A 72,089-nucleotide genomic window follows, 5' to 3' on the forward strand; every position below is an offset into this window, starting at 1 on the left:
CAACAAACACCTTCATAGATACTTGTAGAGGACCTTTATAGTCACCTAGTTACGTTGTGACATTTGGTATACACAAGGCATTACTCCAGTGCCCGGGAGTTGCATGATCTCATCGTCATAGAAACAGATACTTGACATGTAGAAAACGGTAGCAATAAACTGACATGATCACATGCTATGTTCATAGTTTGGGTCATGCCCATCACATCATTCTCCTAATGATGTGATCCCTTTATCAAATAACAACTCATGTCTATGGTCAGGAAACCTTGACCATCTTTGATCAATGAGCCAGTCCTTAGAGGCTCACTAGGGACAGCGTGTTGTCTATGTACCCACACATGTATTTGAGTTTCCAATCAATACAATTATAGCATGGATAACAAACGATTGTCATGAACAAGGAAATATAATAATAACTTATTTATTATTTCCTCTAGGGTATATTTCCAACAGTCTCTTAGTTGCACTAGAGTCAATAATCTAGTTCACATCACTATGTGATTCACACCCAATAAGTTGTGCATTTATCATGTTTTGCTTGTGAGAGAGGTTTTAGTCGAGGGGTCTGAACTTTCCAGACCAATGTGTGCTTTACAAATCTCTATGTCATCCTATAGATGTTGCTGCCACGCTCCATTTGGAACTGTTCCAAATTACTCCTCCACTGTACGAATTTGGTTTGCTACTCAGAGTTATCCAGATTGGTGTCAAAGCTTGCATCGACGTAACCCTTTACGACAAACTCCTTTATCACCTCCATTATCGGGAAACATTTCCTTAGTCCTCAAGTTACTAATGATAATTTCGACCATTGTCGAGTAATCCATTCCTGGATCACTCTTGTACCCCTTGACAGATTCATGGCAAGGCACACATCAGGTGCGGTACATAGCATAGCATACTATAGAGCACATGCCTCCTGTACTAGATGAAATGTCTCCTGAGGAATCCATTAGGTTCAAGGCAACTGAAGATATCATCCCCATTGAAGAACCTCTACATGTTGAAGAATTCAACCCAAACAATGAAAAATTAATAGTGGTGCGCCTGAGGAAATTGCCGCTGCTCAAAATACTCAACCCCAACAAAGTCATCAACCTCCTCACCCAAGGGTTGCAAATGAAGTGCAGATTGAAAAAATCCTCGATGACATCACTACACCAGGTCCCCTCACTCGCTCAAAAGCTTCACATTTAGCTAATTTTTGTGGGCACTGTTCCTTTGTGTCTGTCACAGAACCCTCAAAGGTTGATGAAGCCTTTACGGAGCCTGAGTGGATTCAAGCAATGCAAGAAGATCTACATCAATTCAAACTCAACAAGTGCGGAACCTCGTCAAGCGGCCTAATCCTCGCAAGCACAATATCGTCGATACCAAGTGGATCTATCAAAACAAGCAAGATGAAGATGGTCAAGTAGTGAGGAATAAGGATCAGCTTGTAGCTTAGGGTTACACACACAGGTTAAGTGAATTGGCTTTGATGAAAGTTTTGCACCTGTTGCTAGACTTGAGGCTATACTTATATTGATTGCTTATGCTAACCATCGCAATATCATATTATATCAAATGTATGTGAAAAGTGCATTCCTCAATGGTAAGCTTGAGGAAGAAGTATATGTTGCTCAGCCCCCAGGTTTTGAAGACCCAAAGCATGCTGACAAAGTCTTCAGACTCAACAAGGCTCTCTATGGCCTCAAGCAGGCCCCTCAGGCGTGGTATGACACGTTGAAGGAATTCCTCATGAAGAAAGGCTTCAAACCCGGTTCACTCGACCCAACTCTTTTCACAAAAACCTATGACAATGAATTATTCATGTGTTAAATATATATAGACGATACTATCTTTCGTTGCACTCACAAACGTTATAGTGATGACTTTGTCTATATGATGGGTGAAGAATATCAAATGTCCATGATGGGGGAGTTGAAATTCTTCCCAGGTATTCAAATTTGTCAACAACGCAATGGCATGTTCATCTCTCAAGAGAAATACCTCAAGGATGTCCTGAAGAAATTCGCATGCAAGACTGCAAAGGTGTCAAGATTCCAATGCCCACAAACGGCCACCTCTACACTCATGAAAATGATAAAGATTTCGATCAAAACGTATATCACTCCATGATTGGCTCATTATTGTACCTATTTGCATCTAGGTGAGATAGTATGCTTAGTGTTTACATGTGTGCCCGCTTCCAAACAACACCGAACGAATCACACCATAAGGCTGTGAAGCATATTCTTCGATATCTAGCTCACACACCAATGCTTGGATTATGGTACCCCAAGGGCTCAAATCTTCATCTTGTTGGATATTCTGACTCTAACTATGCTCGTGGTCGTGTAGATCACAAGTCAACATCACACACATGCCATTTCCTTGGACGACCCCTAGTATGTTGGTCCTCGAAGAAACAGAACTGCCGTCACTATCCACTTCTGAAGCTGAGTATATTGCTGCTGCTTCATGTTGTGCTCAACTACTATGGATGAAGATAACCCTCAAGGACTACGGCATCAATGTGAAGAATGTGCCACTCTACTGTGACAATGAGAGTGCAATCAAGATTGCAAACAATCTAAGTATATTGCTACTGGTTCATGTTGTGCTCAACTACTGTGAATGAAGCAAACCCTCAAGGACTACGACATCAATGTGAAGAATGTGCCACTCTACTGCGGAAATGAAAGTGCAATTAAGATTGCGAACAATCTAGTACAATACTCAAATACCAAGCACATCCAGATTCTTCATCATGTTCTTTGTGATCATGTACTCAACGGCAACATCTTCCTCGACCACGTGAAGACTGAACAACAATTGGCAGATATCTTCACTAAGCCCTTGGATGAAAAGAGATTTTGCAAGTTGCGGTGTGAGATAAATATCTTAGAATCTTTGAATGTCCTATGAAAGGACACACATCCTAACACTTATGCAAAATTGATGACTTAGATGTGCGACACAAGAAGTAACGTTTTTCTTCAATTAATTAAGAATAACCCTCTAAGTGTGAGGAAATTAATGAAGAATTTAATTCTTAGAACCCTACAAAATTTTACGCGGTGTCTGAAATCATCATTCTTATACGATGGGCTACGCCACCAACCAAAGTTGAAATTCTTCAAAGTTGAGATTGTTGCAAATTGTTCAGATATTCAAATTTTCAAATTCCTCAAGTTTGCAAATTCCTCAAAAGTTCAAATTCTTCAAACTTTTTCAACATGTGTTCTTCATTGACTATATGCATATATATATATATGTGTGTGTGTGTGTGTGTGTGTGTGTGTGTGTGTGTGTGTGTATGTTTGAGCTTTCAAAGTCCTCAACAACATTCACTTATTGTAAATTCTTCAAGTTGGTTTTTCTTCTAAGTGAATGTGATCGGATACGTTCCCCCCATATACTAAGGTCAACCCAGTCTCTTATCAAACTCTTCATGTGCATTCTAATTGAAAGTCATTCAAAGTCTTCATCGAGTTCTTGTGAGCTGAGGAATTTGCGAACAAAATCTTCAAAAATACCTTATGATTTTTTCGGCCATTGCCGCTCAAACCGCTCCCACTTCCCATGTCTCAATAACCCACGATCCCCCATGATCTCCACCTCTCTATACATGGGTGACACATGTCGTGCGGAGACAAAGAGACAGGGGTAGTTTGGTCCGAAAACTTAGGGCCGGACCGTTTTCACGTGAGCTATAAAATCCACTTCACCCCCTTCAGTAAATCTCTGCCTCTCGATCTCACTCTTCACCGGTCGAGCTCACACCTAGCACCACCACTGAAACTCAGCGCTGCCAGAGAGGAAGAGCATCACTACATCAACCTCCTTGCCGCCGTACTCATGCCGGTCGCATACATCTTTACTCCGCTGCCGCCATAGTTGTCTTGTGCCGCCAAGTTAGGGCGCAGAAGATCTAAACCGATGGACCCCTCCTGTTCAGTTTCTTCATGCTCGTCATGTTCATCAGCAAGGGTAATTAAAATCTAATTTTAGTGCCCTTGTAGATCTTCATGTTTTTGCCAAATCTTCAAAAATGTTTATTCCTCAACAGTTCATCATATGAACACCTCCAAAGCTTAATTCACTTGATTTATTTCACTAAGACATGTTATTCTTCAAAAGATTCCTCAATTGTGTGAATTTTTGAATCTGCACAACCCTGGTACCTAAGTCAAGAACACTTAGTGAAATTCTTCAAGACATCTTTGGTCAAATTCCTCAAATTGATATACTTTTCAAAAACTTCTGAGAACACATATGACCTCTTCAATTTTTTCGCACCTATACCCTGTTCATAGGTACAAAATGTCTACTGACGAATCTCTAGGTTCTCATCAACTTAACTCATTTGCATAATTTCTTGAAGAAAATTTGCACACTTCCTCAGAATCATCAAAAGCTCAAATTCCTCAAGTGGAGAAAATGGCTGAAGGGAAAAGACCTCAGAAAGGAGAAAAGAAGCCAGAGACCAACACTGCTTTTGAAAACCCCGAGGACATCTATGATGAATATTGCACACAAGATGAGGAAATTTATGGCAAGGAAACCAAGGAAAAGCGGAAAATGCACATACAGAAAATTGAGAGGAGATGGGAAAGAGAATGGAAGGAGTACAAATACGTGACTCCAAAATACATGAAGAAATTTGCATTGAATCCTCCATGGCCAAGATCTCCACTTGTTGAAGGCCAAGTTGATGGTCCCATACCATCATTAGTGGTGAAGAATTTCTCGCAAAATGGGCAAAACATCAGGGAAAATGCAGAAGATTGCAAAAGAGGTCGTGAGGAACTTCAACCTAGAAACTACTGCTGCCACCTCGTGTGCCGCTGAAGCTTCTCGCACTCAAACAGTTCCAAAGTGAGCTCTGGTGAAGAAATCGGCTATGAAGACAAAATCTTCAAGTTCAAAATCCTCATAGGAAAATCCTCAACTACCTCCAACTATGGCTGCGACTTCCTCAGCGACTATCGCAAAGTCCTCAACACCAGTGCAACTTGACACAAGTTAGCGAATAGTGGGAATGGCAATTCCCTCGGGATCATCCGCATCTAGTTGTGCACTCACTTCTTCAAGTGCAATCATGAAGAAAAATATGATTGTCGGGAGAGGAAAGAGAGCAAGTCCTAACAAGGTGGTCTTCAATGTTCCCTCTGTATCCGAGGATGATGAAGTTGATGATGACAAACTTGCTCAAATCATCACAAGAAAACAAGAAAGGGTTGCTCAAGCCAAAGGCACAAACATTCCTCTGATGCTGGACCCCAGGATAGTGCTAGACTTCATTGACGTGTGGTATCAAAATCCTGAAACTCCAATTGATGATTTGAAGCTTCCACCTAGGCCAAGCCATGTGCTGACGACATTTATTTCCCAAGCAAAATGGAAGGTTGAGAAGGCCAAGTGGGCCAAACAAGAACAGGCTCAAAAAGAATGATTTCTGCAGAACAACCTTCTCTCATTATCTCCTGATCAACTCATTTCCACGCATACTGGGATAAAAAACCTCAGTGAACAATACAGTCGCTATCATGCTGACTAGAAAGGTGCCAAGGTCAGATTCGTCAACATGGCGACCAAGGCCATCTCAAATCACAACACGAGGGTTGGAGTTCCATGGCAACCAAAATTCCTCAGGCTAGCTCCTCCGCTCAGCTTGCTGAGGAAATTGTCAGGCCTGTTGAAGAAATTAAAGCGCCTAAACAAATTGCACCTGAACAACCTGCTAGGCCAGCTGAAGAAACTATTGTGCCTCTAGAAAATGCTCCTGTGAGGACAACTACACCAGTCCTGACTGAAGAATCTGCACCAACTACAAAATCTTCAAGAGTGAAGAACTTGACACTTTGAAAGGACCGATATGGTTGACTAGAGGGGGTGAATAGGCAACTACCAATTTTTAGCTCGTCTTACCAAATTAGCGTTAGCAACAAAAGGTTCTATATATATATTAACAACTAGGTGAGCAACCTGTATGATACTAACAACAAGGATAACAAGTGCAAGCAAGGAATAGACCACAACACTAATAAGTACAAACTAAGGTAAGAGATAACCGTAAGTGGAACCGGTGGAGACAAGGATGTGTTACCGAAGTTCCTTCCCTTTGACAGGAAGTACGTCTCCGTTGGAGCGGTGTGGAGGCACAATGCTCCCTAAGAAGCCACTAGGGCCACCGTATTCTCCTCACGCCCTCACACAATGCAAGATGTCGTGATTCCACTATTGGTGCCCTTGAAGGCGGCAACCGGACCTTTACAAACAAGGTTGGGGCTATCTCCACACAAATCTTGGAGGCTCCCAACAAGACCACGAAGCTTCACCACAATGGAATGTGGCTCCGAGGTCACCTCAACCGTCTAGGGTGCTCAAACACCCAAGAGTAACAAGATCCGCAAGGCATTAGTGGGGGAATCAAATTTCTCTTGGTGCAAGTGTAGATCAAGGCCTTCTCAAGAAATCCCTAGAAAATCAACAAGTTTGATTGGCTAGGGAGAGAGATCGGGCAAGAATGAGCTTTGGAGCAACAATGGAGCTTGGGGAGGTAAGAGGTAAGCTTCTCAAGGAAGAAGACACCTTTACATAGTGGGGGTACAATGCAATCGTTACCCACCCACCAACTGCACTAGCCAAGTGGTACTACTGCTGCTAGGAGCGGTACTACCGCTCCTAAGAGCGGTACAACCGCCCGGCAGCTCACCAACCACGGTAGTAAGAAAATACTACCGTGCCTACCACCCTGGAGGCAAAAGGATGCGCAAAAAGTCTAACAGGGCGGTAGTAAAAACTACTACCACTTAGGGAGCGGTACTACCGCCCACAGAGCGGTAGTAAAAAGCTACTACCGCCCTGAGGGCAGTACTACCGCTGACCCATTTGCACATGCAAAGAATACAAGGTTGGAGCTCCAATTGTAGAAAGGGAAAGGTGGTGCAATATAAATGTGTACGTGATGATTCCACCCAAAACTTTCCGACGCGGGCCTTCTCTTAATAGTACGGCTTTCCTACGACTCAAATCCACCAAAGAGAAATGTAGAAAGCAACCGTCTTCGAAAGACTCCGAGGGGCAACGAATCATCTTGTGCCTAGTCATGAATTATCTGAAATGCTCAATGCACACGATTAATCCGCACATGCGTTTTCATCAATCACTAAAACCAATTAGGGAGAAATATGCCCTAACAATCTCCCCCTTTTTGGTGGACTGATGACAATACATGATTTGCACTAAAGTATATAGAAAAATCATATGCAAACCCAAAATCTACAAACTAGAGGCAGGCTCCCCGCGGATGTGTGCATACTTTAGAAGAGGGATATGGACTGCTCAGGACACAACCGAAGAGAAGCACTCCCCCTAGATTTTATAGACAAGGCAATCCTTGAAACAAATAGAATAAACATTAGGCATGGAAGCAAGGCATAGCATGTGAGCATGAAGATAAGGGAGCATGATAATATAAAAAACTACTAATAAACTGGATAATAATGAGACAATAAAGATAGAGGAGTGATAACATATGTCTCACACCATATGATAAGGAACGACGTCTCATAGTTTCACACAGAAAGCAAAGACAACCAACAAGGCAACTAAAGTTCAACAAATAAAGCAACAACGAAAACGAGGAAACTCGCAAATCCTACACTCTCTCCCCCTTTGTCATCAGGACACCAAAAAGGCAGAGAGGGCACCTAGGACATAGGTGGTAGCTCGAACTGGAGAGGACTCAGCCATTTGACCCCTCAACATACTCCTTATCAGTCACGTCTTCGGTCTCCTCATCAGACTCTTTGTCAGACTCAGCCCACTACGGATTGTTCTTTTGCATCCATGCAGCCTCAGGAGTTATGTCTTGCTCAGAACCGCTGCAGATGTGCACGTCGAGCTTCCTCATAATCAGCTTGTCGCGCTGATGGCTCTCCTTCTGATCAACATGTGTCATGTACTGCCCCTTCGCGTTCATGTAGAACAAGGTCTTCATCCTATCCGTGAGCTTCTTGGCCCACGATGGCCCGGCAGAGGAAGGCACACATGACTCTGGAATGGCCTCATCCGCATTCACAGCCTCATCCTCATGAGAATCCCTAGTGGTAGGAGCAGGTGTAGTGGTGGTGTTGGCGTATTTGTCCTTCTGTCGCAGCTTGATAGGCTCATGGTGAATCCACATAGCAGCATGTAACTCAATAGTTGGGAAGGCCTGCGTGCACTTCTTCTTGATCAGGTAAAACAGGTAAGGGTCGTAGATTGGGACCTTACGGTGGAAGATTGCTTAGTGAAGCTCGCTCCACATGACGTGAGATACATCAAGTGGTCCAGAGGAGCGAGTCCGCCCTTTCTGACACATCATAAACATATCCACCCGGTATGAATGCACCTGGTCCTTGTTGCCAACGTGAGGAAATAGTGTGTTGTGAAATATAGGTGCATGACATCCAAGAATGGGGGCATAACGTATCAGACGTCACCAGATGGGGTTTCCTTCACAATATAGTGTGACAGGAACTTCTCCTTAGCTATAGCACAAGGCTTAGCGTGTGGGTTCAAGCCAACTGGGTGCTCAAGCCCCTCATCATGAACGTGTAGAAGGTCCATGAACTCATTCCAGGTAGAAGACAGTTGCTCCGCATTTTTATCCAAGTTATAGTGCGGTGGTCATGAGGGTGAAAGTGGACAGTAACAAAGAATTGGGCCACTATCTCAGGATCAAAATCATGATGAAATGTGGCGAGCTCCTCAATCTGAAGGTGTTCCACCATGGCCAGAGCTTCACCAAAGTATGCAAGGTCCTTCTTGAGATGGTTCATATCAATCCACTGGACAGGTACATATATATTATTATTTGGCTCGATCACATCCTCATAAATAAGAAGCTGTTGCTTAAACCAGAACATGTCACCTCCAGGGAACTGAACCCTATCGTTGTCATAGGGGTTGACTTTTCAGTGAAGCTGAAACTCTTCAAGTGGCATAGCATCCCAATCAACATGATTCTTGTTCTTTTGAGCACGCTTCTTGAAATTGCGCTTCGAAGCTTGCCATCGTTCGGGAATATCTGAAGAACGAGGTTGCTTGGAACTGACATCTTGAGGTGGATTAGAGCACCTAGAGCCACCACTTATGACACGGAAAAACAAACACAACACAATGAGAAAAGAAGTCAAGGAAAAGATCACAGCAAATCAGAAAGTCCTAGATAAAAGAGAGTTGAAAGGGTAAAACATGTATGCGCACGGAACAACGGTAGTATCGTTGGTCGAGCGGTAGTAAAATTTTACAACTGCTCTGACATCGGTAGTACCGCCCTGAACGCAGAAGTACCTCTTCTCAAGCGGTAGTAAAAAAAATAATACCGTTCTGAAAACGGTAGTACCGCTCCAGGAGGAGCGGTAGTACCGCACGGGCGACTAAGTGCCAGATTTGACGATGGAACTTGCAGAGTTGGTACTACCGGAGACCAAAACGCACATATTGCACACTACACACAAAAGATCTACCACACAAGAACTCCCCAACCCTCCCAGCATGAAGAGATGGTGCCATGATACCAAGAACGAACATACATGCCCCTAACCCTAGATTCAACAAAAATGAGGCAAAACTAAGGGAACGAGGGGCAGTACCGAGGTCCATGGCACGAGGGAGAGGATCACACCAAACGGAATCGGAGGAGAGTAGCCGGAGAAGGAGATCCGATGAGTCCCTCCGGCAACAACTCTTGAGAAGAGAGAGGAAAAAGAGGGAGCCACGAGATGAATGGGTATGGGGGAGAAAGAACTGCCCCAAGCCCTAAAATAACCCCCTGTGGCCCTGGCGGCGCGGTAGTACCACAGACATCACGGTAGTACCACTTGGCCAGCGGTAGTAAAAAATTTACTACCGCTAGCTGAGCAGTAGTACCGCTCGATGAGCGGCAGTAAAAATTTACTGCCATGCTGGAAGCGGTATACTGTGCCCCTTTTGTCAAAAACACCTGGAAACTTAGCTCTCCTTGAATGAACAAACTTTTAACCTTGCCAGTGGAAACTAAAAAGCACAGAAAAACCCAAATGAAGATAAAAAAGACACACATGCACTGGAACAAAGAACCGAATCTTCTGATGAAGAGAGGGCGATGGCCGGAGCCACCAATGTTTGAGACAAATGGTATGACACCGCGAAGAATTATCCTTGAGTTCATGACCACATCTCGCCTTTGAAGGACAAGTGCCATCAACAATGGCTAATGTGAAAGATGTGATCAATTTATGCATAATGGGGGAGGGAAAGTTCATTGATAGAACAACACTCCCCCTATGTCCATGCCTACACCTAGATCCAGATATAATGATGAGTGAGGTGTGGTGTGCCTAGTTTCAATCCACATTACTTGAATCAATGATATTTAGCTCATGCCTTAAATTGTGAAACCTTGCTTCGTCTAGAGGTTTAGTGAAAATATATGCAAGTTGCTCTTGAGGGCTCATGAAGAGGGCCTCAATATCTCCTTGCTTGATGTGATCTCGAATGAAATGATGACAAATATCATTGTGCTTGGTCTTGCTATGTTACACCGGATTGAGAGATATGTTGATGGCACTCTCATTGTCACAAAGAAGAGGCACTTTGTCACTAGTGACATAGTAATCCTTTAAACTTTGCCTCATCCGTAGTAATTGAGCACAACAACTTGCGGCAGCTACATACTCAGCCACGGTGGAAGAAAGTGACACACAGTTTTGTTTCTTCGAAGACCAACTTACCGAAGAGCGACGAAGGAATTGCATCCTCCAGAGGTTGACTTCCTTCCGACACAGTCTCCAACACAGTCTGAGTCAGAGTAACCTACTAAACTAAAGCTTGCTCCTTTGGGGTACCATAATCCATAGTTTAGGGTATGAGCCAAATATCGAAAGATTCATTTGACTGCCGCATAGTGGCTTTCCTTTGGTGTGGATTGAAACCGTGCACAAATTCCCACACTTAGCATGATATCTGGTCTAGATGCACAAAGGTAAAGCAAGGATCCAATCATGGAGTGATACACCTTTTGATCCACTGCTTTACCATTGGGATCGTTGTCAAGCTTGCCTTTTGTTGGCATGGGAAATTTGACCGGCTTGACGTCCTCGAGCTCGAACCTCTTGAGCATGTCTTGAGTGTACTTCTCTTCTTTGATGAAGGTTCCTTCTCTTCCTTATTTGATTTCAAACCCGAGAAAGAACTTCAACTCTCCCATCATAGACATCTCCAAACTTCTTGGACATTAGTGCAGCAAACTCTTCACTGAAAGATCTGTTAGGAGAACCAAATATAATATCATCAACATATAGTTGGCATATGGACAAATACCCTTTAACCTTTTTGGTAAAAATGGTGGGATCAATTTTCCCAATCTCAAACCCACGATCTTGCAACAACTCAGCAAGGTACTCATACCATGCACGTGGGGCTTGTTTAAGGTCGTAGAGTGCCTTCTTGAGTTTGTATACATGAGTGGGGAACTTGGGATCCTCGAATCCCTGGGGTTGTTTAGCATATACCAACTCATTTAAAGGACCATTAAGAAAAAGCACTCTTCACATCCATTTGTTGCAATTTAAAGTCATGATGAGAAGCAAATGCAAGCAACATGCGAATAGATTCAAGACGAGAGACATGAGCAAAGGTTTCACCGTAGTCGATACCCCTGACTTGGGAGTAGCCTTGAGCCACCAGTCTTGCCTTGTTTTGAATGACAACACGATTTGCATCATGCTTGTTCTTGAAGATCCATTTGGTTCCAATGACATTATGTTCCTCCGTTGGCCTTGGCACTAATTACCAAACTTGATTGCGCTCGAAGTTGTTAAGTTTATCATGCATGGCTTCAAGCTAGTCCCCATCATCGAGCGCATCATGTAGCTTTTGGGGTTCAACACACGAAACAAACGCGTGATGCATACAAATTTTTTATAATTGTTGACAAGTGGTTACCCCTTTATTGAAGCTACCAAGCACATTCTTGAAGATATGTTGTTGAACTCGGAGCCTGTAAGCTATGCTCGCAGCACGACGCTTCAAGACTTCCCTACTTGATAATTTAGGGGTTTCTTCTTGAACATCTTGAGCACCGTCTTGAGCTTTCTCACTAGTTTTCCCTTGATCTTGTGGTTGCACTTGATCTTGATCAAGCTCGGAGTCTTGAGCATGATCTTGGACATCATTTGGTGCGACACCATCTTCTTGAGGTTGATCTTGTCCTTGATCATGTTCGTCGGGTTGAGGGCCCTCACTTTGTTCTTCGAAGGCGTGTGGGTCTAGCGAGGGTGATGGCTCCACTTGAGTAGAGCATTGTCCTTCTCCTTCGGCCACAAGGGGTTCCTCAATGGGGAGTATTTGACCAATCCCCATTCTTCTTATGGCTTGAGGAGGAATTTCATCACCTACATCACAAAGACCACTTTGCTCCACTTGGGAGCCATTGTTTTCATCAAACTCCACGTTACACGTCTCCTGAATGAATCCGGTGGAATTGTTGAGAACGCGGTAAGCATGAGAGTTTGTAGCATAACCAACAAATATGCCAGCTTGAGCTCTAGCTTCGAATTTAGACAAACGAACACTTTTCTTGAGTATGAAACACTTACAACCGAACACTCGGAAGTACTTGAGATTGGGCTTGTTCCCGGTAAGAATCTCATATGGAGTCTTGTTCAAGCCTTTGCGTAGGTAGAGCCGATTGGATCCATGACATGCGGTGCTAATGGCTTCCGCCCAAAAGTTGTATGGAGATTTGAACTCTGCCATCATGGTTCTTGCCGCGTCCATCAACATCTGGTTCTTCTTTTCCGCCACACCGTTCTGTTGGGGTATAGGGCGCTGAATATTGATGATTGATCCCCTCGTCACTAAGGAACTCATTTAAGGTATAGTTCTTGAACTCAGTGTCGTTGTCACTTCTAATCATCAATATCTTTGCCTCACGTTGACATTGAGCTTCATTAGCAAAGTCGATGATAGTTTATTGAGTCTCACTCTTCCTCTTGAAGAAGTATACCCAAGTGTATCTTGAGTAGTCATCCACAATCACCAAGCAATACTTTCTCCCCCCAAGACTATAAAAGTATGGAGGACCAAAGAGATCCATGTGAAGGAGCTCCAAAGGCCTTTTAGAGTAGATGATAGTTGTGGGACGGTGAGCTGTTTCATGAAGCTTTCCTTCAATACAAGCACTGCAAGCACGATCTCTGGAAAATTCACATTTGTTAGTCCACGAACAGGGTCCCCTTTGAGGAGATTTTGCAAAGATATCATATTTACATGAGCTAGCCGACGATGCCACAACCAACCCACATCAACTTTAGCCATTAGACAAGTCGCGATCTAAGTAGGTCGCTCCGAAAAGTTCACCACATAGAGAACATTCTCGACATCTCCAACAAAGGCTACTTTAAGAGTCTTGCTCCATAAAAGGGCCACGGTATCAAGATTAAAGAATGTGGCAAAGCCCATAATTGCAAGCTGACGAATGGAAAGCAAATTGTATGCAAGGGACTCAACAAGCATGACCTTCTCTATAGATAAATCTTGAGAGATGACCACCTTGCCAAATCCCATTACCTTAGAAGTTGAGGCATCAGCAAATTGGACATGGGTGGGCATAGATGGAATTGGATGCACATCCACCACCAAGTCATTGCTCCCGGTCATATGATTTGTTGCTCCACTGTTGATCAACCATGACACTCCACCGGAAGCAAACTCCTGCAAGAGATCAATGCTTGGACTTAGGTACCCATTTTTGAATGGGTCCTTTGGTGTTAGAAACAAGTGTCTTAGGAACCCAAATAGCCCATTCAATGTACTCATAATAGGAACCAACAAATTTGACATAAACATGCCCATCACTAGCACGACATAAAACATAAGAGGGGTTAAAATTGCTGCCAGTGTCGATGGAGGTGGTTTTTTTTCCTTCTTGGCATTGTCACCCCCTTCCTTGTTCTTCATCTTCTTATGAGTACTCTCACCCTATTTGACAAAGATGTCCTTGAGAGGGGAAGATAGCTTGGTCTTGTTCTTCTTTTTCTTCTTAGACTTGGGTGCAAACCATGTCCCTTCTTTCCTACAACTTCCTTTTTGATTAATCAAAAGGTCATTTAGATTCTTCTCGTCTTGGATGCATGTCACAAGGCCCTTTTCAAGTTGTTCTGTAAACTTGGCATTATCCTCCACAAGATGAACATGCTCACAACAAGGTTTAGTAGCACAAGCATTATCAATTAGAACAAAAGGAGGACAGGTAGAAATCTCCTTGATTAGTTTTACTTGGAGTTGATCATGAGACTCCTTAAGAGAGAAATGAGCACTTTTCAAGACCTTGTGGGCCTTGTCAAGTGTGTCAAATTCTTCCTTGAGTCTATCATGGACAACCCCAAGTGCAACTTTCTCAGATTTAAGCACACGAGTAAGAACACTAGCATGATCAAGATCTTTTTGTAATTTAGCATGATCAACGTTGTGTGACTCCTCAAGAGCCAAACGAAGACCACACTCTTCTTCTACAGCAATGGGTAGTTCTACTATCTCATCATCGTAATCACGACAATGTTCTTGCAACTTGGAGATAGTATCCTCATGAGTCTCAATGAGATCATTGGCCTCACCAAGTTGTTTCGAAAGAGCAACAAATTGCTTCTTGGTTTCACCTTTGATCTTTCACAGGAATTTGTCAAACTCATTCTCATCAAGCTACACTACCTCACTATTATCAACACAGTCCAATAAAGAAGGAGAGGTAGTGATAGTGGTCTTGAGATGGGGGTTACCTTATTGATACCTTTTGACATGAGGCACTTGGAGATACAGTTCTTGTTGGTGGCGCCGAAGAGAGACACCTTGGGGGAGGAAGTGGCAATGTCCACTATAGACGTTGCCATCCCCTCACGACGTGTATCATCTTCTTCATCATCACAGGTGTACTCTTCATGGGCCACCAAGCCCCTTGGAGGAGTCTTCTTATTAAAGGTGTTCTTACTTGGGAAAGACTTGGCTCTGTCCTTGCGAATGAGCTTGCCCCCGTTGTCTTCCCTATTCTCATAAGGACAATCCGCCACAAAGTGACTCACATTGCCGCAATTGTAGCATGTCCGTACTTGTTGCTTGTTCTTGGACCCACTTGAGTTGTCCTTGGAGACGTTGGGCCTTGAGTTTCTCTTGTTGCCCCAAAACTGCCTTGAAGCAAGAGCCATGTGCTCGTGATAAGCATACTTTGTGTCTTCGGGGCAGCCATCTTCTTCCTCTTCTTCTTCATCAACAATGGCATTGGTTCTCAAAGCAAGGTTGGGTGATGCTGTCTTCGACCGGACACAAGCAAGAGCATTATCGGCGATCTTGTTCATAATATCCATAGCAATGAACTCATCCAACACTTCGCCTGAGGTTAAGGAGTGGAAATCTGGTCTTTGACGAATGACGGAAGACATGGCTTAGTTGAATGGCATGATGGCCTTGAGAAACTTGCGCTTGATCCAAGTGTCATCCGTATCTTTGCTCCCATGGTCCTGGAGAGCAACGGCAAGAGAAGTCACCCTTCAATAGAGATCATAGGGGTCCCCATCTTCTAGCATCAGAAACTCATCGGCCTTATCAAGAACCACTTCATAGTTAGACCGTTGAATGCTTGAGTTCCCCTTGTACAGCACCATGATGTGCTCCCAACAATCCTTTGCATGGGTGAAGGGGTGCAGGTGAGGCCGCTCTTCTAAAGGAACCACGAATTGAAGGATGAACAAAGCGGAATGATTGTATTGGTTGTCCGCCTCTTCTCTTGGAGTGAGGTTCCTTGGATCATGTGGGTAATAGCCTTGTCGATGATCCTCCAAAGATTTGTTGAGCTGTGATTCAAAAGAGACTTGATGGAAAATACTCCATTAGCGAAATCACCTTTAACAAGTTAAGGAGGAGGACCAAGGTTGCTAATATGCGGTGTAGGGACCGGTCCTCCATAGACCGGGGGAGGAGGAACCGAGGCAAAGGTTCTATCCCATTCTTATCGAGAGGGGAAGAAGTTTGAGTACCTTTAGTCGCCTCCTTGTCGGAATTGGCCTTCGACTTCGGTGTGGTGGGTTTAACAAAAAGGAACGGGTCGAGAAAATTCTTCATCCCCGTAAGTAATTCTTTAAGCATGGATTTGACTTCGGTAGCTACGGACGTCTTGAGTGAAGCCATTGTGTGACAGCCCGAGACCGATGTTCCAGAAGTTTCCCCTTTATTTCCTTTCCGTTGTGTGATTATTTTTATTTGCCTCTTCATCATCGCATCATGCGCATCATCAGCATTGCATCGGCATCATGTTGCCACCAGTTTTCAAACTTTCATCCGTTGTTAGTTACCGGTTCTCGTCGTTGTCCGTTCTGAGACTGACCACACACGCACGCGCCCGCGGCATCATTTAAATCTTGTTTTCAACAGTGTGTGTAAAACTTTCTCTGTTGAGGTTTAGATTTGACGTGCGGTCTTATTCTAATATAGGTAGGCCGCCTCTCGAAATTAGTCGCATTTGGAGTCCGTCTGGTACCCGAACGGTCGACCGTAGCGGCACCGTATTCGGACTATCGTTGGACGACTTTCTGTGTTTTAAATTTCGTTGCCGGGCCGCCCGTTTTCCCTCTCGTCTCCGGATAACTACTCTACACGGCCACTTAGTCCATCCCGCGTTCGGAATTATTCGAATCCGACCGCGCGGTTGGATCTGGGACGAAATTTTGCTAAACCTAGACTCCCCTTTTGTCTATAAATAGACCCCCGTGCATTTTTAGGCAGCCCCTCTCCTCCCACCTCGGGATCCGCGCCCCTAACCCTAATCCCACCTCTCTCTCCTCAGCGCAGCCGCCGGGCCCGCGAGCCCAGATTCGGCCCGCCCGGACCCGGGTCACCCCCGCAGCCGCCGCAAGAGGCCCGAGCCTCGCCCTGGCCGAGGTGCTCCTGCCCGCAGCAGCCCGAGCCTCCTCGCCGTCGGGGCTCGCCTCTCCACCACCGGCATCTCGCTGGAGCCCTAGGCCGTCCTGTGCCATGGCCGCCTGCCGGAGTCCGTGCCGGCGTCCCTCGCGAGCTCCTCCCGAGGTTCCCCTCGCCGCGCCACCGTGGAACCTTGCCGGACCGAGCCGTCGCCCTAGCTCGCAGCTCGCCTCGACGCCGGGATCCGGTCGCCCTGGCCAGATCCGGTGGATCCCGAGGGTCCGCTGCCCCGAGCGCCGGCCAGCCGCGACCCCCGCCATTCCCAAAGCCAGCTTCGCCGCCACCGCCGCCTCTGGCTCCCGCTCGGGAGGAGCCCGACGGGAGCTGCCTACCTCCTCTCCCCCGTGGGCCGGCCTGGCCAGACGAGGCCCAGCAGCCGGCCTCGGCCCGGCCCGTCTCCAGCGCCAGGAGGCTTCGGCCCACTCCGCCTCGCCTCTCCTTGGCCCAAGGTGAGCAGCCTCCCCCTTCCTCTATCCCTCGCGCAAGCGAGATTTAGTTGTATTGCGCCCCCAATCCGGCCCGTTTAGATTATTAGGATTTTGGAATTATTTAAATTCCAGAAAATAGAACATTATTAAAACACCCGTAACTTTTAATCCGTATGTCGGATCGCGATGAATTAGATATGGATCTTGTGTAGATTTTCCCGAAGATCACGAATTTACAACTTGCATAAATGTTTGACATAGTTTGAACCTCTCAATGCCTAGTTTTGCGTCCTCTCTCAATAGGATAAGTGCCCCGTAATTATTTTCGTGTGTGTCCGGTTTATTCGAAGACCGTAGATTAAATGCTCACGTTTTAGGAACCCTTTTGCCATGTATTTTAGAGTAGTCGTTGGTTTTTTTTGCATGTAGGATTCCGTAGCTAGATTGCTTTACCGTGTTTAGGATATTATCTCGCATTTACGTCTGACAATATTCTTGTGTTGCAACCCCTCATGTTATATATGTTTTCGGGGTAGAAAAATCCATAGGATTTAACCTTGTATTTAGTTTTAGCTTTTGAGAAAGTTAGTTCATGTGATATTTTGCCGTGTTGCCCTTTTGTCTATTTTGTTGGATTTAATCAGTGCGTGCTTTGTAGGAGTTGTCAATTAGAGAGTTGCTCTTGGATGTGTAGAGTAGCCCCTGGTAATTTTGGTTGCAATAGAAATCCATGTTTAGGTGTGGTTTGCTTGCTCTCAAGTTGCTACGAAATAGTGCTGATTGGAGATGCTGAAATAGTTCTAAGTCGGAGATCTGTAATATTTTGTTCCTATCTTGTCTTGAGTTTATCTGGTGATTTGTAGCTCTTTTAAGGTTGGTGCAATGGAGTTAGTTGTAGACTTTGGGATTCTCTAGCATTGTGTGAATTTTCATGCCATTTGGAGTCCTGTAGCTTATGGTTTTGCTGCTATCAGTATACCTTCAGACCGAAAACTGTAGTTTCATAAACTGTTATTTTCACTAAGTCTGAAACTGCGTGTGAGAAGCCATTTTGTGGCTTATTTTCCTAGTGATCCATGCTTCCATGCTAGTTGTTGTTAGTTGTATGTTGTAGTGCTTTTTTCCCTCTATCGTGTCATGTCTTGGTGGAGTATATTGGAGTTGAGTAGCTCGTAGTTGTGGGGTGTAGAAAATGCTATGTGGCTGATTTTGGCAGATTGTAGTGATATCTTGTTTAGCTCGTAGTTTTTTAACCGTTGCTCCGTTTGGATCGTGTCCTATATGAAACTTGCTTAGAATCTCGTGTAGTTTCATATTTTCTTGTTGGTTTTGTGTTTTGAGATGCTCGTGACTGTCGTTGCACACATTTTGCATTCATGCCATCATATCTTGCGGTGCTTGTATCTTTTGCTCCGTAGCTCCGTTGAAGATGTTCTCTATGTGTAAATTGCTTGTAATGATGGGTAGAATCACGTGAACCTATTTGTTTTGCTGTTTAACAACTATTTAAACGTGTTAGTTCAGATCTGGACAGAATTGTACATTAACATGTGAGGTCATCTCAGAGATGCTATATGTCATTTCCGACCTCATTTAAAATGCCTAGATAGGTAGTTTAATTACGCTTCACCTCTTGCCATGTGTAACCACATTTAATATTGCCGAGTACCTAATCGGGATAGAACTAAATAACTCGTATGTGGAGTTTCGTCAATATGCAACTCGTTGCATAGTGAACTTCACTTCATGTATAGTGTTTGATTGTGGTGAATTGACATGCCGTGTCTTGCATATATTCTTTTGTTCATGCATCATATGTGATGTGCATCGCATGGTGAATATCGTGTTTTGATGCTTGTTTCTAGTTTCCTCCGTCTCGACAGAGTTCCGCAAGCGTGTCGGATGTGAGGACCCGTTCGACTACATCGGTTCGTCTGCTTCACGGAGTCATTCTTCTTCCATGCGGGATCTCAGGCAAGATGACCATTTCCCAGATACCATTACTATCATTGCCATGCTAGTATTATTGTTTCTGTTGGTATGTCTCATTGCCTAGACCATGTTAAATATCAGCCTGTCAAAATTGCCATGAATACGTTCAACCTGTTCACAACCTAGCAAACCACTGATTGGATATGTTACCGCTTTCTTAACCATGTGTTAGAGTTGCGAGTTGCAGGTGCAGTTGCTTCCATGTGATAACATGGGTACCTTGTTATATCACCCTATTAATTCTATTTAATTTAATGAACCTATATACTTGGTAAAAGGTGGAAGGCTCGGCCTTTCTAGCCTGGTGTTTTGTTCCACCTTTGCCCCCTTAGTTTCGGCTACCGGTGTTATGTTCCATATTTGAGCGCTCCTAACACGATCTGGGTTGTTATGGGGACCCCCTTGATAATACGTTTTAGATTAAAGCTGGTCTGGCAAGGCCCAACTTTGGTACTACATTTGCCTAATAACCTAATAAAATTGCATAGGGACTTTCCGGACCCCGAGGATAATTAATCAACCCCCCGGGCCAGTGCTTCGCATGAGTGTTGGTCCACCCACCTAGCAGTCGGCGGTGCCACCTCGGGGCAACTCGAGGTTTAGCTACCGTCCACTAGCTATGCATAGACGGTGTGTGTGCTGAGAACGAGATACGCGGCTCCTATCGGGTTCGTCGACACACCGGGTGGCCTTGCTGGATTAGTTTTACCTTTGATGAAATATCTTGTGCATCGGGATTCCGGTGATGCTTTGGGTAATCTCAGAGTTCTGGTTTTCCACTAAGGAGTCCGACGAGATTGTGAGCTTCGTGATCGAGGATTTCTATGCGGCTTGTGGTAATTTGTGATGGACTAGTTGGAGTACCCCTGCTGGGTTAAATCTTTTCGGAAAGTCGTGCCCGCGGTTATGTGGAAACGTGGGAACTTTGTTTAACACTGGTTCTAGATAACTTGAAGTTAACTTAATTAAAACTTGCCAACTGAGTGCGTAACCGTCACTGTCTATTTCGTGAGTTCCTTCTCCGATCAGGACACGGTGGGGTTATGTCTGACGTAGGTAGGTGTTCAGGATCATTCTTTTGATCATCAGTGGTCACATCCGCTATGCGTAGATCTTCCCCCTCTTATTTCTTGTACTCGTAAGTTCAGCCACCAAATATATGCTTAGCCGCCGCTACAACCTAACCACTTAACCTTACCTCACCCATTTAGCTTTGCTAGTCTTGATACCTTTGGAAATGATATTGCTGAGTCCACTGTGGCTCACAGATTACTACAACACGAGTTGCAGGTATAGGTAAAGGTTACTTGACGCAAGCGCATTGATTGCTCATTTGGAGTTGCTTCTTCCACTTCTTCTCCATCGATCTAGGATGGGTTCGAGGCCGGCAGCCTGGGATAGCAAGGATGGACGTCGTTCTTCTTTTCTCGTTTGTTTTCGCCCGTAGCGGACCCTGCTCTTCTTCATGAAGTTTATGTACTGTACTCTTTGACTCTGATGTAGCTTGTGGCAAGTGTAAGCCAATTATATATATATATATATATATATATATATATCAGTACATGTGCTTGTAACGATATCCATTCTTGCGAAACGACGAGATGCGCTTCTATCCCTGAGGAGGCCCTCGTGCCAAATTGGGGATAGGGCCGCATCTTGGGCGTGACACATTGCCACATTCAAATCGTCCTGTGTGACCGAAACGAACCCCACGGCCTCAGACCCTTTGGGCCGAACCTCGCCATCGTCAACCATACTCTTCGGGTGGTGAAACCCTTAATAAAGAGACGTGGCTCTGATACCAATTGAAAGGATCGATATGGTTGACTAGAGGGGACTGAATAGGAAACTACCAATTTTAGCTTGTCTTAACAAATTAGCATTAGCAACAAAAGGTTATCTATATGAACAACTAGGTGAGCAACCTATATGATGCTAACAACAAGGATAACAAGTGCAAGCAAGGAATACACCACAACACTAATAAGTACAAAGTAAAGGTAAGAGATAATTGCAAGTGGAATCGGTGGAGATGAGGATGTGTTACCGAAGTTCCTTCCCTTTGAGAGGAAGTACGTCTCCGTTGGAGCGGTGTGGAGGCAGAATGCTCCCCAAGAAGCCACTAGGGACACCGTATTCTCCAGATGCCCTCACATAATGTGAGATGTCGTGATTCCACTATTGGTGCCCTTGAAGGCAGCAACCGGACCTTTACAAACAAGGTTGGGGCTATCTCCACACAAAGCTTGGAGGCTCCCAACAAGACCATGAAGCTTCACCGCAATGGAATGTGGATGCGAGGTGACCTCAACCGTCTAGGGTGCTCAAATACACAAGAGTAACAAGATCCGCAAGGGATTAGTGAGGGAATCAAATATCTCTTGGTGGAAGTGTAGATCAAGGTCTTCTCAAGCAATCCCAAGAAAATCAACAAGTTTGATTGGCTAGGGAGAGAGATCGGGCAAGAATGAGCTTTGGAGCAACAATGGAGCTTGGGGAGGAAAGAGGTAAGCTTTTGAGGGAAGAAGACACCTTTATATAGTGGGGGGGTACAATCCAACCATTACCCACCCACCAACTGCACTAGCCAAGCGGTACAACCGCTACTAGGAGGTACTACCACCCGGCAGCTCACCAACCACGGTAATAAGAAAATAGTATCATGCCTACCACTTTGGAGGCAAAAGGATGCACAAAAAGTCTGATGGAGTGGTAGTAAAAACTGCTACCGCTGAAGGAGCGATACTACCGCAAACATAGCGGTAGTAAAAATCTACTACCGCCCTGAGGGCAGTACTACCGCTGCGCCAGCGGTAATACCGCTGTGTAACAGCCCAAAATTATAAATTTTGGAATGTTAATATAATTATTATATTGTTTGTTTGTTTGTTTGAGTGATTGAAACTTGAGTGGAATTTGAAACTTCTTAAAAAATGAGAGGGAATAAAATGATTTTCCCAAAATTTTCTATTTTGAATACCTCTTCAATTTTGAGTTTGAATATTTTCAAAACCACATGAAAAAAATCAAATGAGAGGAGGAAAATGACACTCCAAAAATCAGAGACAATGTCTTGATTCAAATTTTAAGTAGTTGCAAATTTATTTGAAAATCCAATTCCTTTTCATTTTAAAGTTATTGCAAAAAAATATTAAAAAGGTATTTTATTTGGTCTTGAAAATATGTTCATGTTGTAGAAAATTTTATTCTGAAAATTTTGATATATAATATGCCAATATAAAATGTTCTCTCTATTTCGTTTATACGTTTTCTTCATTGTTTTTTTCAAAAAATAAAAACACTGTTCAAAGAAAACAAAGGGCACGGCTCGCAGGAATTGCCTCTTGCGGCCGGCCGAACCATTACTTGGCCCATGCGAGTCTTTGTTTCTTTTCTCTCCATGTTACCTATATATTTAGTCCCACATTGCCTAGCTATTGACCTTTAGACCTTCTTTCCACCTATAAATATAGACCCATAGGAGCATCCAAAAATCATCTATTTCGGGTTAAATCAATCTTTTGGTTTGACTAGTTTTATTAAATAAAAATATTCTTTTCCCTTCGGCGGGATTTCTCGAAGTCGAATCCTCATTGGAATTAATTCTTACTCTGAATTCTAAAGGTATTTCTCTTCATATTTTTCTTTTATACTCCCGTAGTTTATTATTTCTAGACTAGTATTCCTACACTAGTATACGGTAGAGTAATTTTTCAATTAGTCTCTGTATTTACACATTAGTACTAGAATTCTTTTAGACATAACATTTTTCTTCCGTAAAACAGCTTGGCCCTGGTTTTTCAAATAGCCATAACTTTTTACTCGTTTATCCGAATTAGATGAAGCCAACGCCTAGAGTTTCGTCTTGGTCCCACCTATCCGGTGAACCTATCATATCAGCTTTTCGAAATTTTCAAATTTCGAAATTTGTTCACACTCATATTCAAACTTCTTTTGATCATATATTTTTATCCGTAGCTCCGTTTTAGATGAATCCAATTGCGTCGGATTCGTATCAAAGTAATCTTTCCGTTTGTATCATTAGTTTTAACTTTTCAACTTATAATTTTGATCAAATCAGATTTATCTATTAGTGCCCAAAAGTGTTCACATCGTTCTAAGCCAATTCAATGTTAATTGAAATATTTGTATCTTTTGATCCGCTATTTCAAATCTAGTAATTCTTTTTCTACACGCTCATATTGATCTCTTATATCTAGTAGCATCATTAGTTTCGACCTTTGAACCTTACAAATTTGAGCGATTCAAATTTGTATTCGAACATTCATTTGATCTTATCTTCCTAATCGTAACACCTTTTCAATTGATTCCTTTTACCCCCAAATACTCATGTCATATATTTTGTACATAACCATCGTACTTCGGTTCAACTTCTTTTGACCTTCTGAATGCAAATTCAATTCATACTTCAATTCGCTATAACTTGTGTTGTAGTGCTCCATTTCAAGAAATTCTTTCTACAAATAAATTCTTATGTCTTATACTATTTGTCAAACAACATTCATGTTGTTCTCCCAATATTTTTGATCATCTCTCGTAGTGTATGCAAGTCGAGCTTATATAGCGATAGTTGGTCATCCTTTGACTCTTTTGAGTTCACCCCTTTCAGCTTTCCTTTTACAACACCATAAGGCCCTATCCTTTCTTATTAAATCATGGTATGTTGTTATTTTGTACCAAGACATGTTTTATTCTTATGTTCTTTTGGTTCTTCCTTTTGGCATGAATGCTATTCGTTTACGATGGATTGCTCGGAGTGTGGCGAGTAGAATTATCAGGATTATGAGAGCGACCATCTTCATCAAGTAATACCAGGCAAGTCATTTGATCATGTATCACCTATGTTTTATGCATCGTAGTTCTACCATCCTATGCCCAATTGCATGCTGAGTAGGTACTTGGAAATTATGGTCACATATTGTAGTATCATGTGGTAGGCACCCAACAACCCCGTTACTTGGCCCGGGACGACAAATTTCATATTGCTATGCTTGAGTAGACGGGATTCTGGTTGAGAGTTTATCATGGGTGATGCGAGAATAATTTAATAACCAAGAGCGGTTAAGTCAAGACTTTTCAAGACCTCGTGATGCAATGCAACACTGGGTGAAGGACGGTTGATCGGCTCCCTGGAGAATCCAGTGGATGACCCGGGATGCTGGAGACGTGCCATGACATCTTGCGGAAAGCTTCACCCAGGCTCAAAGAGACGGACGGATATTTTCAAGACCCAAGGCTTACCTGCACAGCCACAAGTCATTATGGGCTCTAGCTTGGTTGGACAACGCGGCGACTCTGGACAGGCGGTGCTAGCAGATGTAGAAGAACGGTAGGATTGGATGGGCACCGACCGGGATTCAGGGGGACCCGTTGAAAGACCATGTTTTCATCATCCGGTCTTCAAACACCCTGAAGTGCGAGGACATACACGGAGGCGATCAAATCTTGTGGGGAACGTGTGCAAAACTGTGCAGAGTACTCAAACCTAATCGATTAGCCATGTCCACGGTCATGGACAACTTGAGCCAAAGGAACTGAAGTTATCTGGAATTCTCAACACCATTTATATATATTTGATGTTGGTAATATTGATAACCTGGGTATGAGAACTGGTTGGCGGAACCATCTCATTAACAACCAACAGCATAGTAATATTTTGCTTTTAGCCCCTCTTGTTGTAGGAGAAAATTTGCTTTACGCTAAAACTTACAACACCACCTGCCATATATGCATATAGTATAGATGATATTTTACCCCCTCTCATATGTGACTTGCCGGCATATTCAATATACTGACCTACACGGCTGCAACATCTTATGTTGCAGATATTTTACTTCGACGATTAATAGTACGATTCAGGGTTACGGTCTACACTCAACTTGCCGTTGGTGTTTATTGGGACTCCACTCCCTTGACTGCTTCCTCTTAGATATTTAAGGTATATATCAGTTTTACGCTATTTCCATGTGATTGCACTTTGATATATACATTGAAGTACTGTGTGTGCCAGCATACTGATCCAGGGATGGCACAGATACACAGAGGCTTGACTTGTTTTGAGTCGGGTAGCTACAGAAATGGTATCAGAGCACATGTTGACTGTAGGACGTGACCCTAGAAACTAGAAATACCTTAGGAAATTATCTCTCAAATTTTTTATTTCCAAGAACATCCTTTACTTATCATCTCTTCTGATTTCACCAATGTTCCATCTCACCTCAAAATAGTTAGACAACACCCTTTCCCATTCGACCACATGAAGGATCAACTGAGTTCTACTTCAACGTAAAGAGGATTTCAACATGCATTTGAAGAATTGAAGCTGCACCAATTGAGGACTCCCAAGACTCGAAGAATTCGAAGACCCTGAAGCGTTCGAATATTTATATGACCATTAGAAGTCCAAACCACTGCTATATACCCACGTTAGATACGATGATTTGTGAGCCGTCATTGGTGTGTGTTTTTTGACAGCCACAAATAAAACCTATTCTCAACAATATTGTTTGTATTGTATGTATCTCCCTCCTTCCCTCTCTCTCTTACCCATCTCATCCCAAAAACCTTGGACCCAATAGATGGCGTATGAAGCTCGACTTGTAATCTCCGGACCAATGACCCAACTGGAAGCTGAAATATGGATTCAGAACATGGAGAACCATTTCGGGAGCAATTTGATTTCAAGGAAAATATGAAGTGGCACACGCTCTTCAGTACTTTACCCAAGGTGCTGCTATCTGGTGGAAAATGCATCATGCCATACAAGGATTTAGTGGAGCGGAAACTTGGGACGAATTCAAGGACACTGTGTTAAGATCCCGACTTATTCAGAAGTGCTATGATAATCCGATGAAGAAGCCTTGTGCATGCAAGATCTATGGGGAAATAGGACACACCCAGGAAGAACACCAGGATGGATGCTCTCATTGTGAAGAAAATCACCTAGCTGAGGAGTGCCCAAGTAGTCAGGTGACTTGTTTCCTGTGTGAAGGAACCACCTACTACCCAGCCCAGTGTAACATCTACACCAGGGTGCAACAAGTTGCCAAAGAGCAGAAATCAGTAATGAAGGAAACTCTCAAGAAGAAGATTCTAGAAGAACCTGTGACAAAGGAAAATATAGAAGACCCTGATGAACAAGGTCTGACCAGATTTTTCTCCAATGCATGTTACTCATGTGGAGAAGAAGGACATTATTCACAGGATTGCACAAAGGGAAGCCAGGAGTATCTGGGAAACTTCCCGATGGAAAAAGTGGAGTTTGATCCACTTGATATAGAAGAACTGGCCAGAACGCAGTAGTCTGGAAAGAAGAGAAAGTACCCTCGGAAGGGTCAAATCTCTGCAGATAAAGACCTGAGTCATATCAGATGTTTCAAGTGTATGGAATTTGGCCACTACAAAAACATGTGCCCAGGAAGGAAGCCGGAAACCCAAGGAGAAAAAGCAAACACTAAGAAGCCTCGAGACTTGTCTGAACTCATTTGCTTTCGTTGCAAGGAAGCAGGACATTATGCTAGCGATTGTCCACATGGGAAGAAAGCTAACATGGGGTAGTTAAGTTTTGACAGGTGCAATAAGTGTAACCTGAAGCGCTCTTGTTTTTCATGAGATTATGGAGTTGATTTTTTTTTGTAACAGAAGCCTTTGAGATTGTAATAATTCATGAATCAATAAAATTGTTGTGTCATGATCTCCTATGTTGAAACTGTATGCGTTGTTTTCTCTACGAGCAAAGATCTCTGAACATTTTTGAGGATATGAGAAAATATGGTCTATGCAGACATGAGTATATCTCATTTTAAGTGAGGTAGTAATCGGTAAACCCACATGATCCAATGAGTAAGAGTGTACCATGCATACCAATCGAGTCAAACCCACTGAATACCATCGAAGGAAATGTTGGATCATATCAAACTATAGGGGTGACAACAGTTGAATAATATACCATGGAATTGGAAATTTGTGGAGAGATTTAATATGAGGAACAAACACTTTTATTGGTACACAGACCAATGGAAAAAGGAAAATGAGTTCAAGGAACACAACCGGTACCACGGATGCATCTCAGGATTTGCATGAAGGTAATCCCAAGAGCATGAAGGAATAAGCTATGATGGATCAGCAAACGTTTTCTTAGGAGCATACGAAAACCTGAGAGTGGTGTAGAATACGATAGATGTTTTGTTCAGCTTGCAGAACCAACGGATCCATGCGAACTTCGTTCGTGTACAAGTTAAATTCCGCAATGCTTGTGAGGATGCCCAAGTGTTAGAATGCGAGACTCACTAAGCCTTATACAAGGTAACGATTTCAGTGCGACATGGCTTGGCCACCATGACGACTTACTATTATCATTCTCTTGCTATTCGGAATGGTAAATCTGATAGACTTACCCATAGTGAGAGACGACGTTCTTTGAAGCTTTTGTTTAAGCCTTAGAATGGTATGATGAAAGCCCCATGTACATGGCATTTGTTGTCATGCGTAGGAAATTTTACGGTGAGGATGAAACCAAGACCCCTCTCTCTGCAGGATAACCACAACTGGTAGACCACCATGAGAATCATCGATAGGTTATTTAGAATTGACCACGAGACTGTCAGTTAAGAAGACCCGGTAACGGAAGAAGCTTATATCAATAGAAGAACCCTCGTTTTGATGGAAACGTTATGAATATAACGGAAGAGCATCACCAAAGGAGTTAGTATGAAGAGTGTGAGGAGTGAGATGCCAAGACGCCAGAGAATTGTTAGAATTTTGAGGGACCAGTAACTCTCATTTTAAGTGTGGTAGCATCCCACTTTGTAGGAGATTTGATTTGTTAGAAGACCTCCAAAACCTAAACCTTTTTCTTTCTAACCTCTTCGAATCTTGAGGACGAGATTCATTTTAAGTGTGGTAGTTTGTAACATCCCAAAATTATAAATTTTGGAATGTTAATATAATTATTATATTGTTTGTTTGCTTGTTTGTTTGAGTGATTGAAACTTGAGTGGAATTTGAAACTTCTTAAAAAATGAGAGGGAATAAAATGACTTTCCCAAAATTTTCTATTTTGAGTACCACTTCAATTTTGAGTTTGAATATTTTCAAAACCACTTGAAAAAAAAATCAAATGGGAGGAGGAAAATGACACTCCAAAAATCAGAGACAATGTCTTGATTCAAATTTTAAGTAGTTGCAAATTTATTTGAAAATCCAATTCCTTTTCATTTTAAAGTTATTGCGAAAAAAATAATTTTAAAAAAAGTATTTTATTTGGTCTTGAAAATATGTTCATGTTGTAGGAAATTTTATTCTGAAAATTTTGATATATAATATGCCTATATAAAATGTTCTTTCTATTTCGTTTATACGTTTTTTCACTGTTTTTTTTCAAAAAAGAAAAACACTATTCAAAAAAAACAAAGGGCACGGCTCGCAGGAATTGCCTCTTGCGGCCGGCCGAACCGTTACTTGGCCCATGCGAGGCTTTGTTTCTTTTCTCTCCATGTTACGTATATATTTAGTCCCACATTTCCTAGCTATTGACCTTTAGACCTTCTTTCCACCTATAAATATAGACCCATTGGAGCATCCAAAAATCATCTATTTCGGGTTAAATCAATCTTTTGGTTTGACTAGGTTTATTAAATAAAAATATTCTTTTCTCTTCGGCGGTATTTCTCGAAGTCGTCTCCTCATTGGAATTAATTCTTACTCTGCATTCTAAAGGTATTTCTCTTCGTATTTTTCTTTTATACTCCCGTAGTTTATTATTTCTAGACTAGTATTGCTACACTAGTATACGGTAGAGTAATTTATCAATTAGTCTCTGTATTTACACATTAGTACTAGAATTCTTTTAGACATAACATTTTTCTTCCGTAAAATAGCTTGGCACTGATTTTTCAAATAGCCATAATTTTTTACTCGTTTATCCGAATTAGATGAAACCAACGCCTAGAGTTCCGTCTTGATCCCACCTATCCAGTGAACCTACCATATCAGCTTTTCGAAATTTTCAAATTTCGAAATTTGTTCACACTCATATTCAAACTTCTTTTGATCATATCTTTTTATCCATAGCTCTGTTTTAGATGAATCCAATTGCGTCGGATTCGTATCAAAGTAATATTTCCATTTGTATCATTAGTTTTAACTTTTTAACTTATAATTTTGATCAAATAAGATTTATCTATTAGTGCCCAAAAGTGTTCACATCGTTCTAAGCCAATTCAATGTTAATTGAAATATTTGTATCTTTTGATCCGCTATTTCAAATCTAGTAATTCTTTTTTCTACATGCTCATATTGATCTCTTATATCCAGTAGCATCATTAGTTTCGACCTTTGAACCTTACAAATTTGAGCCATTCAAATTTGTATTCGAACATTCATTTGATCTTATCTTGCTAATCGTAACACCTTTTCAATTGATTCCTTTTACCCCCAAATACTCATGTCATATATTTTGTACATAACCATCGTACTTCAGTTCAACTTCTTTTGACCTTCTGAATGCAAATTCAATTCATACTTCAATTCGCTATAACTTGTGTTGTAGTGCTCCATTTCAACAAATTCTTTCTACAAATAAATTCTTATGTCTTATACTATTTGTCAAACAACATTCATGTTGTTCTCCCAATATTTTTGATCATCTCTCGTAGTGTATGCAAGTCGAGCTTATATAGCGATAGTTGATCATCCTTTCACTCTTTTGAGTTCATCCCTTTCAGCTTTCCTTTTACAACACCATAAGGCCCTATCCTTTCTTATTAAATCTTGGTATGATGTTATTTTGTACCAAGACATGTTTTGTTCTTATGTTCTTTTGGTTCTTCCTTTTGGCATGAATGCTTATTGAATGCTATTCGTTTATGATGGATTGCTCGGAGTGTGGCGAGTAGAATTATCAGGATTATGAGAGCGACCATCTTCATCAAGTAATACCAGGCAAGTCATTTGATCATGTATCACCTATGTTTTATGCATCATAGTTCTACCATCCTATGCCCAATTGCATGCTGAGTAGGTTCTTGGAAATTATGGTCACATATTGTAGTATCATGTGGTAGGCAACCAACAACCCCGTTACTTGGCCCGGGACGACAAATTTCATATTGCTATGCTTGAGTAGACGGGATTATGGTTGAGAGTTTATCACGAGTGATGCGAGAATAATTTAATAACCAAGACCTGTTAACTCAAGACTTTTCAAGACCTCGTGATGCAATGCAACTCCGGGTGAAGGATGGTTGATCGGCTCCCTGGAGAAACCAGTGGATGACCCGGGATGCGGGAGACGTGCCATGACATCTTGCGGAAAGCTTCACCCAGGCTCAAAGAGACGGACGAATATTTTCAAGACCCAAGGCTTACCTGCACAGCCACAAGTCATTACGGGCTCTGGCTTGGTTGGACAACGTGGCGACTCTGGACAGGCGGTGCTAGCAGATGTAGAAGAATGGTAGGATTGGATGGGCACCGACAGGGATTCAGAGGGACCCGTTGAAAGACCATGTTTTGATCATCCGGTCTTCAAACACCCTGAAGTGCGAGGACATACACGGAGGCGATCAGATCTTGTGGGGAACGTGTGCAAAACTCTGCAGAGTACTCAAACCTAATCGATTAGCCATGTCCACGGTCATGGACAACTTGAGCCAAAGGAACTGAAGTTATCTGGAATTCTCAACACCATTTATATATATTTGATGTGGGTAATATTGATAACCTGGGTATGAGAACTGGTTGGCGGAACCATCTCATTAACAACCAACAGCGTAGTAATATTTTTCTTTTAGCTCCTATTGTTGTAGGAGAAAATTTGCTTTACGCTAAAACTTACAACACCACCTGCCATATATGCATATAGTATGGATGATATTTTACCCCCTCTCATATGTGACTTGCCGGCATATTCAATATGCTGACCTACACGGCTGCAACGTCTTATGTTGCAGATATTTTTCTTCGACGAGTAAGAGTACGATTCAGGGTTACGGTCTACACTCAACTTGCCGTTGGTGTTTATTGGGACTGCACTCCCTTGACTGCTTCCGCTGAGATATTTAAGGTATATATCAGCTATTTCCATGTGATTGCACTTTGATATATACATTGATGTACTGTGTGTGCCAGCATACTGATCCAGGGATGGCACAGATACACAGAGGCTTGACTCGTTTTGAGTCGGGTCGCTACACGCTGGCCCATTTGCACTTACAAGGAATACAAGGTTGGAGCTCCAATTGTAGCAATTGAAAGGTGGTGCAATATAAATGTGTACGTGATGATTCCACCCAAACCTTTCCAACGCGGATCCCCTCTTAATAGAACAGCTTTCCTACGACTCAAATCCACCAAAGAGAAACGTAGAAAGTAACCGTCTTCGAAAGACTCCGAGGGGCAACGAATCGTCTTGTGCCTAGTCATGAATTATCTGAAATGCTCAATGCACATGATTGGCCCGCACAGGTATTGTCATCAATCACTATAACCACTTAGGGAGAAGTATGCTCTAACACAACTAAAGCTGTTGAAAAGGAAGCTGCTATTGTGCATCAGAAGCAAAGAAAACTAAAGCTGTTGAAAAGGAAGCCGCTAAGAAGCGAAAAGCATCAACTAGCACAGATTCCTCACAAGCCAAATGCTTTAGGACTTTGACAAGTTCCTCAAGTAAACCGATTGATGCTAGTCCCATCAGTATGGTGCCTTCTTGCGAGATGGTGCCATTAGGGTGAAGAATATGTCATCCCTGAAGTGGATGAAGAAAATCGATCTACTGTTTCCACATAGTGTAACACCCTGTTTTTGGCTCTCCTGACAAATTAACTTATTTCAAAAATTAGGACCAATTAAGTTTTTTGTGAAATACTTGAGATGCTTGAAGTGACTATTGTTTGCCTTGCTTGTTTGCATGATTGTGTTTGATACCTAATTAATCCTTGCCATCCTCCTAATCACCTCCTCATTCCATGATCTCCTGCCTAATGATCATGCCATGTGTTTAGGATAAATATCTATTTTCACCAAATATTATTTTCACCAAAAAGCATTTCTTTGGATTAAAACTTTCAAGCCCCTGAGATGAGGTTTGTACTACAAGTCCTCAGATTAGGGAAATTCTTTTGCACCAACTATTGTATTTAAAACCTATTATCAAAAGGTCTTCCAAAAACCACCATAAATTCTAGTAAAATTATAGCTTGTCATCTATGATATTATTGATGATCTTGCCAAGTTTCATTTCAATCCAAGTTGATTTGACTCCCCTAATCAATCTAAAACCCTATCTGTCGAGAATCAAATTTGAGCAACTCTACATGTGAAGTGTCTCCAATTGTGCTCAAATTTGGTGGGCAATTTCTAATACTCCAATAAGGCATCCACACCAAGTGGTACACCAAGGAGAATAGAGGAACTTGTCCTAAGACCCTCAAAACCCTCTTTGTTGATTTCTGACTTTGGTAAACTTTACATTATAAAGTTTCTCCAATTGACCTCAAACTTTTTGTGCATGCCTTAATGCTCAAATAATGCCCCTACACCAAATATTGGATTTGTGGGAATTTATTTGAATAGGGTTCTAAGAAGAAACCCATTTCTAGGGTTTTTCAAGTCTACATTGGAAAACTTCTCCAGCAAATCCCAAATTTGGTGTGCAAGCCTATTTTCATCTATTATTTGACCATGTTAAGTTTCATAGCTATTGGAATTTATCTGGTAGCCCAACCACAGATCAAACACCTTGTGTGCACTCACTAATTTGGCTTCTTTTGCCCCTTCCACTTTTACCCTTGAGCTCAACTTTCTACCACGGCCTCACATAGTCACATTTCACCTCCAGTAACTTTTCCTTGGCCACTGGTCAATTATTGGAGAAGGTCCCTTTGTACAATTCTCTCATTTTCACCCTTGGATCACTATTTTACCCCTTCTTCCCATTCTTATGCTTAACCCAAGGCTCCCAACTCTTTCGAGAGCATCTAATACATGCGAAGGCTTCATTTAGAACCAAGATATAGCTTGCTCATGTGGAGAAAATGAGCAGCACCTCCTCAAGTTGATTTCTGGCCAAAATATAGGATTGCACAGCAAGTACTAGCTACCCTCCTCCTCTTGATCTCAAACTTGGTAGTGTGGTAGTTCTTGCATAGTTAACACTGCCAGACATAATTTCTCTCCAAGGCGCCCCTCCTAAGACCCACTTTTGTCAGCTCTAAGTTTGCTGTTAGGAACTTTGCAGCAGTCAAAACTAGTTCAAACCAACTCTACTAGTTGACAAACTCCAGAGTTCCCTTGCTGCAAGTGTGCCCTACGTGCTAGACATATTGGACCAGCCATTGGGACCATGTAGACACGGGATGCCATGGTGACCACGCTGTTAGCCTGCACTAATGGTGCTCTCCACCATTTCCTTGTTTCCTAGCTCGTGTCCCGCGGCAACAGGTTGCCCCAGCATGTCTCAGAGCATCATGTTGACCGTTCCAGCCATTCCCCTCCACTAGCAAGCCTCCAAGACCCCTCAGGCATGCGTGGCGACCATGCACCGAGAGCTCTTGAGCTCTCTCAGCCCTTCCCTCTCCTATCTCCTCTCCCCTGAGCCCTCACTTGCTCTCCCTCATTCTCCCTCTCCTGCTAGGTTAGATTCTAAGCCAACCCTCGGCTCCTTCTGAGCCCCTGTCCTCTCCATCGGCCGGCATGTGGCCGCGTCCATGGCCGCGAGCGCACCGCGTCTCCCGAGCCCTCCCCTGTGTGCTCCTGCTCTAGGACGATTCCTCGTCTCCCCGGAGTCTGTCCCCCGTTTCCCCTTCCTCCTCTTGGTGGCGTGGGAAGCCGTTTCCTCGGCCGCCGTTGCTGGATCTGCTGCGGCCAGGGCAGCGCCCATCTTCTTGTCCTTCGACGGGGGTAAGTCACCCAGGAGGGTGCGGCTCCTCCCCGCGAATGCCCTGGTGGCCAGACCGTCGGGAACGAAGCCTCGTGGTGCCGGCGAGCTCTGGCAAGCCCCTCTGCTGCCGTGCAGCAGGAGGTTGAAGACGAGCTGTCGGTAGGCGGGCCCCGCCTGTCATCGGTCGTAGGAGTTGGCGGGTGGCCCCGCCCGTTAAGTGGCCGCGCCTCTCCGAGAAGGCCGCTTCCTCGCTTTGAAGCCGTACCTCGCGGAAGCCGCCTCCTGCGTGGCCGCGGTCAGCCAGGCCGAGCCAGCAGGCCGGCCCATTGCCTATTAGCCGCCCGGGGCGCACTATAGTGTTCCCTGGTGGCCTCGTTTGTTTTATTTTTCTTTTCTACAAACTTGTAAATTCCACCATAAATTCATTCGGACTCCAATTTCATTGATTCAAATTTCTGCAGAATCCTAAAAATGAGGCCTATCCAAATAAGTGATTTGCACAATTTTCCCTACCAACTTCTCTTGCATTTTCATTTAAAATCCAAATCTGTCCATATTTGACTCCACGTTGAAAATTTCCATAGGATGCAAATCAACTCCAAATGGAGTGAATCCAACTCCCAGAGTCTTCTAAAATCATCCCCTATTTTTAGAACCCTGGTCAACATTTTTGTGTGACTTCTTTCTATTGCATCAAATGAATAGCCCCTTTGCTATTTATTCCACATTGTTAAATCCCTAGAATATTCATTTCAACTCCAAATCCAGTGAAACCACTTCCTAAAAATTTCTAAAATCATTCTCTGTTAAATGGGTGCCTCCACTCATTTTTAACAGAATGATTTCTGTTGGCTTCTTCAATGATCACCTGTTGCTCCTTCCATCCATTCAAAAATACTTGATGATTCAAATCTCCTATGAAAGAAAAATAAAACTTCTATTTATAAAACACTTTTATTTCTGCTTGCTATGTGGCTTACTATGTTTGTTTCCGATGATAGTTGACGGTAGATGGAGTATTCGGAGTTGGAGCGAAAGACCTCGAAGACCCCGAGGACTTACGTGAGCAAGGCAAGTAGCCCTTTGACCATGACTTAAGCATATGAATTGACGCATGCTAGAATAGCAAGTACTTTTCCGTTGCATGTGATCATAGTGCCGGTTCATCATTGGTGTGATGGTACCGAAGTCTTCTTCGAAGCACTTGCATGATGGTGATGTTATACATATGGCTCCTCGGAGCACAAGCATGATGAGCTTGACCCTACCATCTATGAGGATCATGCTATTGTCATGTTGACTAGTAGAGTTAGAGAACCATTGCATCAGCATGATGATGAGTTAAATCGAAGAGTTTATGAAAACTCAGTCGGGTGCCGCTAATGCCCGACGGTGATGATGAGTTCGTGGTCACTTTTTGGTGAAGTGATGCACCGGTGTTTTGTGTGAGTATGGTTTCGGAAATGGGATTAGATTTATGATGTGTCGACCGTCCCAACCTTACGAGTACGACCACGTTACCCCTTTATGGGACGAGGCTTTGTTGATTACTCTGGTTGGTACTAGCAAAGAGCCACATTACTAGTGGCGGGAGTGATTGTCGCCACTCTCGTGATGGGGTCGTGCCAGGTAGGACGACTATGCCATTATTATGAGTTCCAGGCACACCGTTGGTCCCCGCATGGTTGATACTGTCCAGAGTCGGTGCTCGTAAGACGTACAACATGTGGGCTCTGTACCAATCGAGTGGACCTCTTTGTCTAGTATCGTCAGGGGAAAGATGATGATCGGGTACTTACCTCGGGTATATGTGATATACCGCGAGTCGTGGATGACACGGACGTTTCCCGGATCTCGTGGGTCCAGCGTACTACCTCTGCAGAGTGTCAAACTATTCGAATAGCCGTGTCCACGGTCAAGGGCAGGTGGGTAATCCTGCTTAAACTACGTCCAGCGTTTCCGCATAAACCAAGTGTGCATGAGTGTGTGTGTGCTGTTGGAAAAAGGTGTTGTTATAATAATAATAATATGACCAAGTTCGGTGACTTGGCATATAGGGTGAACCCGGATGGTTTAGCCCTCAGCTGATACATTAAGGTTATGACCAAGTTGGATGACTTGGCATATAGGGTGAACTCGGATGGTTCAGCCCTTAGCAGATATGTTGATATCTGTAACCTGTTCTTCAAGAGTAATTCTTTAACTTGATGCATATTCATGATCATTCCACCCAGATGACTTACACTATAAATGCATGATATTGTTATCCTTCTCTTTCATTGTTCATATCATGGGCTGTTTGTGAGTACATTCAAAGTACTCATTGGCTTGGCACTGGTTATTTCATTGACCAGGTGTGAAAGACAGGATATGGTGAGGATTAACTCGGTGACGTTCTTGCGAGCTAGGACGCTTCCCAGTCAGAATGCCTGTAGGTTAAGGCTGATGACATGGGTTCACACTTTCAACCAATAATTACGCTATTGGTTCAGTTTCAAGTGTAGGCCTTTAAGGCCCTATATATGTAAGACTCGACCGAAGTGGTCATTTATTGTATCAAACGGTATGTATGGATGTAAGACTCTTTTATTCGGTATCTGTGTTCGGTGAGCATTGATCTCTGGGATCACTGAGCACGGCGATTCTCGACTAGTAAGTCGGGGTCCCCACAGGGATGGTATCAGAGCCATCCTGACTGTACGAAGCCCTTAGTTAGCACGGACGTTAGTTAGGATAAAACTGCTTTCTAGATCCTTCAAAAACACTTACAAAACCTATATATATTTTCTCGACTCTCCTAAATTTTCAAAGAAAAATGAAGGTTATGCTCTAGCCTTCCACTCTTATTTTCCTGACACTCCTCGTCTACTTTTTCAAAATTTGCAAATGGTCGTTAGTACCTTATGCCTTCTGACCACGGGATAAAGTGAAATCCTCGTGAGCAGCCCGGAATGAAGTTACCTTTCCAGGCAAACACCTGTGCTGAAAGACAGAGAAGACAACTATGCAACCAGACAACACCAACAGAAGTACCTCCATGAGGAACAAGGACATCGAGGCTTAGAAGATGGTGAAACCCTAGGCACTGTCCCAGAGTGATGCCACTTTCGCCTATGATAGTCTGGACATATACTATGCAAACCTTGATATGCATCACTAATAGAGCGACCCTGACAGTTATAAGGAATTGTGTCGACCACCACTGGTGGATGAGAACCTCGCCATTAGGTCCGCCTCACCTTAGTGAGCAGGAAAACGGTTCTCTTCATCCCCCGCTCTAGGTGTTGACATCGCAATTAGTATGATTGACAGATCAGAACTCTATCATGTCATGCAAATATCGGTGCATGAAGATGTCCACTTGAGACTCTCGAAGCCTCGGAAGACGAGAAGACACTAACAAGATCGCGAAGACAATAGAAGACCCTGTTAGTGACATCTATGAAAAACCACCTTCGTCAGCAACTTTCCAGACGAGAAGACGACCAGAGTTCTTTACAACTCAAGTGAATTGCTTCAGCAAGCGACAACAAGAGGCGTGACAACACCCTGAGAAGGTCCAGAAGACTTAGCAGACTCCTCTCCAGAGCAAGAAGCAAGCACGACTGTCGAGTCCCAGAACCTAGGATAGGATGAGTCGTGAATTCCCTATGCGAAGTCGAGTCCGTGAAATGGTTCGGATGGACCATGTTGTGTGTTGCTTATTTTGTTGTTTGTGCTTTGATATGAGTCGCGCTTTTGCTTAGGCAACAAGCATGCGGTTGGATCACTCGTCTTATTTTTGATGATCAAGATGGTTTAGAACTTACTCGAGTTGACTTTTCAATGCTTGATTGATTGCATTGAAGCCCTTAGACACTTCCCTCTATGCTCTCTCTCTCTCTCTCTCTCACCCTCCTCGACAACTGAAGACGGCAAGGCAAGATGCGCCAAGGATCCACTTCGAAGGACGACTGACACTGAAGACACTGACTGCGCTGTGCTTAACCACACACAACCCGTAGGAGTGTGCTTTTCCCTCAAGATTGGAAAACCACACTAGACCAGACTAACCTTCACAAGCCTTTCCAGCTCAAAATTTCTGGTCACGTGTCTAGTGCACGGACTTGCCAGAACTTGTGTAGGTCCCCGATAAACCCTGCTAAGCACCGGGTTCCTTGTGGAGCGAGTGATCACCATGAACAAGTATCCTTCCATCTCAAGCTAGCACTGTAACCTTGATGCCATAAGAGGACCGATCTCCGATATGAGAGCATTAGACGAAGATTGTTGTGATGATAATAGTTGCCTTGAGGATATAGCCAGACTATTTTGGTGGATCATGAGACACTTATAAGGTAGGTGAATCTGGTGGAACAAGATGGTATAGTAGCATAACCTACCTAATCTGGAGTAAGATTGGATTTAGTAGGACGATTATGATCGCGAACATATCTCTTGGTGGTATACATGACTTTAGCAAGTAGTTGGCATGATTTGAGGCCTTTACCATAATGACTTGGGGTATCAAGTAGACTTCTTATTGGATTTGAGTCTTGGATTTAAATAGGTAATCTTAATAGAGTATTGAGGATGACAAAAACCACATGGTTCGGAGTAATTGGATGTAGCATGATAATCTCGATCATGATACCATGTTTCTCGGTGGATATAGAGTACGTACCCTAGGAGTTGTCAAATAGATTTACAACCTATGTAGTTAGGCCTTGGAGATTAGATGGCCATGATTATTGAAGTTGGTGGAAATACTATGACGTAATTATTGCAGTAATATGTGAATTATGAGGACTCTAAGAAATTATGTAGAACCCCATTCGTGTTGGATTTGTAGGAGTGATAGGTCTAGTAATGATTGATCTGATTGATGGATCACTTGATCGAATTCATAGGAAGGAAACAAAATATTGGATTGGTATACTATGTGTTTCCTTAAAATAGAATGTAGTACCCTATCCATTGGATGACTTAGATGGACATTTGGATTTGTGGAGTCTTAACTTCAATCATAGGAGCTCGTATGCCTCCCGAGGTTATTGCATAGGAATGCATGTGCATCGTAGCTACACCATACTTGTAGTGTTTGGGTTTAGATCATCCCTCAACCCGGAGTTGACTAGCATGAGCGGCGTGGAGTTGACCCACATGGGATGGCATCTTTGATGAGATGAGGTGATATTGTCTCAAGTTAGAGGTCGAAGTACTAGCTCTAGGGAAAGTGCTTAGAGATAAGATGATAACTGTTCGCCACATCCTAAGTTCCTTGAGACCCTAAAGCTTCGCTGAGCCATAAGATGGACGGGCTACGACCATAAAAGACGACTCTAAGTCGTTAAAATGTGGCCAGTACCCGCCCATAGGAAGTCCCCGTTTTCCTCACCTTACTCCTGAGGACTGTACTTATGTCGTGCTTGGGGAAGTTACGTTGTCATCCTCACTGATGACATGCTTACTCAACCAGTAAGAGGACGAATGCCTCAGTGCTGTTTAACTGGACCACACACACCGCAGACTGCGACTTCGGCAACCAAAGATAGTCCTCCACAAGCATGGTGAAGCATCCACAAGGTCAAGGAGCCACGACGACACAGAAGAATGACGCATTTTATTGCAACTCCAACATCGACTACGCCGAACACAGCATGCCAGGCAGTAAGGCCAGTAAGGACAGACCCACTCGGAACAACCTCTACTCGGACCACAACTGCATTCACGACCACACAGCACACCAGCGCCTAACCACTTGCCACTATGGCACACCTCGGTTCCTTCATAAGAAGAGACCGCAAGGACACCACTAGCACACTAACACCACGCGTGCGCCCAGCAGGCGCCTAATCATCATGAACCCTGCCGCCGCGGAGAGCCGTCGTGTGGGCGGCAGCATCATGGCGATCATCGTGGACAATCACGCAGTACAGCGTCGAGACCCCGACCAGCAATGCCACCATCTCGGATAGGAAGATGATGAGCCATCCCGGAGTCTCGTCCCCCATTGGCATCCTTCCTCGAGCACCTGCAGCAGAAGAAGAAGAGGACCGAAGCAGCAGCAAGTGGCGAGGCTGGGTGGAGAACGAGAAGGACTCCCTGTCCCTGGCCAATTTATAGCCAGGCCCGGAGAGCCACTAGCCAGGCCACCAGCCCCGTTTGCCGATCGGTCGTCGGTGCTCGCTGGGAATCCCAGAGCAGTGCCGACATACCAGGCCTGCGAGGTGAGTGCTCGCTGCGTCGGCAGGTGGCTCACCGCACACCATCGTAGGGCGGCCCCGGACACTTTACGCCCTAGGCACCGCAAGTGGAGGCAGCACACGGGACTCACCCAAGAAAGAAGAATCAGAAGTAGAAGAAGAGACTGACGGCGGACCCTGGGCCCACTTGTCAGCCGGAGCAAGTAACAGGCAGCAGGTACGACTAGCAACAAGGTATGACAACTTTCCGTTTCTCCAACATCCTCGTAGAATGCAGATGTACCAATAAGTGTCACTCTTGAGGTGACCCCATCAGACCACGCATTTGGATTATTGCTGCTAGTAAGTCCTGCAGCGTAGCAGGAGCAGACCCTTGTTCCCGCCTTAACAAATCTCAGGGACGAGATTTTCTTAAGGGGGTTAAGGTCTGTAACACCCTGCTTTTGGCTCTCTTGACAATTTAACTTATTTCAAAAATTAGGACCAATTCAAAATTTTGTGAAATACTTGAGATGCTTGAAGTGACTATTGTTTGCCTTGGTTGTTTGCATGATTGTGTTTGATACCTAATTAATCCTTGCCATCCTCCTAATCACCTCCTCATTCCATGATCTCATACCTAATGATCATGCCATGTGTTTAGGATAAATATCTATTTTCACCAAATACTATTTTCACCAAAAAGCATTTCTTTGAATTAAAACTTTCAAACCCCTGAGATGAGGTTTGTACTACAAGTCCTCAGATTAGGGAAATTCTTTTGCACCAACTATTGTATTTAAAACCTATTATCAAAAGGTCTTCCAAAAACCACCATATTATTATTTTAAAAGTTATTTTATTATTTTATTTAAAAGCCCTTCTGTGAGGCCAGAAATGGTCTCCTATGAAGGAAGGTTATTTTATTGTTTTCAAAATGTTTAAGAAAATTTAGGGAAACTCAGTGGAAATATTTATACCATATTTATGAGTTTCAACACATGGTCGTGTTCAAAATATTGGGCAAACCCCTCTAAAACCATTCGTGCCTATTTCAATCTTTTGGAATATTTCTATAAGAAATATTCTCAATAAATTCCAGTAAAATTCTAGCTTGTCATCTATGATATTATTGATGATCTTGCCAAGTTTCATTTCAATGCAAGTTGATTTGACTCGCCTAATCACTCTAAAACCCTATCTGTCCATAATCAAATTTGAGCAACTCTACATTGTGAAGTGTCTCCAATTGTGCTCAAATTTGCTGGGCATGTTCTAATACTCCAATAAGGCATCCACACCAAGTGGTACACCAAGGAGAATAGAGGAACTTGTACTAAGACCCTCAAAACTCTCTCTGTTGATTTCTGACTTTGGTAAACTTTACATTATAAAGTTTCTCCAATTGACCTCAAACTTTTTGTGCATGCCTTAATGCTAAAATAATGCCCCTACACCAAATATTGGATTTGTGGGAATTTATTTGAATAGGGTTCTAAGAAGAAACCCATTTCTGCCCATTTCTAGGGTTTTTCAAGTCTACATTGGGAAACTTCTCCGGCAAATCCCAAATTTGGTGTGCAAGCCTATTTTCATCTATTATTTGGCCCTGTTAAGTTTCATAGCCATTGGAATTTATCTGGTATCCCAACCACAGATCAAACACCTTGTGTGCACTCACTAATTTGGCTTCTTTTGCCCCTTCCACTTTTATCCTTGAGCTCAACTTTCTACCACGGCCTCACATAGTCACATTTTACCTCGAGTAACTTTTCCTTGGCCACTGGTCAATTATTGGAGAAGGTCCCTTTGTACCCTTCTCTCATTTTCACCCTTGGATCACTATTTTACCCCTTCTTCCCATTCTTATGCTTAACCCAAGGCTCCCAACTCTTTCCAGAGCATCTAATACATGCCAAGGCTTCATTTAGAACAAAGATATAGCCTGCTCATGTGGAGAAAATGAGCAGCACCTCCTCAAGTTGATTTCTGGCCAAAATATAGGATTGCACAGCAAGTACTAGATACCCTCCTCCTCTTGATCTCAAACTTGGCAGTGTGGTAGTTCTTGCATAGTTAACACTGCCAGACATAATTTCTCCCCAAGGCTCCCCTCCTAAGACCCACTTTTGTCAGCTATACGTTTGCTGTTAGAAACATTGGAGCAGTCAAAACTAGTTCAAACCAACTCTACTAGTTGTCAAACTCCAGAGTTCCCTTGCTGCAGGTGTATCCTACGTGCTAGACATATTGGACCAACCATTGGGACCATGTAGACAGGGGATGCCATGGTGACCACACTGTCAGCCTGCACTAATGGTGCTCTGTACCATTTCCTTGTTTCCTAGCTCATGTCCCGCAGCAGCAGGTTGCCCTAGCATGTCTCAGAGCATCATGCTGACTGTTCAAGCCATTCCCCTCCACTAGCAAGCCTCCAAGACCCCTCACGCATGCGTGGAGACCATGCACCGATAGCTCCAGAGAACTCTCGAGCTCTCTCGGCCCTCCCCTCTCCTATCTCCTCTCCCCTGAGACCTCACTTGCTCTCCCTCATTCTCCCTCTCCTGCTAGGTTAGATTCTAAGCCAACCCTCGGCTCCTTCCGAGCCTTTGTCCTCTCCATCGGCCGGCGTGTGGCTGCGGCCATGGCCCCGAGCGCATCGCGTCTCCCGAGCCCTCCCATCCGTGCTACTGCTCTAGGACGATTCCTCGTCTCCCCGGAGTCTGTCCCCCGTTTCCCCTTCCTCCTCTTGGTGGCGTGGGAAGCCGTTTCCTCGGTCGCCGTCGCTGGATCTGCTGCGGCCAGGGCAACACCCATCTTCTTGTCCTCCGGCGGGGGTAAGTCACCCAGGAGGGTGCGGCTCCTCCCCGCGAATGCCCTGGTGGCCAGACCGTCGGGAACGAAGCCTCGTGGCGTCGGCGAGCTCTGGCAAGCCCCTCTACCGCCGTGCACCGGAAGGTTGAAGACGAGCTGCTGGTAGGCGGGCCCCACATGTCATCGGTCATAGGAGCTGGCGGGTGGCCCTGCCCGTTAAGTGGTCGCGCCTCTCCAAGAAGGAAGCTTCCTCGCTTTGAAGGCGTACCTCGCGGAAGCCGCCTCCTGCGTGGCCGCGGTCAGCCAGGCTGAGCCAGCAGGCCGGCCCATTGCCAATTAGCCGCCCGGGGCGCACTATAGTGTTCCCTGGTGGCCTCGTTTGTTTTATTTTTCTTTTCTCCAAACTTGTAAATTCCACCATAAATTCATTCTGACTCCAATTTCATTGATTCAAATTTCTGCAGGATCCAAAAAATGAGGCCTATCCAAATAAGTGCTTTGCACAATTTTCCCTACCCACATCTGTTGCATTTTCATTTAAAATCCAAATATGTCCATATTTGACTCCACTTTGGAAATTTCCATAGGATGCAAATCAACTCCAAATGGAGTGAATCCAACTCCCAGAGTCTTCTAAAATCATCCCCTATTTTTAGAACCCTAGTCAACATTTTTGTTTGACTTCTTTCTGTTGCATCAAATGAATAGCCCCTTTTGTTATTTATTCCACATTGTTAAATCCCTAGAATATTCATTTCAACTCCAAATCCAGTGAAACAACTTCCTAAAATTTTTGAAAATCATTCTCTGTTAAATGGGTGCCTCCACTCATTTTTAAAAGAATGATTTATGTTGGCTTCTTCAATGATCACCTGTTGCTCCTTCCATCCATTCAAAAATCCTTGATGATTCAAATCTCCTATGAAAGGCTTCAGGTATTTTTCTTATGACCAGAGAGGTCCAAGAAAAATAAAACTTCTATTTATAGAACACTTTTATCTCTGCTTGCTATGCGGCTTACTATGTTTGTTTCCGATGATAGTTGACGGTAGATGGAGTATTCGGAGTTGGAGCGGAAGACCTCGAAGACCCCAAGGACTTACGTGAGCAAGGCAAGCAGCCCTTTGACCATGACTTAAGCATATGAATTGATGCATGCTAGAATAGTAAGTACTTTTCCGTTGCATGTGATCATAGTGCCGGTTCATCATTGGTGTGATGGTACCGAAGGCTTCTTCGAAGCACTTGCATGATGGTGATGTTATACATATGGATCCTCGGAGCACAAGCATGATGAGATTGACCCTACCATCTATGAGGATCATGCTACTGTCATGTTGACTAGTAGAGTTAGAGAACCATTGCATGAGCATGATGATGAGTTAAATCAAAGAGTTTATGAAAACCCCATCGGGTGCCACTAATGCCCGACGGTGATGATGAGTTGGTGGTCACTTTTGGTGACGTGATGCACCAGTGTTTTGTGTGAGTATGGTTTCGGAAATGGGATTAGATTTATGATGTGTCGACCGTCCCAACCTTACCAGTACGACCGCGTTACCCCTTTATGGGACGGGGCTTTGTTGATTACTCTGGTCGGTACTAGCAAAGAGCCACATTACTAGTGGCGGGAGTGATTGTCGTCACTCTCGTGATGGGGTCATGCCAGGTAGGACGACTATGCCATTATTATGAGTTCCAGGCACACCGTTGGTCCCCTCATGGTTGATACTTCCCAGAGTCGGTGCTCGTAAGATGTACAACCTGTGGGGTGGGTACCAATCGAGTGGACCTCTTTGTCTAGTATCGTCAGGGGAAAGATGATGATCGGGTACTTACCTCGGGTATATGTGATATACCGCGAGTCGTGGATGACACGGAAGTTTCCCGGATCTCGTGGGTCCAGTGTACTACCTCTGCAGAGTGTCAAACTATTTGAATAGTCGTGTCCACGGTCAAGGACAGTTGGCTAATCCTGCTTAAACTATGTCCAGCGTTTCCTCATAAACCAAGTGTGCGTCAGTGTGTGTGTGGTGATGGAAAAAGGTGTTGTTATAATAATAATAATATGACCAAGTTCGGTGACTTGGCATATAGGGTGAACCCAGATGGTTTAGCCCTCAGCTGATACATTAAGGTTATGACCAAGTTGCATGACTTGGCATATAGGGTGAACTCGGATGGTTCAGCCCTTAGCAGATATGTTGATACCTGTAACCTGTTCTTCAAGAGTAATTCTTTAACTTGATGCATATTCATGATCAGTCCACCCAAATGAGTTACACTATAAATGCATGATATTGTTATCCTTCACTTTCATTGTTCATATCATGGGCTGTTTGCGAGTACATTCAAAGTACTCATTGGCTTGCCACTGGTTATTTCATTGACCAGGTGTGAAAGACAGGGTATGGTGAGGATTAACTCGGTGACGTTCTTGCGAGCTAGGACGCTTCCCAGTCAGAATGCTTGTAGGTTAAGGCTGATGGCATGGGTTCACGCTTTCAACCAATAATTCCGCTATTGGTTCAGTTTCAAGTGTAGGCCTTTAAGGCCCTATATATGTAAGACTCGACCGAAGTGTTCATTTATTGTATCAAACAGTATGTATGGATGTAAGACTCTTTTATTCGGTATCTGTGTTCGGTGAGCATTGATCTCTGGGATCACTAAGCACGGCGATTCTCGACTAGTAAGTCGGGGTCCCCACACACAGCCAATAGATGAAGAAATTGAAGTGGACCCGAACACTTCAATCCCTCAAGCATTATCACCCCTGCCTCAGTTTTCTACTTAAGAGGCGGGGGTTGAAGAAATCGATGGAGATGTGGATATTGGATGTCACAGACCAGTAATCAATGATAAATATTGGGAAGCAGTTCATCCCAATGCTCCACTAGCCACACCACTTCCTCAAAATCCTCATTCCCCTCCTATCACTAAGGAAATTCATACCGGGTGTGATGACCGTCACACTCCGATGAAATCAATTCCGGAAGAAGTACCAGCTGCATCAGCTGAAGAAACTTTTAACCAAACTGCTATTGAATATATTGTTGCATCTATCCTCGGCGCACTCCTAGCGATAGTGTCATTGATGAATATGCTAAGCACATTCCTCAGACTGAAGAACCTGTGGCTGAAGAAATTGCTTCTCGTGTTGAGGCTACTGCTCATAATCCCCTTGTTCAAAATCCTAAGTCGGGATTTGTTGTGTCTCAAGCTCCTCAAACTGAAGATGATCTCAGAGGACATATTGGGAGATACAAGCCATATCTATAACCCAAGCCACTTCAGCCGTTCAGAGGTACAAATAAACCCAAATTCCTCAAGGAGAATTTTTATGATGAACATCATTTCTTCACGGGTGCAAATACATATGAGTCTCCGAGGATAAGGCGCAAGAGATTCTGGACTTCCATGCAAATGAACTTCCATGGTGTTGTGCTCTTTGGGAAGAACAAACTCTTCTAGCACAGTCAAATTCCTCATGCAGATATGTAATTCATTCCTTGCTTCACTCCAGTCCTCAGTGTTGTTCATGATTCTGGCCTCTTATCGTTCTACATGGATATCTGTGACTCGAATGAAGAGCTAATTCTTCAATTTTATGCTACCTCGCATCTCTCTAGTGAAGCATAGGACATAAACACATGGGTACTTGACTGGATGACTGAAGACACACACTACACTGCTCCTGCAATGGAATTGCTTCATGTGGTCCCAATTGGAATCCCCTCAGAAGGAGCCAGACGCATCTATGATGAACCTGAACTGCCCAATCACATGATGCAAGTGTTGGTGAAGCCTTTGGATCCCGGAAAACCACCAAGAACCACATTCCTTGTCTACTTTATGTGCCAAGGACAGTCTATCTCATCTTGACCAAAACCCCTAGTCCTATCAAGGGTCACAACTCTGAAAAAGAAGATGTGGTGGGAATCATGAAGAATCTGATGTTCAACATCATTCATGGGACTCCCATAAATCTTCACGATTTCTTCATGAGGACTTTGGCCAACATTGCTATGTCACCTTTTGAATTGAAGCGTTATGCGCCATGGATCATGAAATTCATCGGGGCCAGATCCTCAATTCCTTACAAAGCTGATTTCCAGAATCACTTGAGTTACCTGCCCCCACTCGAAGTCATCAAGAAAACCTTCAATCAAATTGGAGGTAAGGGAAAAACTACCATTGATGAAGGATCTCTCACCCTTGATGGACAATTTTGTCAAGCAGGATCCCAATCCACAAATGATGACACTACATCAGAAGATTCTGGTGCAAAAGCCTCAGCTCAAGTTCCTCGTGAAACTGCCCCAAGTGTGATCACTGACCGTGATCTTCTACTAAGTCTTCATCAGAAGGTCGATCACAATCACAAGTGGGTAAAGCATCAGTTTGGTGCTATTTTTCATGACCTGACTGTGACGCATAATGCTGTATGGAAGAATCACTATTATCTTCATGAAATCTTCGATCGCACATGGTCCCTTCTATCTGACCACAAGACTCCTGAAGAACTTAAGGAGACGGACTTTCAGCGACGGATAAAGCTCAGGATCTTAACAACACTTCTGCTGGCCCTTCATCAACAAACGACCCCGACAACGCTGGCGCTCCTCCACCAACAACAAGATGAAATTCTTCAGGGGCGTTAGTCCTCAATTTCATCCCTTTTTGTCACTTGATGACAAAGGGGGGAATTTAAGTTAGTCTTCAAGTGGGTCTACCTATATAGGCTATATTTTTGTTAAGTTGCAAGTCTCGTTCTTCTCAAATGTTTGGCTGTATGAGTTGTAAACTTATGTCCCGTGGTGATTTGACACTATTGAACTATTTTCTTCGCATGCTTATTCCTCACAATGATTAATGCACACATACTGAATTTTGTCAAACACCACTTTCCATCATGCATTTCAATTTCCTCATGATATATGTTAAATGCGTGTATGGATTACAAGATATAGGGGGAGGTCTCCATAGTATAAACCCACAATGTGCATTTGCACTCCAAAGAAAATTCTTCAAATATGCACATCTTTAGGGGGATTTTCTCTATATCCTGCAATCAAATTCCTCAAACTCTGTTGTTAGAGCATATTTCTCCATATGTGGTTTTGGTAATTGATGACAATCCCTATGGACTAATTGTTGCCTTGAGTTATATACGAAGGATTTGTCCATAGGCACTTCTTGAAGTCCATCTGTTGGTTTCAAAGAGTTTATATGATGACCACAGTGGTATTCAAAGTTTTATCCAAAGATTGTTCATAATGACACAAGGTTGATCAAGGCCAACTCACAGTGTGAATCAAGTTTATCAACACACAAAGCATACAATATGTACTGAGAGGGATCAAGTGATCCCATGGTATGGTAAGCATTGTCCATTATGCTTTGTGTACTAACCCATGGTCTTCATGAGAGTTGTATGCGGGGTTAGGTGTGTTTCCACGGGCTTGCGTCAAGAGGAAGATCTCATTCAACCCATGGAATATAGCGGTATGCAATTTCAAGTGGAGCATCACGAAGAGATCATGCTTCAAGCTTGCCGTCCATTGTGGTGGCAATCGACTTGTGAAGATGTGCTGAAGAGTGGCTCACCCATAGTGGAGTATGGGGGAGCAATGAACTAGTCTTCATTGATCCAACACAAACAAGAAAGGTGGTCCTTCTTGAGGAGGACAACATCATCATCATTTAGCTCAAGAGTACTATGCGCAAGGCAAAGGTTTGTCCTTGATAGGTTTTCTATTTTACCGGTCTCAGTGTGTTATTTGGGAGACCGAGTTATAGGATAGATTGCCGTACTATCAAGGGGCTCCCAAGTGAGTAGCTTGATCATATCGTTCATTGAGATCTCAAACCACTTGTTAGAGCATATTTCTCCATATGTGGTTTTGGTAATTGATGCAATCCCTATGGACCAATGGTTGCCTTAAGTTATAATCCAAGGATTTGTCCATAGGCACTTCTTGAAGTCGATCTATTGGTTTTAAGGAGTTTATATGATGACCAAGGTGGTATTCAAAGTATTATCCAAAGATTATTCATAAAGACACAAGGTTGATCAATACTAATCAAAAAGTAAATCAAGATAATCAACACACAAAGCGTACAAGATGTACTAAGAAGGATCAAGTGATCCCACGGTATGGTAGACATTGTCCATAACGCTTTTGTGTACTAACCCATGTCTTTGGGAGAGTTCTATGTGGGGTTAGGTGTGTTTCCATGGGTTTGCATTAGTAGGAAGATCTCATTCAACCTCTGAAGGATGACATCAAGTGGTGATCGTCATCAAGATTGTCGTGTGAAATTTCAAGTGGAGCATCACGAAGATATCATGCTTCAAGCTTGTCATCCATTGTGGTGGCAATGGACTTGTGAAGAATGTGCTGAAGAGTGGATCACCCATAGTGAGTATGGGGGAGCAATCAAGAAAGGTGGTCCATCTTGAGGAAGCCAATATCATCATCATCTAGCTCAAGAGGACTAGGTGCAAGGTATAGGTTTGCCCTTGATAGGTTTTTCTATTGTAGGATAGTTTGTCGTACTATCAAGGGGGGATCTCAAGTGAGTAGCTTGATCGTGTCGTTCATTGAGAGCTCAAACCATTTGCATCCTTGCATCATATCTTGGTTCTTGTTTGGTGTTTCTCCTTGTGAGTTTTAGAGCTTATGGTCATCTTCATGACAAGCTCGAGTTCATCGAAAACGGAGTCCATATGCATCTTCTATGATGTTTTCGATGTTGGAAGTTTTTTCCGGTTCTTCATTAATAGAGTTCTCACATCTTTATATCATTGGCATTCTCATAACTGATTTTGGATATATCTTGTCGTTGTGAATTCAACAAGCTTGAGTTTGATCGATTCGGAGATCGTATGCGAAAGTTATGGCAGTTTCGGTATCCAGCGGTAGTACTACCTCTAGAACGGTAGTAATTTTTTACTACTACTCCCGGGAGGTAGTACCGCTCCCTCGGACGTTCTAGGAGAGGTAGTACCTCCGGTCGGGCTGTGAGTGGGGGTAATGGTTGGATTCTTTCACCCACTATTTAAAGGATGTCTTCTTCCAACATTGGACCCGATCCATCCGTTGAGCTCATGTTCTTCCCCCATTGTTGACCTTCTTAGAGCTTGCTAACTCTCAATCCCTCCAATGATTCTTGCTAGTTCTTGAGGGAAAAGAGAGAGGAGATCTAGATCCACATCTCCACCAATCACTTTCTCCTCTATGTGAGGGGAACCCCTTGGATCTTGATCTTGGAGTTCTTTGTGATCTTCTTGTTCTTCCTCTCATATTTCTCCATAGCTTTTGTTGTTGTGGAGGGATTTGAGCGTGAGTGACTTGACCACTTCATGTGTTCTTGCCATTGCATTAGTTGCATCGGCTTTAGTTCTCCATGGTGATACGTGGAAGTGAGAAGTTGAGAAGCTTATTACCCGTGGGTACTTGGTACCCCTAGAAGCTTGGTGGTGCCTCGTAGCTTAATCATTGTGGTGCAAAGCTCCGGGCAAGCGTCAGGGTCTCCAATTAAGTTGTGGATATTGCTACGAGTATTTGTGGTCGCCTCGAAGCCATATGCCATTGTGGTGAAGATTCGTGGTATTGTTGGGAGCCTCCAATTAAGTTGTGGAGATTGCCCAACCTTGTTTATACGGGTTCGGTGACCACCCTCAAGGGTCCCTTATTGGAATCACAACATCTTGCATTGCGCGAGGGTGTGAGGATATTACGGTGGCATTAGTGGCATCTTGGGGAGCATTGTGCCTCCACACCGCTCCAAACGGAGATTAGCATCTACAAGGGTGTGAACTTCGGGATACATCATCATCTCCACATGCCTCGGTTATCTCTTACTCGAACCCTTTGCTTATGCCATATTGTTTCTTGTCATATATCTAGCTATCAATTAGTTGTTTATCTTGCTTAACATAAATTTGTTGGTGCACATAGGTGAGCCTAGTTGTTTTAGGTTTTGTGCTTGACAAATTAAATGTTAGTTTTATTCCGCATTTGTTCAAGCCTATACCGTAATTATTTTAAAGTGCCTGTTCACCCCCCCCCTCTAGGCGACAACCACGTCCTTTGAATTGGTATGAGAGAAAGGTATCTCTTTATTAGTTTTAACCACCTAGAGAGTAAGGATGTCGACTAGGGGATTAGGATTCTCTGACACTCTTAGTTTTGATGGCACAAATATTGATGTTTGGGTAATTCGCTTGCTTAATCACTTTAGGGTCTTGGACACAAATTTAGAGCGAATTGTAGATATGGGTTTTCCTCCTCCAAAGGATTCTCAAAATATATCTTTAGATGATGAGAAAAACTCTTATCTCAATGCTCAAGATTCTAATGTGCTTTTGATGCTTTGAGCAATGTAGTTATATTTCAACTCATGCCATTCCGGGATGCTCATGAGCTGTGGATGAAGCTTAAAGATAAATATGATGTGTCCAAGATTTGTGGGAATGATTGTTCTCCCTCCACCTCCAGTCATGTGGTCTTCTCAACTTCATCTACTTCACCTAAATGTGGATTGCCACAATGTAATGATATGGTGAGTAGTGGTGATCATTGCAATGATGATAGTGGGCTTATTCTTGATGATCCTTCATCACTATATTATTGCAATGCTTCATATTTGGGCGTTAACACTTTGAGCACTCTATTGTTTTACATGCTTGTGTTGATAGTCCTTGCATATCATGTAAAAACTGCTTGACAAAATCTCTTGATGATATGCTTTCTATATCTTGTTTCCATGATAAAAATGTATCTATTTCCTCGAGTTGTGCTGCTAACAATGTAGAGGAAATCCATCACTCCATGGAACAATATGTGGCCTTGAATTATGCTTCAAGGGATCCTACATCATCATCTATTGTTTCTCACTTTGCTTTAGGGCTAAGGCTTAAAAGTTATCTCCTACCTTGAATCCCAATATATCTCTTGATGATGATGATGATGAAGATGATGATGATGATGATGATGATGATGATGATGATGATGATGATGATGATGATGATTATGATGATGATGATGAACAAAGTGATAATATTGTATCCTTAGAATTTAAGGGTGAAATGATGTTTAAATCTCTTTATAAGAATAAACTTGCTTGTTCCAACTTCATGGAAATCATTTTCATTGCTACTGAGGGCAAGAAATACATTGAGGAGTTGTAAGCTCATCTCGAGGAGCATGAGGCCACCATTGTGACAATGGAAGGTCATGAGCGTGATTACGTTGATGAGATAGAGGAGCTATCCCAAGCTCTTGAAAATGAACAAACCACCAAGGAATCTCTTGAGGAGACCTTTGCTCTAGAATTATCTAGATTAAAGGAATCCCATGATAGAGTCCTCGAGGTGGCTAATGATTTTAGAACTAGAAATGATAAGCTTGAAGTTGCTCATGCTAAACTCTATGAGGACTATGAGCACCTTGAAAATGGCTCAAGGGCTATTAAGACTTCGCTCATCGAACTCACCGAGTCTCATGCCCAACTTAAAGCTTGTTATGCTAAAGAGCTTGCCAAGTCGCCTTCTCCTCTTATTGTTAATGATGATTCTTGTGCTACTAACTCTCTTTCTTGTGAAGCATCCATATGAAAGGAGAATGTTGAGCTAAGGGCTCAACTTGAGTTGCTATCTAGCAATTACGGGAAATTGCAAGTAAGCCATGTAATGCACACAAGCTCTCATGAGGATCTTCTAGTATCCCATAATGTGCTAAAATTAGCTCATGAGGCTATTACCACCCAGGTAACATCAAGTGAGCCTCATGTGGACATTATCACTACTTCTAGTCAAAATACTATATTGCCATGTGCTAGTCCTCATAATTCTTCTACTCATAATGTTTCTACATCTTATGATGAATTACTTTCCTTGCCTTGTTTCTCTAATAATGATGCTTATACTTCCTCTAGTACTTGTGTTTATACTAACCATGTAGAGGAAATTGAAGAGCTCAAGGCCCAAGTCACTTCCTTAAAGAAAGACTTGGAAATGAGTCATGAAGGGATGTACACACTCAACAATACCTTGTGTGGGCAAAAATCTCCAAATGACAAAGGTGGACTTGGATTCAATTCCAACAAGAAGAAGATGTCCAAAATCTTAAAGAAGAATGGCCAAGAACAAGTCAAGAATTCGGCCAAGATTGTTTGCTTCAAGTGCAAAATTGAAGGGCACCATGTTAGATCTTGCCCATTAAAGAAGAAGCCCCAAAGTCACAAGCAACAAGGGAAGCGGCCACAAGTTCAAACACATACTCAACCACAAGTTGAAAAATGCCTCTCCCCAAGAAGACTCAAGCCAACACTCCTCAAGTTGAATTGGGAAGAAAGTAAAGGGTAGATGTTGCTACTTAGTTTTGATATTTCAAGATTATCTAGTCTCTATGTGGTATGTCTTACTCATGAGAAATTCAAATTCTAAATGGTCCATTAATTATCTCTTGTTGGTTTCATTTGCCACTTGTTAATAATGTTGGGTTATCACATTATGGGGGAGTAATATGCTATGTGGATATTACAAGCCTAGAAAATGTGTATATTTGAGGTATTGCCACTTTGTGTTGATATTGTAAATTATCTTGTTCCTAGCTCGCATGTTTGCTCTACAAGTGTCATTTGCTTGCGTTTTAGGAGTAAGGATGATGTTGGATATTTTTGCAATCTGCCAATGGGAATTGTTTTCAAATACTTCTTGTCCTTTTACAATTGGTTTTCCCTTCGTGTGGTAGAAATTGCTAATCATCTTTACATTGGATTTTATGTATCGTTTGTTTTCCTTGCCTCTTGTCGATTGGTTTGAACATGTCTAGTGTTTCTACAGATTTAGAGAAAGTGATGACACCATCTTGTGCATTTTGTATTCAAATGCAAATTCTATATAATGCACAAATCTTGTGGGAGCTATCCTATTTTCATTAGAACACTCTCTTTATGCGTCTATCATAAAATATTTTGATCCCCATCAAGAGTGTGTTGATGGGAGGCAAGCCTTGCTCTTTCTGATGCTTTTTGCCATCATGAAAATTTGTTGAGGGTTTGGTTTGTTTGGAACCTAGCTCTCTTTTGTAAACTAGATACCTCGTGTTTGTTTTCCTTCAATTGGTATCTTGTTTCCTTTTGTCTGGCATGTGTCAATGGATACCATTCCTTGGTGTATCTTTTCATTGATATCCTTCAAGTGATAATTTTTCCTTTGGTATTTTATTTTCACTTGATACCTTGTCTTTTGGTGTCTTATCAACTATGTGTTGATTTGATTTTTTGAATGCCTTGAGCATGCATATTTACTATATATATAGTTTCTTTTTGCATGCTTTCTTTCCTTGACCCGATATATAGGGGAAACTCCACCTTGTAATAAATTGGCTAAAGTATGCATGAAATTCAATTTCGTATCAATATGCACATATTTATGTGGAGTTTGTCCTATGTATTGTTGGTTTTCTAACTCTTTGGTCCCAATGAGTTTGGGCACCATTTTGTTTGTGTTGTTGTTCTAGAAACAATTGGAGATGAATTAGATGCTCGGCTCGCCTACAAGGAAGGTGTTGACACCATGTAGTTATTGGAGCCAAGCTAGGATGATCGATGAACCATTATTTTCTACATCAATCCAATGCTATATCGGTAACAAGTATCTACTTTATGCATACATTTCTTGCATTCAACCTTTCGTAGGTTGCATCATGGCATGAATTTCTTGATTCGTTCTTGTGCTACTTGTTTCCTTCCTCAAAGCATCTAAACGATGATGTCTTATTGCTAGTTGGGATGTATTTGATGTTCATAAGTTGGAAGTTCATATTGTACAATAAGAAAATATTAGGCCATGTGCTATGTGAAAGCACGTTATATCGACTAGAGGAGGGTAAATAGGAGATTTTTAGAATTTCAGCCCTAAGGAAATTCCTTGTGAGGAAATTCCTCACTGATGAATAACTTGCAGTGGAACAACAAAAGATCAGGGGTGCAAAGTATCACTACAACAGATTTCAAGATGAGGATTATGAAAAACAGTTTGCACAGTACGCAGGCACAGAGTAAACAGGTGATGATTAACTCGCGTGAAGAATTTGAGGTTGAGGAAATTCATAGAAAGTCTTCAGCAAATTCTTCAAATAGAGACAATGAAAAACTTCAACATACAATATTGAGGAATTGAAAGAGTTGAAGAAATAGAACCCGTATCACATTGAAGACAGTGGTTGATGACCCAGTTCTAACTGTTGTGACAGTTGTACATCTGGTTTGGAGCGGCTTGGTATTGAAACCAAAAGACACACAGTCCCGAGACACACAGCCCTACCGTATTCTCCTTGAGCAAAGGACACACAGTCCTCACTCAACTCTCGTGGTAAGTCTTCAAGGCAGACTTCCAAACCCTCACAAACTCGGTCACCCGGCGATCCACAATTGACTGCTGGATTGCTCTAGACCATGACGCCTAACCGTCTGGAGGATGCACAATCCTCAAAGGTAAAAGGCTTTAGTTCCACACAGGAACAAATTCTTCAGTGATGCTCAATCACTTGGTTTTTGGTTTGGAGTTTGGTGTTTGGGGTATTTCCTCACTGATGATTTACTCTCGAAGACTCTGAGGAATTTGGGTTGCTCTGAATGACAAGTGTTAGTTTCTTGCGGAGAAGCCAACCAGCTAATGGTTGTGGGGGCAGCTATTTATAGCGTGGGAGCATCCCGACATGATTTGACATTAATGCCCTTAAATAATATGACCGTTGGTGTGGATAAGATTGGTGATGTGGCACGAATTGCGGCAACGGTCGGGACCCTCAACTGTGAGAGTCCTCATGTCTCTCATATTCCTCACTTGAGGCTTTTGGTAGGACTGGCTTGGGTTGAGCATCATGAGGAAGTTCATTGTGTAGTGTTACCTCGACTCCCTTTAACAGTACGGTGTTCCTATGACTCAAGAGTGAAGAAAATGAAACAGAAAGAATAAATCTTCATGCTTCAAAGTCTTCGGATCATTTTTCTTTAGGACACACCGAATTTCTCATCTTCAATATCTTCATGAGGAATATCAATTTCATCGCAATTTCTTCGCGATCAAAGTCTTCAGCAGAAGACCAATTTCTTCAGCCGAAGATATACATTTTTAGGGGTCGATATTCATCGTATATTTCAAACTCCTCAAGGACTTATAGATCATGTGTACACTCATCAACACATTAGATACTTAACCTATAAGTCTTCAAACCACCAAAATCACCAAGGCGCACAAAATGCACTTACAATCTCCCCCTTTTTGGTGGTTGATGACAATTAGGTTAAGTCTTCAACGGGGATAAAAATATGAAGTGTAAATACTTATTTGAGGAATTTGAAATCAAGATACAGTGAGACTCCCCCTGAAGATGTGCTTATCTTGAGGATTTTGCTTTTCACAGAAAATGCACATTGATGATTTATATCATGGAGATCTCCCCCCGAATCTTGTAAATCATGCATACATATGACATATAATATGAAGAATTTGAGAATGCATGATGAGAAATGGTATATGACGAATTTCAACATGCATGCATTAATATTTTGAGGAATAAGCATGCGAAGAAAAACGTTGAAAAGCGTCAGAGTACCATCGGGCTTAAGTTACAACTCATTACAAAAAACACTTCAGAAGAACCAAGAGTTTGTAACTTAATAAAGTTCATAAGCCCCAAAATATATCCCGCGTGAAGACTAACTCTCATATTTTTTCCCCTTTGTCATCAAGTGACGAAAAGGGGAAAAACTGAGGACTTACGCCCCTTGAAGACTTTTACTTCTTGGCTGATGAAGAAGATGCATGAGGATTCTTGGCGACGGGCTTCCTCCTTGGGCCAGTGGCAGTGTCTTCTTGTTCTTCATCAGATTTTGCAGTGCGGAATGAAGAAAAAGAGTTGTCCTCAAGGTCTGGAACTGGAATTGGCTTGAATTTCTTCTTGGGAGGCCATGACCAGTCGAAGTCCTAAGTAAACTCAAATTCATCAAGTTCTTCTTGAGTCTTCAGATGAGCTAGAGTGGCCTAGGTGCGATCAAAAACCTCATGAATATAGTAGTGATTTTTCTTCACTGCATTCTGGGTCTTGTTGAGGGTTTTCACAATGGCATTGAATCTATGTTTTACCCATTTGTGATTCTGATCGACCTTCTGATGAAGACTGAGGAGTAGTTCTCGGTTAGTCATCACGCTTGGGGCAACAGGGCTAGGCGGCTCCTGAGTTTCAGTGTCATCCCATGAAGAATATGCATCTGGTTCACGAAACTGGCCATCAAGGGGCCAACTTCCTTCATCGATGACATATTTTCCTTTTCCTTCAACAGGCTCAAAAGTCTTGTTGTTGACTCTGATAGGAGGCGTATATCCAATGTGATTGTTGAAATCAGCATGATAGTTGATGCCTGACCAGTGTCTGATGAATCTCATGATCCATGGAGAGTAAATCTTCAGGTCGAAGGGTGACATAGCATTGTCAGCCAGAGTCCTCAGGATGAAGTCCTGAAGGTTTATGGGGATGCCATGAATGACGTTGAAGAGGATATTCTTCATGATGCCTACAACATCTTCTTCATCATCTTGGCCCTTGATTGGAGCGATGACACTGCACAGAATCTTGTAGATAGTCCTAGGTTCATACTTCAAGTCTTGAACCATAAAAGTCGCTCTTGGTGGTTGAACCTTGGCCAAAGGCTTCATGAGGACTTCCATCAGTTTGTTGGGCAACTCCCATTCATCATACATCATCACACCTTGTTCTGAGGGAATTGAAACCGTAAGCACTCGCAGCAACCCAGTACCAGGGGCTTTGTAATGTGGGTGTTGAGTCATCCAGTCCAGCACCCAAGTGTTGATATCCTTCGGGTCTCCAGAGATGTGCAAAGTAGCATAAAACTGAAGAATGATATCATTATTCTAATCACAGATATCAGTGGAGAGTGGCAGCAGTCCTGGTTCATGAAGAATGTTGAGGACTGGTCGAAGCAAGGAATTTCTTCCAACTCAACATGAGGAATATGTTTGTGCTGAAATATTTTGTTTCTTCCACAGAGCATAGAGGCATAGTAGTTGAGTTGAGTCCCTGTCCAAATCTTCCTGTGCCTGATACGAAGCTTGTCATATGGATTGTCGCCGATGAAATACAACCATTCTTCATAGAAAGCTTCCTTCTGAAACTTTGGCCTCTTTGAAAAGGCTGATTTTGCATTGGCTGAAGATTATGCTGCTTTTGTTGAGGAGATACTATCATTGTTGTTGTTGTTTCAGTGTTGACCACACCAATAGCAGTTTCAGTATTGGGTGCAGGAGCATTTTCTTCAGCATGTTCCTCTGGTTGAGGATTTTCTTCAGGTTCAGGTTTTTCCTCTGGTTGACGATTTTCCTCCTGTTGAGGATTTTCCTCGTGTTGAGGATGTTCCTCGGGTTGAGGATGTTCCTCAGCTTGAGGAATTTGCTTGGTGGAGGAGGCAAAATCTTCAGCTGTTGCAGCTGATCCTGGAGTAGGTTCATCATGCGTCTTGTGAGGAATGAAGGACTGGGAAATATCATCAATTTGTATTTCCTCATCCATGGTTTCTTCAGAAACAACATCTTTCATTTCCTAATCAATCGGAATTCCCTCATCTTCTTCTGGAATGACCTAGTCAATTCCGAAGGGAATCAATGTATATGATGGAGCTATCTTCAGCAGCACATCATCCACTCATGCAATTTCATCAAGTGTTTTGAGGCGCTTGGCCTCGAATGCTTCTGGGGTTAAAGAAGCTTTTCTAATCTTCGCTTCTTTCTCAGCAGCCTTGGTTTTCTTCACGTATGATGCAGACAGAACCATTTTCTTCACCGTTGAGGATTGAGGTGAAGGTATTTTCTCTTCAAGAGCTGGTGCATTATCAGTCTTGGCAGTTTCCTTAGCTGAAGCATTTTCTTCAGCTGGAGTGCCTTGAGGTATTTCCTCAATCAGAGGTTCATCAAGTCGACTATCTTGAGGCATTTCCTCAGCAGGAGATTCTTCTTCTTCATCTTCCTGAGTGAGCTGAACAGAATAGATGGGCTCAGGTTGCTTTGGTTTTGTTGGAGGAGCAGCTTTCTTGTTATATTCATCAACAGCATCAGTTGCAAACTTGATGAAATTTGACTTGAGACTTTGACGACCAGATAGTTTGGTGTACTTGTCGGTCAAAGTCTTCAGTTCAGCCAGGGTTGACACAAGATCATGAGGTGACAAGTTAAGGAGATTCTGCCTGAGGAATTTCTCCTTCTTTAGTTTTGCAGCCTTTGCTTGCTTGGCTTGCGTCTCTTTCCATTTGGCCTCATTGATGAATGTGGCCACCATATGGCTGATACCTGGGGGAAGCTTCAAGTCATCAATGGGTGTGTTTGGATCATCATACCAGACATTGATGTAGTCCAGTAGGGCCTTTGGGTCCATGGCAAGAGGAATAGCGCTGCCTGAGGCTTGTGCGACGCGTTCCTGCTTGTTTCTGATGATGGCTTGAAGAGTTTCATCATCAAATTCATCACTTCCTTCTGATGCAGAAGGGACTCTCATGACTTTGCTTGGGCTGGGTCTGATGCCTCTTCCAGCAGTCATTTTAGTCTTCAATGGTGTTGGTGACAACTTTGTATCTGAGCTCATGGCAGATGGTACAGAGGAGCTAGAGTGAGCAGACTGTTGCTTGATAATCTGCTTGTGTTCGGGCTTTGAAGCCTGTGTAGCTGTTGAGGGTATTGGCGCAGGCGCAACCTTCTGAAGCAATTTCTCTTTAGACATTAAAGCCTTTGGTTTCTGTTGCACGGTCCTCACTTGAGGAATAGCTTTACCACAAGCTTCAGCAGCAAAAGAGGTGGCTGCAGTGGCAGCAACAGATTCCTCATTGAATTTCCTCACTACAGCTTCTACTTTCTTCTGAAGCTTAGACAAGTGTTTGTCTTTCTCCTCGGGATAATCATCAATAGTTTTGATGCTTGAGGGATGTGCTACTTGATGTTCACCAAGAGGAGGCATTTTGCAAGGTGGCTTGAGGGCGAATTTCTTTGCATACTTTGGAGTGACGAAGCGATATTCCTTCCACTCCTTAGCCCATCTGTGTTCTATCTTTTCAAGCCTAATTTTCCTTTTCGCCATAGGTTCTTGCTCATCTGGCATACAATAGTCAAGGTATATATCCTCAGGGATATCAATTGCAGTGTTCTGTTCAAGTTTCTTGCCACCCTTTTGCTTTATGCCATCTTCCATTTTCTTCATCTGAGGCTTTTGCTGAGGAATTTGCACTCTTGAGGATTCTGATGACACTGACAAAGTTTTTTCGAGGAACACTGCAAATGATTTAAGTTGATGATAACCTAGAGATTCATCAGATGACATTTTGTACCTGTGAACAGAGTATGAGTGCGAGGAATTTGGAGAGGTCATATGCGTTCTCAGATTTGAAGAAATTGAAATTTTAAAAGTTGAGAAATTTGTCTAAGCACTCTGATCTTGGGTTCCAGAGTTGTGCAGATTCGAAAATTTGCACAATTGAGGAATCACGTGAAGAATTTTAGTGGCTTAGTTAAATTCATCAAGTGTTTGAGGAATAGAGTGTGCGAGGCTGATAGACACTGAGGAATAACAGATTTCTCGAATCTAAGGTAAAATAGTAGATTGAAAGGGATAGTAAAAAATAGGATTTTATTTACCCTATATGGCAAGCACGAAGAACAGAGGCAGCAATAGTAGATGCTCTTCGGTTCGAGTCCGCTACGCCCTAACTTGGCGGCAGAAGACGGCTACTGCGGCGGCGGAGGAAGATGTTCCGCTTCCGGCGTGAGCTCAGCGAGGAGAGGTCGAGGCAGTGAAGCTGATCCTCACCGGCGACGAGATTTCTAGTGGCGGCGCTAGGTTTTTCTTGTGGCGAATAGAAGGTCGAGAGAGAACGAAGAGTTTGGACAGAAGGGGTAAGGGTGTATTTATAGCTCAGGTGAAAACCGTCCGGCCGATACTTTCGGACCGAAATGTCCTTGCCCATTCGTCTCCGCACGACACGTGTAGCCAGAGTTTAAAGCGGTGGAGATCGTGCTTATTTGATCGTGGGAAGTGGGGTTCAGTTACTGTGTAACAATATAAAAATCATTTTTGAAGATTTGAGGATTTCGTTGCAAAATCATCACCTGACAAGGACACAATGAGGATTTTGAACAAAGTTTCAAGTAGAACGCATATGAAGAATTGAATAGACGGGGTGAGTATAGCATAAAGGGGAGTAGGGTCCGATCACATTCACTTAGATGAAATATCAAGATGAAGAAATAGCTATAAGTGAATGATGTTGAGGACTTTGAAATCATAGTCTATATATATATATATATATAGGTGAATGAAAATCATCAAGTGTTTTGAAGATTTTGAAAAACTTGAGGATTTTGTGACAAAGCGTCGGGTTGATGAATTTCAACTTTGAGGAAAAACAACTTTGAAGAAAATCAACTTGAAGAATTTCAAAGTTCGTTGTTGGCGTGACCCACCGTATAAGAATGATGATTTCAGGCGCCGCGTACAATTGTCGTAGAACCCTAAGAACCAAATTCTTCATTAGTTTCCTCACACTAAGAGTGATATTCTTCATTGACTGAAGTAAATCGATTCTTCATGTGTTGCACATCTAAGTCATCAATTTTGCATAAGTGTTAGGATGTGTGCATGTTTTTACAAAACATTTGAAGATTCTAACATATTTAGCTCACACCGCAACTTGCAAAACCTTTTCTCATCCAAGGGCTTAGTGAAGATATCAGCTAGTTGATCGTCAGTCTTCACATGGTCGATGATGATATTGCCCTTGAGGACATGGTCCCGAAGAAAATGATGACGAATCTGGATGTGCTTAGTCTTCGAGTGTTGTACTGGGTTGTATGCAATCTTGATTGCACTCTCATAATCGTAGTAGAGAGGCACATTCTTCATGTTGATGTCATAGTCCTTGAGGGTTTGCTTCATCCATAGAAATTGAGCACAGCATGATCCAGCAGCAATGTACTCAGCTTCGGCAGTGGAGAGAGAAACACAGTTCTGCTTCTTTGAGGACCAGCAGACTAATGATCTTTCGAGGAAATGACAAGTGCCAGAAGTTGACTTGCGATCCACACGGTCACCAGCATAGTCAGAATCAGAATATCCCACAAGATGAAGATTTGAGCCCTTGGGGTACCATAATCCTAGTGCTGGTGTGTGAGCTAAGTATTGAAGAATATGCTTCACAGCCTTATGGTGTGATTCCTTCGGTTTTGCTTGAAAACGTGCACACATGCAAACATTAAGCATTATATCTAGCCTAGATGCACATAAATACAGTAAAGAGCCAATCATTGAGCGATATACCTGCTGATCGAATTCTTTACCATTTTCGTCAGTGTAGAGGTGGTCGTTGGTAGGCACGGGAGTCTTGGCGCCTTTGCATTCATGCATGTCGAATTTCCTCGGAACATCCTTGAGGTATTTCTCCTGTGATATGAAGATGACGTTGCGTTGTTGACGAATTTGAAGACCTAAGAAGAATTTCAGCTCCCCCATCATAGACATCTGATATTCTTCACTCATCATGTAAGCAAATTCATCACTGTAACGTTTGTCAGTACATCCAAATATGATGTCATCGACATATATTTGGCACACAAATAGTTCATTGTCATAGGATTTTATGAAAATAATTGGATCGAGTGAACCAGGTTTGAAGACTTTCTTCATGAGGAATTCCTTCAATGTATCGTACCATGCCCGAGGGGCTTGCTTGAGACCATAGAGCGCTTTTTAGTCTGAAGACTTTGTCTTGATTCTTCGAATCCTCAAAACCTGGGGGCTGAGCAACATATACTTCTTACTCAAGCTTACCATTGAGGAATGACTTTTCACATCCATTTGATATAAGGTAATGTTATGATGATTAGCATAAGCAAGTAGTATTCGAATAGTTTCAAGTCTAGCAACAGGTGCAAAAGTTTCATCGAAGTCAATTCCTTCAACCTGTGTGTAGGCTTAGGCTACAAGTCGTACCTTATTCCTCACCACTTGACCATCCTCATCTTGCTTGTTTCGGAAAATCAACTTGGTGCCGATGATATTGTGCTTGCGAGGATCTGGTCGTTTGACGAGCTCCCACACGTCATTTAGCTTGAATTGAAGAAGTTCATCTTGCATGGCTTGAATCCACTCAGGTTCCATGAAAGCCTCAACAACTTTTGAAGGTTCTGTGATAGACACAAAAGAAGAATGCCCACAAAAGTTAATTAAGTGTGAAGCTTTTGAGTGAGTGAGAGGACCTGGCGCGTTGATGTCATCGAGGATTTTGTCAAGTTCTACTTCATTTGCAATCCTCGAATGAGCTAGTTGAGTATTTCGTCTGGGTTGAGGAATTTGTTCTGGAGCAATTTCCTCAGGAGCATCTTCTTGATTTTCATCAGTATTGGGAGTGATTTCTTCAGCAATTTCCTCAATAGGAACATGTCTTCACTAGCTTTGAGCTTGATTGCTTCCTCAGGAGATAGTTCATCTGGATCAGGAGGCAATTGCTCTCTTTGCAAGCCATTAGTTTCATCGAACCGCACATCTGAAGTTTCAACAACATTGTTGTGATAAGTGTTGAAGACTCTGTAGGTGTGTGAGTCCTTTCCGTAACCAAGCATAAAACCCTCATGTGCCTTAGGTGCAAACTTTGAGCTATGGTGAGGATCTCTAATCCAGCATTTTTCAACGGAGACTTTGAAATAACTTACATTGGGTTTCTTGTCAGTGAGGAGTTCATATGAGGTTTTCTTGAGGAATTTGTGAAGATATACCTTGTTGATGGTATGGCAAGCAGTGTTGATTGCTTCAGGCTAGAATCAACGAGGAGTCTGATATTCTTCAAGCATGGTCCATGCCATTTCAACCAGAGTCATGTTCTTTCTTTCGATGGCGCCATTCTGTTGAGGAGTATAAGGAGTAGACAATTCGTGAGTAATACCAAGTTCATCAGGATAAGCATCAAGACCGGTGTTTTTGAATTCTGCCCCATTATCACTCCTGATGTGTTTGATCTTGACGCCGAAGTTTGTCGAGGCCCTTGAGGAAAATCGTTTGAAGACTTCCTGCACTTCAGTTTTATACAGAATGATATGCACCCAAGTGTATCTGGAATAATCATCAACTATGACAAAGCCGTATAAAGATGCTGCATTTGTTAGAGTGGCATAATGGGTAGGTCCAAATAGATCCATGTGAAGCAATTCAAATGGACTATTAGTGGTCATGATAGTCTTCGAGGGGTGTTTGGATCTGGTCATTTTTTCAGATTCACAAGCACCGCAAAGGTGGTCCTTGAGGAATTTGACTGATTCGATGCCAATGACTTGTTTCTTCTTCGCCAGTGTGTGCAAATTCCTCATGCCTGCATGACGAAGTCATCGATGCCATAGCCAGCCTTCTGAGGTTTTTGCTAATAAGCAAGTGGCTGGTTGAGGACCTGTAGAGAAATAAACAATGTACAAATGCCCTCTTCTAACACCTTCGAAGACTTTGGATCTGTCAGATTCCATGATGACAACACATCTATATTTTACAAAGATAACAACCATATCAAGATCACAAAGCATTGAGACTGACATGGGGTTAAACCCAAGGGATTCAACAAGCATCACTTTGTTCATGTGCGTGTCCTTGGAAATAGCCACTTTGCCAAGTCCCAATACCTTGCTTTTACCTTTGTCATCATAAGTGATTTGCTTCAGTGGTGATGGAGTTAGTGGCTTATTCATCAGCAAGCTTTTGTCACCAGTCATGTGGTGTGTGCAGCCACTATCAAGAACCCACTCAGTACTCTTGGGTTTGTCATCCTGCAGATGAATTAGTATAGCTTACCATCTCATATGCTTCAGACTTGGAGAATAAGATATCAATTTCATCAGATAGGAATTTCATCATAAACTGTAGATTTGAGGACCTGTGAAATGTTATCATTTCATCAATGTTAGCTTCTATTCTATCAAGCATTTTCCTCAGGTCTCCAGCAATTTCTTGAGGTGATGATTTTCATCTGGAGACCTGACCTACAGAAGTGGTTAGTTCAATTTCTTCACCACCCACATCTGAAGGGGTGATAAGGAATTCATCATCCTGTGAGCACCATATGAGAAAGGGGGCATTGAAGCTAATGCACTTCTCTTTACAGTAGGGGGGTTAGAGTACTCAAATGAATAGGCAGAGAAGTTCTTTAAGGATTTATGAACATAATGATTTGAGGAGTGATGCTCATATTCATATCCCTTGTAATTTCCGTGCATATCAGTAGCATTAGCACGAGTACGAGCATAGTTTTGACCAGTTCAGGATTTTGATCCTCTTGAAGACTTTGGTCCACCTGAGGAATTTGCTCTAGGGTTCAAATTCTTCATAGGTGGTGTAATGAGGACATTCACCTGAAGATTTTCAAGGAAACTTTTGGGGACCCAGATTTTCCTCAGGGGTGGTCCATTCCTGCAATTAGTTCCAACATATCGAGCAAATACTTCACCAGATTGATTTTTGAAAAATTTATAGTTGGAGTCAAATGACTCATCTGAGGAATAGGATAATTCACATGCAAACCATGTTAGATTGGATGGATCAATAGGAGGCCCTTTAGCAGCAACCCATGAGGTTTTGGAGTACTGCCTAGGTTTCCAGTATGATCCATCGGCATTCAGTTTCCTTTCAAAGGAAATTCCTTCTTTCCTTGGGATCATGTTCAAAATCTTCTTTTTGAGCACATCGCAAAGGGTTTGGTGCCCTTTCATACTTTTGTACATGCATGTCATGTACAATTCCTTCAGTCCTGCATTTTCATTAGTAACATTTGTGGTTTCCTCAAGCGAAGAATTTCATACCACAAGAGTAGTTGAAGAATTTGTAGCAATAGAAGCATTTGATGATTCTGGTGAAGAATTGGCAGTTTCACATTCGATGCATTTAAGACATGCAGGAATGAATTCAACCTGAGTGGCACTGATCTGTTGAGCGAGTAATGAATCATTTTCCACTCGAAGATCATCATGAGACATCCTCAGCTTCTCAAGATCAAGTTTCCTTTGAAGGAATTAATAGGAAAGTTTCTCATGATCAGCGAGGAGTGTGCCATGACGATCTTGAAGATTATCAAATATGGACTGAAGACTTTTCATATCTTCAGTGAGGATTTGGGTAAGATTCATTTCATCATTCAACAGGTCATCGCTTCTGTCTAGCAATTTCTGAAGCTTTTCAAGGGCAGTTTGTTGTTTAGTTGCAATGATAGCAAGTTTACTATAACTCGGTTTTTTATAATCATCAGGTCCACAGTCACTTGAATCAGAGGAGGATGTATCATTCGGTACATTTGAACCTTTTGCCATGAAGCAATAGGTTGGTGCGAAGTCATCAGCATAGTCATCATTGTGGATGGCGTTGTCGTTTTCTTCAAGGTTGAAGATTGACTTGCTGACGAATGTGGTAGCTAGTGCAAGACTAGCCTGTCGAGATTCTGAGTCTTCTTCAGAACCCTCCTCTTCATCACATTCCTCAAATTCTGCCTCAGAATCCATTTCCTTGCCAATAAGTGCGCGAGCCTTCCTGAAACTAGTCTTCTTGTGCGATGAGAACTTTGAGGATGAGGATTTTGAAGATTTCTTCTTTTTCTTTGAGTCATCAGAACTTTCATCCTTGTATTTCTTCTTTGATTCCTTCACACAACGAGGACAATCAGCAATATAGTGACCTGATTTCTTGCATTTGTGGTAGGTTCTTTTCTTGTAGTCCTCACATGAAGATTCTGATTTCCTCATATCTCTTCTTGAAGATTTACCAAACTGGCCACATCTTGTAAACTTCTGTAATTTCCTCACGAGCATTGCAAGCTCATGTCCAAGTTCTTCAGGATCACCAATGCTGCAATCTGAGTCTTCTTCTTCAGATGAGGAAATTGCTTTGGCCTTCAGTGCATGACGTCTAGAATAGCTTGGTCCATATAGATCTCTCTTTTCTTCTTGTTGGAATTCATGAGTATTGAGTATTTCGAGTATATCAGCAGGATCAAGCATCTTGTAGTCTGGTCTTTCTTGAATCATCAGAACCAAAGTATCAAATGAAGAATCCAACGATCTTAGCAGTTTCTTCACAACTTCATGGTCAGTAACGTCTCGAGCTCCCAGTGCTTGCAGTTCATTTGATATGTCAGTGAGGCAATCAAAGGTATCTTGGCAGCTTTTATTGTCAAGCCTCTTGATGCGATTGAAGAGATTGTGAAGAACATCAACACGAGAGTCACGCTGAGTTGATATTCCTTCATTGACTTTGGACAACCTTTCCCAGATTAGTTTTGCTGAGCCCAAGGCACTCACTCTGCCATACTAACCTTTGCTCACATGGCCACAAATGATATTCTTCGCTTGAGAATCAAGTTGCTTGAATTTCTTCACATCCGCGGCAGAGACAGTAGCAGTGATGACGGGAACACCATGTTCCACAATATACCAGAGATCATTGTCAATAGCTTGTAGATGCATGTGTATCTTGATCTTCCAGAAGGGAAAGTCCTTTCCTTCATAAGTAGGACATCCTGCAGTAACCTTGATCATGCTTGCAGTCGACATAACTCAAACTCCAGGTGGTTAAACCAAAATCACACAGAACAAGGCAGTACCTTGCTCTAATACCAATTGAAAGTGTGTTATATCGACTAGAGGGGGGTGAATAGGAGATTTTTATAATTTCATCGCTGAGGAAATTCCTTTTGAGGAAATTCCTCACTCGTGAATAACTTGCAGCGGAACAACAAAGGATCAGGGGTGCAAAGTATCACTACAGCAGTTTTCAAGATGAGGAATATGAAAAACAGTTTGCACAGTACGCATGCACAGAGTAAACAGGTGATGATTAAATCACGTGAAGAATTTGAGGTTGAGGAAATTCAGACAAAGTCTTCAGCAAATTCTTAAAACAAAGACAATGAAAATCTTCAACATGCAATATTGAGGAATTGAAAGAGTTGAAGAAATAGAACCTGTATCACAGTGAAGATAATGGTTGATGACCGAGTTCCAACTGCTGTGACAGTTGTACATCTGGTTTGAATCGGCTTGGTATTGAAACCAAAAGACACAGAGTCCCTACCGTATTCTCCTTGACCAAGGACATGCAGTCCTCACTCAACTCTTGTGGTAAGTCTTCAGGGCAGACTTCCAAACCCTCACAAACTCGGTCACCCGGTGATCCACAATTGACTGCTGGATTGCTCTAGACCATGACGCCTAACCGTCTGGAGGATGCACAGTCCTCAAAGGTAAAAAGCTTTAGTTCCACACAAGAACAAATTCTTCAGTGATGCTCAATCACTTGGTTTGTGGTTTGTGGTTTGGTGTTTGGGGTATTTCCTCACTGATGATCTACTCTCAAAGACTCTAAGGAATTTGGGTTGCTCTAAATGACAAGTGTCGGTTTCTTACGGAGCAGCCAACCAGCTAATGGTTGTGGGGGTGGCTATTTATAGCTTGGGAGCATCCCGACCTGATTTGACATTAATGCCCTTAAATAATATGACCCTTGATGTGGATAAGATCGGTGATGTGGCGCGAATTGCGGCAACGCTCGGGACCCTCAACTATGAGAGTCCTCATTTCTCTCATATTCCTCACTTGAGGCTTTTGGTAGGATTAGGCTTGGGTTGAGCACCATGAGGAAATTCATTATGTAGTGTTACCTCGACCCCCTTTAACAGTACGGTGTTCCTATGACTCAAGAGTGAAGAAAGAGTGAAGAAAGAGTGAAGAAAATGAAACAGAAAGAGTAAATCTTCATGCTTCAAAGTCTTCGGATCGTTTTTCTTCAGGACACACTGAATTCCTCATTTTCCATATCTTCATGAGGAATATCAATTTCATCGCAATTTGTTCGTGATCAATGTCTTCAGCAGAAGTCCAATTTCTTCAGCCGAAGATATACATTTTTAGGGGTTGATATTCCTCCTATATTTCAAACTCCTCAGCGACTTATAGATCATGTGTACACTCATGAACACATTAGATACTTAACCTATAAGTCTTCAAACCACCAAAATCACTAAGGGGCACTAAATGCACTTACAGTATGCTTTCAAGCAAAAATCTTATTGGTATATTTATGACTTCCTTTTGGATATCTTGCTTGTTCATTCTTGTAACCATTTTGTGTGTACATCCTTCTTTGTGGATATATATCATCATGATTGTCTTCTACCTAGAATCTTGTACACATGAGAGAAGTTACATCTCTAGTTGATATCCTCTCTTTTTTCACGTCCACTGTTGCATTTCCTTTTTCAGTTTTTGGTGGCTTCGTGAAAGGATTTGTCTTGAGTGCGGATCTTTTATCCTTGCATCTTGATGCACTCTTTGGTGGTGAAGATTATTTTTCCTCATGCTTGTCTTGACTAGGTTTTTGACATTTTGGTCGGTATCCCTTCTCTTGACAAGGTTATTATTTCCTTTCTTCACCATGAGTTGTCACAAGTGTGGTTCTCAATTTGCTTATTAGTAAGCTTGTGAAACCATTTGCTAGTAGTGTGTGTGTGTGAAGGATATGTCATGCACTTTGTTTCTCATTACTTAAAGACTATGTTGATGAGTATGCTCATCCATATCTTAGTCTTGTCAAGTGCCTTGCCATGACTCACACACATCAATTTGGTTGAGCCTATTCTTATATTGCCTCTTTTACATGTTGCTTGACCATATGGTTTGTGCAAGTGATATGATTATTGTCTCATTTATTTCCTTGCACTTGTTGTGTGTTTTTATTAATTTTGGGGGAGCAACGATCCTATTTTGTGCACTTATATCAAATACAAAAAATTCTTATTAGTGCACAAATCATGGGGAGCTTCTCTAGTTTTGATAAAACACTCCTTTGCCCTTATCATAATATCTTTTTCATGTGGTTCGTAGGACCATATGATTGCTTGTTCCTATTGGTATCTTTTGATTGCTTGTTCCTATTGGTACTTCTTTGTGACATACGATCCTTCTTGCAATCTTTGGGTCCTCGATATAGTTCATTTTCCTCCAACGCTTATCATTGTATTTTTTCTTTGCACTATTGTTGAGAAGTACACACTCTTTGGAGGACCACCTACTATGTTGGCTTTCTAAACTTTTTGTCCATTTTGGCAATCGATGCCAATGGGGGAGAAGTTTAGAGAGTTTAGTTTGGTGATGCTTAGAGGGTTTTGCTTTTATTGCTTAAGCATTTACATCTTGTACGCATGCATTATTGCTTTGTATGTGTGCACTTGGTTATGCTTATTTCCTTATATAAACTCTCTTGTACTGATTTTCATCAATTACCAAAATGGGGGAGATTGTTAGAGCATATTTATCCATATGTGGTTTTTGCAATTGATGACAATCCCCATGGATTAATGGTTTCTTTAAGTTATAATCGAAGGATTTCTCCATAGTCACTTCTTGAAGTCCATCTGTTGCTTTCAAGGAGTTTATATGATGACCAAGGTGGTATTCAAAGTATTGTCCAAAGATTGGTCATAAAGACACAATGTTGATCAAGACTAAGCAGAGAGTAAATCAAGATGATCAACACACAAAGCATACAAGATGTGCCGAGAAGGATCAAGTGATCCCACGGTATGGTAAGCATTGTACATAACACTTTTGTGTACTAATCCATGTCTTCGTGAGAGTTCTATGTGGGGTTAGGTGTGTTTCTATGGGTTTGCGGCAAGAGGAAGATCGCATTCAACCTCTAAAGGATGACATCAAGTGGTTATCATCATCAAGATTGCAGTGTGCAAGTTCAAGTGGAGCATCACGAAGATATCATGCTTGAAGCTTGTCGTCCATTGTGGTGGCAATGGACCTGTGAAGAATGTGCTGAAGAGTGGCTCACCCATAGTCAGTATGGGGGAGCAATCAAGAAAGGTGGTCCATCTTGAGGAAGCCAAGATCATCATCATCTAGCTCAAGAGGACTAGGTGCAAGGTATAGGTTTGCCCTTGATGGATTTTTCTATTGTAGGATAGTTTGCCGTACTGTCAAGGGGAGCTCTCAAGTGAGTAGCTTGATCGTATCATTCGTTGAGAGCTCAAACCATTTGCATCCTTGCATCATATCTTGGTTCTTGTTTGGTGTTTCTCCTTGTGAGTTTTAGAGCTTATGGTCATCTTCATGACAAGCTCGAGTTCATCGAAAATGGAGTCCATATGCATCTTCTATGATGTTATCGATGTTGGAATTTTTTGTCGGTTCTTCATTCATAGATGTCTCACATCTTTATATCGTTGTTGGATAGATCTTGTCATTGTGAATTCAACAAGCTTGAGTTTGCTCGATTCGGAGTTCGTATGCGAAAGTTATGGCAGTTTCAGTATCCAGTGGTAGTACCGCCTCTGGTGCTAGCGGTACGACCACTCCTGGAGCGGTAGTACCGCCCCAGGAGCAGTAGTAATTTTTGACTACCACTCCCTCGGACGTTCTGGGAGCGGTAGTACCGCTCCGGTCGGACTGTGATTGGGGGTAACAGTTGGATTCTTTCCCCCACTATTTAAAGGAGGTCTTCTTCCCCATTGGACTAGATCCATCCGTTGAGCTCATGTTCTTCCCCCATTGTTGACCTTCTTAGAGCTTGCTAACTCTCAATCCCTCCAATGATTCTTGCTAGTTCTTGAGGGCAAAAGCGAGAGGAGATCTAGATCCACATGTCCACCAATCACTTTTTCCTCTATGTGAGGGGAACCCTTTGGATCTTGATCTTGGAG

Source organism: Hordeum vulgare, chromosome 3H (assembly GCF_904849725.1).
Source record: "Hordeum vulgare subsp. vulgare chromosome 3H, MorexV3_pseudomolecules_assembly, whole genome shotgun sequence".
Lineage (NCBI taxonomy): Eukaryota > Viridiplantae > Streptophyta > Magnoliopsida > Poales > Poaceae > Hordeum > Hordeum vulgare.